The sequence below is a fragment of the Lactuca saligna genome, chromosome 2 (assembly GCF_052625555.1).
Source record: "Lactuca saligna cultivar CGN05327 chromosome 2, ASM5262555v1, whole genome shotgun sequence".
Lineage (NCBI taxonomy): Eukaryota > Viridiplantae > Streptophyta > Magnoliopsida > Asterales > Asteraceae > Lactuca > Lactuca saligna.
Genome location: NC_136418.1, coordinates 163,019,437 through 163,091,525, shown reverse-complemented (window position 1 = coordinate 163,091,525; position 72,089 = coordinate 163,019,437). Strand labels below are relative to the sequence as shown.

Genomic DNA, 72,089 nt, shown 5'->3' with positions numbered 1-72,089 from the left:
TTTGGGACAACCCCTCCAATTGTTTTTGAAGATGAGGAAGAAGATCATGAAAAAAATATTTCCCACTAGATTATTTTTTTTTTAAATTGCTTTTTATGTAATTTTTAGATATGTTTTCTATGTTTTATTATGTACTTTTTATTTTAAGTAATGAAGTGTTTCAATAATTATTAATTTTTATGTTTATTAATTATTTTTTAATTAATATATTTATTTTTTTAATTATAGCCTATAAAATTAAATTAATTTTATTTTTAAAAAATAAAAGAAAAAGATAGTAAAATATGACTACTTTTTGGTTTTTGAAAAGTGCAAGGTGAGTGAATGAAAATTAACATGACACCAGAAAAATGAAAGATAAAATATAAATACACCCTTAGATCTAAAGATGATCTACACAAATTGAAAATGAATAAAACGGATTAGGGAATGCAATTTTGACCATGGTAGCATTCTTTGACTAACATCCCGTTCTCGAGTTCACCTTAAGGAGAGAAAAGAAAGGAAATGGATAGAAATGAGAGGAAAGTAAGAGAGATTGATGTTTTCGAGTTTCATTAAAGGAAGGAAGTGGAAGAAAATGGAAGGATCACTTTCCCTTCTAACTTTCCTTCGGATTTGGAAGGATTTGAAAAGAAAGAATAAAATGTTTAACTTTCTTTCAATTTCTCTTCAACTCAGGAACACAAAAGACAAATTTATTTTCCTTTCTTTTCTCTCCTTACTTTCTTTTCTCTTCTCTTCTTTCCTGTGCTTCAATTCGGGAGCGAGGTGTAAAGGCGCTTGCTAAGTTTGTCTATTCAATGATTTGTCATTAAACTCGTAATATTCAAACACTATATGAAAATATCATTATAAAACATTGGTAAAAATTTCCAGAAAAATATAATTATAAAATATCCCTCAATAAGATGTGGTCAAAACAACCAAAGTGTCAAACTGTAAAGTCAAGGATGCTATCAACATTTCTCAGAGGTTAAAAAAATCAAAAACTTGCTAATACATCAATTTCATATGGGGTCATCCAACGAATTTTCAAGGTATAAAACAATAGCTTTTCACAATTATAATAAGTTAAAATCCACAAAATTTACATACAAAATCATAAACTATATAGATCAGTAATAATTAGATTATATTTTCACTAATATAAGCTACATTTGCTATAATTTCTAGTTATTAAAATTAGTTCAATAATCCACGACCTATTATTTAAAAAATGACAAAATAATTAATTGGTAATAAAATTAAATCTGGGTTGTATTTGTAACCTCTTTTGGCCCAAATAATTGAGCACAACAAACCATTGTTTACCGTTTTTTTTTTTACCGGTTAACAAAATCCGTTCGGTTTTCATTGATCTAACTATATCCGAACCGACGTCTTTAAAGAGATCAATAATTTCGAAGACTAGTTTTTGGAAGGTATTTTTAACCCAACTAAACCATTTTTTATATTAGTGTTAAATAACATGGTTTATTTTTAAAAAACTCGCTAGTTTGATGACTTTCTAGCTATTTATGACTATTTTATAGGTGTATTTGGTAAACTAACTGCTAACTGATAGCTGTTAGTTGCTAGCTGGTAGATGTTGACAGATAACTGGTAGTTGTTTTTATTTGTTATCTTATTGTTCGACAAAAGTAACTAGAAACTTTTAAAACATGTAAAATTATATAAAATTGCATCTTGTAAATATATAAAATAGAAATATAATAATAAAAAAATGATTGTCTAAATTGTTCTTTTTCAAAACAAGGAAACCTTCGATAACTATGTACTACTACAAAATCAAAAATCATACGAAAACATAAAAAATATAGTAATAAAATCATTGACGTCGAGCATTCCATATTAAAATAACAATATCATTACGTACGCACTTCATATTATTAGATCATTCATAAAAATCTTCATTACTCGTATCTCTACCAAGGACATCACGAAGTTCATCAATTGGTACGCAATTAGGATGTTATGCAACAAAATTAAAAAAATATATCTTCCTCAAAGTTACGACGAATGTAGTTATGCAAAGCAAATGTGGCCATAATAATGTCGATTGGAGTTTGCACACTAAATTTAGGCATTCTATTGATATCTTCCATCTATTATTCAAGATTCCAAATGATCGTTCAATACAACCTCGCAGTGAACAATGAGAACAATTGAAAGTTTCTTGCATATTAGTTGGAGGCTCATTTTCAAATTGAGATTGATGGTGTGACATCCGGTTCCTGGAGTGTGTTTTTAAAACAATTCATTCATTATTGAAGAGGGACTCGATGAGTTGGAGGCCCCAAACTTTTCGAGTAGGAATTATTTTGGGGGACGCGGGTTAAGAAACCTACTCGACGAATCGGGGAGCCCCGACTCGACAAGTAGGTTGGCAGAAATGAAACCCTAATTTCAGGGTTTTGTACCCTATTTAAGGACCTTAATGCCTCATTGTGGCCTCCCTCATCGCCCCCTCAGTCCAGCAAACCCTAATTCGTGAGCTTGAGCCCTCTTGAGTGTGTAGGAGTGAAAAGAGAGTGATTATTTGGTAATTTCTTGAAGGAGTTGAAGTTTGAGGTGCTTGGTTGAAGGAAGAAGCTTTGGATCCAGGGGTTTCTCTGTTAAGGCGGCCATATTAAGGTATAAAGTCTATACCTTGACTACTCATTTGCTAGATCTCTTCATGGAGGAGTTTAGGGCTTTTAGTAGCTTGTTTTGAAACCATTCTTGGATTTGAGCATGCTTTGAGGTCGTGACTTCAGATCTAGACGTATGTGGCCTCATGAGACTGAAAGCTGCCAACTTTATCTAGTCTTGGCCTTTTCCCATGCCCTAGACCTCTTTTGGAGCTTAGTTTTGGTGTTTTTAACTTCTTAACACCATGCATGGATGTAAAGTTAGTAACTTTATGTGGTATTCCAGCCTTAGGGGACCAGATCTATGGTTTGGAAGTGTTTGACTCAACATAAAGTGACTTAATAGATTAAGACTAAGGGGACTCGACAAGTTGTTCATCCAACTCGGCGAGTTGGATCCTGGTCCCCCGATCTTTCAGATTTTTGAACAACTCGATGAGTCTAGAAGATGACTCGGTGAGTTGGCCAAGTTTTTTGAGTTTTGAAGAATGAAGAACTCAACAAGTTCAAGGAAGGACTCGACGAGTTGTATGGAAAAGTCCTGATCCGGTTATAGGAAAGAACTCGACGAGTTGGATCGCGATTCATGATTTCTAACTCATGGGACTCGATGAGTTGATAGACCAACTCGGTGAGTTGAGTCAACCAGGATGCTGACTTTGACCAGAATGTTGACTTTGACATTGACTTTGACCAATGTTGACCATTGGAGGGTTATGAAGTACGGAATGGATTCTAGAGGGTAGTCCCATGTAAGGGTTTGGGTCCAATTTGGAAAATTAGGCCATTAATGGGCTTTCATAGATTGTATAGTATGGACCTGATATGATTAAAATCCTTGATGATCGGCAATATTCAAACAGGTAAATAAAGAGCACAAAGATGATCAAACAAATGCTGAATGATTAAAAGTCACGCCTCATATGAACTCGATGAAGAATTTCAACTGCAGAGGCGTGCTAGGGTTATAAGATCAATAAAACAGTTAACTAAAATAAGATGCATGCAAGCACCATATATACTCTAACCCTAATATTAAATATGGGAGGAAAGGCTTAACCCATTTACAAAAAGGACTGATATCAAAGTCCAATGATGCAACATCTAGATCTTCAATAATCTCCCCCTTTGCGTCAATTGAGTTTGTAGCCCATCATCTAGTGATTCGCTTCTACACTTCATAGATTTTTGGAATAAAGCTCAGCAGCATCTTGCGAACTTGGATAAAAAGTAACATTTTAGAAAAGCACTTGACACCATCCTTGTTGTTGCCCTTGAACTTGGTAATCACGTCCAATATAAATTCCAGATAGGCAATGTTGTATAAATGTGTATCTTCGAGATAGAAGTAAGACTTGCGAAAGTCAGCTTTTATTCGTTCTCTGAGTTGATACACTACGAACCATCCTTCCTTGTATATCTTCCCTGGCTTTAATTTCTCAAAGTCTTTCGGAGCTTCCTTAGGAATGGTAGTCGGCTTCCTCTTCAAAACAGTGGTAATATCCACATCCATCAATCCAACCTCTTGAATATAAGACTTAATCATTAGTTGGAGATGGGACATAACAGGCTCATACTTCTCCATCTCTCTCAGCAACATGTTGTAAAGTACAAAGATGTAAGGCTGGGATTAGTGGATCCATTGAGCTCATCATAAACTTAGTTTCCATCAGCTTTCTAATCTCAGTTGTAAGGCTAGGATTAGTGGATCCGAAGATTATGTCATCAACATAAATTTGGATGGTCATCAAGTGGTCACCCTCTTTACGAAAGAAGGTTGGGATCAACTGAACCTTGTATAAACTTAGACATTTTAAGGAAACAAGTAAGAGTTTCATACTAGGCTCTCAGAGCTTTCTTCAGTCCGTAAATTGCCATATCCAGAATGTAGCAATGATTGGGATACTTCTCATTAACGAAACCAGGTGATTGTTCAACATATACTATTTCTTCTAATTCCCCTTTTAAGAACGAACATTCAACATCCATCTAAAACACTTCAAAGTTCTTATGAGCAACATATGCTAAAAATATCCGAACTGATTCCAACCTTGCAACAGGTGCGAAGGTTTCTTCGTAATCGATACCCTTCTCCTGGCAATAACCCTTAACAACTACTCTCGCCTTGTTCCTTATTACACTCCCTTCTTTATCCAACTTATTACAAAATACCCATTTCAAACCAACAACTGATGCTTCAGGAGGAGTTGGAATTAATCTCCAAACTTTGTTTCGTTCAAACTCATTGAGTTCGTCCTGCATCGCTTGCACCTAATCAGAATGATCAAGAGCAGTGTTGATAGTTTTAGGTTCTATTTTGGACACGAACGAGTTGAACATACATAATTCCACTTTGGAGAATAAAGCAGTTCGTTTCGCTTTATTTGAGATCTCGTAAGGGCACCTGTAGATGATTCACCAATGACTTGAGTTTTGGGGTGATCTCTGATCCATTTGTCAAATGGAGGATAATTTGGATCATAAGAGGGATCAAATTCGGCATTTACTTCCTCGAACTCTGATTGAACATCCGAATCGTCATTCGCATCCTTGTTCTCCTCCTCGAATGACGAGTGATCTTCTTCATTAGGAATTCGAGTGTCTTCTTCACCCTGTGATGGAATGTTTGTTTCTTCCGTAGTCGGTTGCTCCCCCTGAGGAAGTGCATTAGAGTCTGAATCCTTCTCTTGGACTGGAGTGCTCGTGTCTTGAGGCACATTCGTAGTTGGTGGCTGATTATCCATGAGGTTCGCTTCTTCATCTATTACCTTCTTCAATTCATCGACTTTGTTGTCAGCAACTTTCGCTTCAGAAGAAACAGCTTTTTCAGATTCATCAAATAGAAGCATGAAGTCTTCGTAAAGATTTGCCAATGGAATAGACACTTGGTTCACTGAAGGAAAGATCTCCTTTTCTTGACAGTCATTCGCTTGAGTTTTTTTTGTTGAGAACCCTATATGCTTTTGATATTAGCGAATATCCCAAAAAATCCCTTCGTCAGCCTTCTCATCAAACTTGTTTTGTTACACCTTGGAATTGAAAATAAAAAACCTGGAACCGAAAACATGAAAGAATTTTACGTTAGGTTTTCATTCATTGATAATTTAGTGGCAACAGCATCAACCCAGAAGTAGAGAGATAGATTTGCGAACGAAAGCATGGTCCTAGTAGCTTCACATAATGAACGATTTCGTCTTTCAACGACCCCGTTTTGCTGTGGAGTATAAGGAGCAGAGAAATTATGAGAGACTCCCTTCTCCGTAAGAAATTCATCAAATGCTTGATTCTTGAACTCCAAACCATTATCACTTCGAACATTACGAACTACCTTTCGCAGTTGTAACACAATTTGCTTGATAAAATCTTTAAGTTTAGGAGTTGCTTCAGACTTCTGCTTAAGAAAGAACACCCAAGTGAAACGAGAAAAATCGTCTACAATTACGAGAATATACTTATTAGCACCAATACTTTCAATTGCAAATGGGCCACAAAGATCGATGTGAAGAAGTTCGAGTGGCTTAATAACCTTTATGTTCACTATTATTGGATGACTTTTCCTGCTTTGCTTTCCTAATTCGCTGGTGGCATATAGATGATCCTTGTCATACTTCAATAGGGGAATACCTCGCACATGATCACCAAGAATCAGCTTGTTGATATATTTGAAATTGAGGTGCGAAAGTCTTGTATACCAAAGCCAACTATCGTCTATAGCAAACTTAGTAAGTAGACATATAAAAGGCTTCCCTCGTATTGGATTGATGTTTAATAGATACATCTCGTCTTTGCGTTTTGATTTAAGCAACACTGTTTTTGTCTTCTTTTCGATAATTTATGATCCTTCATCATCAAATGAGACCTTCAATCCTGTACCAACACCCATCTATGAAACACTTATCAAGCTGTGTTGTAGTCCTTCCACATATGCCACTTTGTAAATTGAGATTTTGCCATTAGTAATCATTCCATAACCTTTGATTTCTCCAAGTGCATTATTACCAAACTTCACAAGACCACCATTCTTCAGATCCAAGTATTCTCTTAGCTCCTCCTTTCTTCCTGTCATGTGATGCGAACAACCATTATTTATATATCATTCTGTATCAAACTGTTCGTCACAGATAACCTGCAAAAAGTTAAGCAGATTTAGGAACCCAGAGTTGCTTGGGTCCACGTGAGCTTTTTTACAGGAAGAGGAAATGAAATAGCAAGATCAACCATAAACGTTTTTGCTCAACGAGTTGTTCAACGGACTTGTGAACATTTACTTTAGGTCTCGCTTTTCTCACATGAGTTTCGTCCTTTACCGACTAAGGTTTGTTTTCGCTTTGAACTTCCTTGGTACCACTTGGGATACCCTTTTCAAATGCTAAATTATTGTTCAGTGGTTCTGCTACATATCTACCTTTAACTATCCAATAGGTTAATTCAGATAAACCCTTCGTTTCATCTGCATTGTTTATTGGTGCAGACCAAAAGAATTCATCACAACCATCTTTGTTGTCTTCATTAACGAGGGACGTAAGTTTGATTGTTTGTTTTTTGTCTACTCCTTCAGTGGCAAACACTTAATTGGGAACAATTTATACCTTAGGGAAAACAGTTCCTTTCGCTTTTAATGTTTTTGGTTCACTTTGAGAAATACGAGCGAATTCAACTGAATTTTCTGAAATGAGAACTTTTGCTTTTTCATTTTCCTTTCGAATGAATAACGAACAATCAACCCCATATTCTATAGATATTTCACTCATTTCACTGCCCTCAGTGAATTCAGAAACATTTTCAATATTTAATTTATTACCTGAACTCAATTTTGAACTCAATGAATCAAATTTCTGTACAGTCTCGATTTTGATGTTTAATTTGTCATTTTCATCAAGTAATTGTCTCAACATGTCCTTGTGATCCTTGGACTTAATGTATGATTCAATTTTGTTAAGTCCAATTTTATAGGCCTTTGAGGTTTCATATGATGAAACGATAGATTCACATTGAAAACAATCAGCATCAATTTCATCTTCCTTTAATTCCAAAAATAGCAAGATCATTTTATGAATTTTCTTACCAATTTCACAATCTAAATGCAATTGACAAATATTAAAATAAAGCCTCTTAGCAATTAAATAGAAAATGTTTCTTTGTTTTAAAAGCTTCAAATTGCCTCGTTGTAAATAAATAGATTCATCCCTAGACCTAGAAAGCTTGGACTCAATATTCTCAATCCACATTCTCCGCTCCTCAATTTTTATGACACACTGCTCATTTGATCGGTCATGTTAGCATTTGATATGCGAGTTTGTTTCAGACTTTCACTTATAATTGAAAAAGGTGAATTTTAAATCATGTAAGTTAGTTTCATAATTAGATATTGGAATATTAAGAGATTCAAGAATGGAATGTACCTTATTGATCAGCTGATCACATTCGCTGATCTGTGTAAGAACCGGCTTCGCAGCGAAGCAGTTGACATCCCTTCGTTCATCCGCATCTCCCTTTCCATCATCTGTTGTGTACCCTCACATTTGTGACACGCCATTTGTCACCACAAAGCATCTTCCGCCCACATGTGAATATCTTTCTTTTGCAACCAAGCTCTTTCCATGAGTGCGTTTTCTGACTTCTTCGTCTTCTAAGTCAGTAGACCACACTTCCACTCCACCAAACTCGTTTTCATCATTGTTTCCATGCACAACTATAACAGACATAACATTATCAATTTTCTTTTTCTGCTCGATTTCCTCAAGCTTGCAAAGCTGGTACGCCTCATCATCCTCTCCCTCCTTCTTCTCGTTCATTCTCTTTAGCATGCAATCTTTTGCTAAATGATTCTTACCGTGACAATAGTTGCAATCATATCCCGAATAATGTGCCAGCTTCTTCTCTTTCTTATCTTCTTCTTTCTGGAAGTTGTTCACTTTATCCTCTTTCACCTTTTCTAAACTATAGCTTCCCTACCAATTTTGTTTTTTGGAAGGAAACTTTTTCATAGCGAATCTCCTAGGATTTGACACCATTAAAGCATACTCTTCATTTGTTAGTTCACAGTCAGAAAGGTTGGACTCAACATCATCCTCATAAACTTGCTTTCCATTTGCAACCAGAGCCAACGAACCCATGCATGACACAACTTTCGTTTCTTTAGTAACTTCACTTTCGTGTGACTTCAAGATCCTTACCAGCTTTGCTAAGGTATAGTTTATGAACTGTTTGTAGGCTTTCACTGTCGATACCACTACCATCGATTCTGACCTTAGTCCATTCATGAATGTTACCTTCTACTTGATGACTTCTCGTCCAATCTCATGCTTCATCATTCGGCTTAAAATATGATTGAAACGATTTAACTTTTGACTAAGATTTTCATCTGCCTTTTGCACAAACGCACCAAATTCAGATAACAAGAGGGTTTTAATTGAATGACCCAGATCTCCGTCTGTTGAATAAAGCTCTTTATGTCTGTCCCATATGGCTTTTACAGTATCACAAGTACTAACAAGACGAAACATATCAACATGCAATGCAAATCTAATGATTCTCATTGCTTTGATATTGCTCTGCAATTTGTCTCTCTCATCTTGAGGAACTTCTTTGACATCAAGAAGAAGTCAGTTGAGGTCATTTTGAGTTTTAATCTCCCTTCTTGTTCCAGGGTGAACAAAATTTCCAATAGAAATAACTTGACAGATCAAGTATCCATTATCTTCCAAACCTAAAACATAATTTTCAAAGTGAAGTGCCCAGACTTCATAGTCCCAAGGAAAGAGAATGGGAATCTTGGTTGTAGACCCAATGTTGCTAATGGAATTGATTTGAGAATCATCATGCGACATTTTTAAAAAGATCTTTGAAACATGTTTATGAATCAGACGTATAAAAACTTAGGGTAATATTTAAATCACAATCACAATGTCAAGAACACAGAGATGACGACTTAAAAGGATCAAATATCAACGGAAACCCTAATAGCTTCTTTTAACAGAAGATATGCATATAGATTACACAGTCTCACGCTCTGATACCAATTGATAGGATTAAAATCCTTGATGATCGACAAGATTCAAACAGGTATATAAAGAACACAAAGATGATCAAACAAATGCTAAACGATTAAAAGTCACGCCTCAGATGAACTCGATGAATAATTTCAACTGTAGAGGCGTGCTAGGGTTACAAGATCAATAAAACAGTTAACTAAAATAAGATGCATGCATGCACCATATTTACTCTAACCCTAATATTAAATACGGGAGGACAAGCCCAACCCATTTACAAAAAGGACTAATATCAAAGCCTAATGACGCAACATCTAGATCTTCAACAGGACCTCGATTGGTCGGGGTGAAACGGTTATTTCAACCCAAGTAAGGGTTTTGGATCATGGTTTGAGACCCATTTTCTAATTGGGTGATGTTCTGGGTATTGATAGCTCGTGGAGTTGCCAGGGCAGCAGCTAAGGAACTCTTGCAGTGAACTTCAGCAGTATGAGGTGAGTTACCTTATAGTAGAAGTGGGTCGAAGGCACCAATATCGGCCTACTAGTAATAGCTAGAGTAGAGATGGTTATATTTATGATAATTATCCAGTATGTCACTATCTGTTTTTCTTTATGTGCTAGTATGTTATGATGTTATGTGATAGTGGTAGGAGGGGTATGATAGACCCCAGTACCAGTCGATAGGGCTTAAGGGGTATGCCAACATCCGGATAAGCTAAGCAGTATATGACTTATGTGTTTATGTAGTATTATCTTATATGGTAAAAGTAGGGGTGAAATAGTCCCCGGTACCGATCAAAAGGACCAAAGGGGTAGGCCAGCACCCTGATATGCTAGGTTGGGTACCGATCGAAAGGAACAAATGGGTAGGCCAGCACCCTGATATACTAGGCGAGGTACCGGTCAAAAGGACCGAAGGGGTAGGCCAAACACCCTGATATGCTAGGTGAGGCACCGGTCGAAAGGACCGAATGGGTAGGCCAACACCCTGATATGCTAGGCAAGCTACTGGTTGAAAGAGAGCGAATGGGTAGCTAGTACCCAGATATGTTACATAGTATGTTTATTATATGGTATGTGGTATGATGGGGGAACTCACTAAGCTTTGTGCTTACAATTCTCAATTTTTGTTTCAGGTCCTTCTTCTTCGAAGGGAAAGGAGTTGGCATGATCGCAGTGCATCACACCATATTTTCCGCACCAGATATCTATGGGATTTATACACTGATATGATTTTGTTATGACATGTTTTCACCATGGATACATTGGTTTTGATATATATATATATATATATATATATATATATATATATATTATTACTATGAGGTTTTCAGACAAATTATTTTATATTTGTTTAATTTTAAAATGAAACATTTGGTCCTTGTTTTTGGGATGTTACAGATGGTATCTTGTTTTGGAATATGGAACCATGTAACCACTTCTATCCGGATAACTTTTATCAACCAAATAATATTTACCTGTTAAAATGATGAAAAATAGGAAATTGTAACATCATTTGTATAATAATAGGAAAATAATAAAGTTAATTATGATAATTTACTTTGCAAGCTATCTGAGGTATGAAGCTCTTATCTTGATGAATCATCTGGTTAGATCTAGTTAGTGCTTGTTTTTATGCTTTTTATAGCCCTTTAAGCCATGCTTAAGAGTATAAGCTACTCCAAAAGCTAGGGATGGTAGATCTTGGCATTTTTGATGTCCCTTATTCACAAAAATGCAGTCTTGATGAGTCATCTTGGTCCATGCATCAGTTAGAGTTACTCTTATGGTTCTTTTTTAGTTTTGGGCTCCATTAAGTCATGAAAGAGTGTAAAGTTGGCAACTTTACGTGTTAAGACACCATTTAGGATCAGATGTGAGAATTTGACTTAGTGACTTAACCGATTAAGTGCTTAATGGAAGGGGTTGGTTGTTTGTGGAGTACACTAGGCGTACCCAACTTGTACTGGCCCCGAAGGGAGTATGCTAGGTGTAAGTCTGAGTATGAAGGCCGTACTCACAACTTGACTTTTGTTGACTTTCGCGTTTTGGGCTATATTTGGACTTTTAGGGTTTGGGCCTTGTTGGGCCAATAATCTTTTGACCTTGGGGCATTATTAGGATTTGGTCCTTCTTGGATTTAGTCTCATAATGGGTTTTAGGCCTCATGTAGGAATTTGGACCATATTGGGCTTGTGGAGCCATTGGGTTGAGCCTTGGTTGTTGGGACAAATGAGGAAAGGGTACAATGGCCTTTTACCCTAGGAGTTGGACAAATGAATGAGATTCATAAGTTATCATTTAAGACCCAATTATTAATTGGAGTTTTATTGATTGTTTAGTGCGGGGACTTTACGGATCCGGAATTCGAGCACTTATCTGATTTCCAGCAGTTTGAGGTGAGTTTCCTCTCAGCGTTTAGTGGGTCGAAGGCACTAATGCTGCCCCGTGATTTATTATGGTTAGGATGCTAGTTGTATGTGTGTCTATTGCATGCGCTGTATGTGATATGTATACCAGGTGAGGCTCGATGCCAGGCAGGGCCTAATGAGTGTATTATATGTGATGCGTATGGTGAACTTGACCTATCCGAGGCTGTTGAATCGGATTCCTCGTCGCCTCTGCAAAATATTAAGAGAAGAAGGTCGTCAACCGTTCCCGGGAGGATGCTCCCGGAAGAACGTTCTGACGGTCAAGTTAGAATGCTTCTAGGGTCTTTCTTTGTGTATCTTAGCAAGGAAAGAGTGCTTACCTTGTGAGTCCAAGGGCGCATCGTTTTATACCTATCGCTCTTTCCTAGTCCGTACTAGACAAGATCGCCTTTTTGGGGAGACAAGATCAGGGGCGCTGATTGGAGGATCATGCGCCTTTAACCGTTAGAGCGCTCTCATTGGCCTTAACGGTAATGGCCTGATTCTGTTGTTTGCCTCCTGGCCGTATCTTTTATCTTGGAGCTTGAAGCATCCCTTGACTGGTGCGGGACTTTCGTTGGGACGCCAGAAGTATTCCTAGCGGGCGTTGGCCTTTTATCGAGGCACCTTGTTCGCGGGGGCGTCAACGGACGCTGAGCTTACTGAGCTCGGCCTGGCCGACGCGCTAAGGCCTTGGCCAAGGCGTGGTTCTGCCGTGCTGGCTTAGGCACGTCATCAGTATGCTATTTGTCTTAGTAATTATTACATGTGTTTATGTGTCTATATGTATACCGGGCGGGGCCTGATGCCAGGTGGGGACTATCTCATGTTATTGATATATCTGTTCCGAGCGAGGCCCGATGGTTGTTGGGTATGGCCCATTGTACGTTTGATATATATGATATGAGGTATTTTGGGAAACTCACTAAATTTCGTGCTTACAGTTTTCAATTTATGTTTCAGGTACTTCCGGATCGAATGAGAAGAGCTTGGGATGATCGCATCACACACACCACATTGTTCCGCATTTTATTTGACTCTGATGTAACTAGATGATTATTAATATTCTCTGATTTCATTATGGTTTTTATGAAAAGTTTTGGATGATGGTTTTGTTATTATAAAAATTAAATTTTTGGTTTTAAATTTTGGGACGTTACAGAGACTGATTTATTAATTTATTATATAACTAATAAATTAATTATAAACAAAAAATAAACGATTTATTAATATATTATGAGAATAATATATTAATTAGATATAATATTCTTTAATTGATAATTAATCAGAAATTAATTAGAACTAATTGGATTAATTAAAAGTAGAATGACTAAAGGTGACAATGTTTAAAAGTTAAAATTTGAGGGATTCTAGAACCTCCCACGAGGGGGGCGGATTTTAAAGGGTTCCTAGAAGGTTTCTCGAGCTCTAAGGAAGCCTTAGATGCCTTAGGGACAAAGTAATAGGGTAAGGGTCATCTATAAGGAATCTGCATTATATACAACCTCCCTAACACCTATATAAACCCCTAAGGGTTTGGGATTTTGAAATTCACTTCTTCCCAAGAGTTACTTTTGAAATTCTCCCTTTTCCCCCTCCCTCTCCTCTTAAACTTCTAATTGATAAGGTTTGGGTGTGAACCATTAAAGGCATGAGATTTTTAGTGCTTGCTTTCTAAAGTTAGATCAATAAGAAATCATTGTTTGTTTACCACAACAAACAAAAGGTATGTAATTTCTATGAACTTTTATTAATTTCGAAAATAGCTACATACTTCTAATTCCTAGGGTTCTTGATGTTCAATTGTTTGTTGCAAATCATAGTGAGAACATATATCTTTTAGGTTGCATGTGAACTTAGGGTTTAAGTTTTTCCGCCAAAATAAGATTATTGTAACCTATAAAACCCATCAGTTATTTCTTGCCATCCATATACACCAGACAATATAATATGGAAGTAACGATCTTGTTTTTTCTTAGGCAATTGCCTCACTTTGCAACATAGTCAATGAAATTCGTAACTCTAGAAAACTGCCCAGTTAGGATACTACACCACCTTAAAATCCATTCCCTAGATGCTGTGGCAAAATTGCAATTGATGTCAACATATTTTTGTGTCCGATTTATAATATGCAACCAGGGTCTATTGAACATCTTCATTAATTATAAGTATCTTTTAATTTCTTCCATTTAGCATTAAGTTGGTCGTTGGTGGGGTTGATATCCTATTGTATGCTATAGTACATGAATGACTTTATTGGGTATATCATTTGAATATTAATAATGCGCCAAAGAAATACTTGCTGGCGGTTGTAATTATTACGTTTTAGTCTGTTTGGGGCTTCCAGAATGCTTTAGTTTTTGGCAAGAAAAAACCGATAAATTATGAACTTTTTAATAAAGATCGGAACACAATCTTATTGACGGATATCTCATAGATATACCAAATTAATAGTTTAATAGTTTATGATGGATAGCTAGTTGACTTTTTTTTTTTTTTTTTTTTTTTTTTTTTTTTTTTTTATAGTTAAAGTTAACATTTTTCATGGTTTTCAGTACATAATACTGAGTTTAGTTTTTTACCCATGTTGAGTTTTTTAAACTCGATGGTCCATTCTTCATGATTTTCACTCCTTTTTGTAGGGGAACGAGAGTAAACTAAGACTTGAGCTAGGGAATAAGTAGTTAAACCATGTGAGCTTTGTCTTCTGTTGTTAACAACACTATAACCGACACCATTAGTGTATGGGTTTGAACCATGGTTCGAGCCATTAGGAACATCCACGTGATCAACAATGATTTTCTCCTTTCTTCATTTGGAGATTGAAAGATGATCGTAGAGTTGTGAAAGTATGATTTTGAAAAATCGATGGAGTTAACGATGTTTGTGAGTGAACTTTTTGTTGTTGGGTTCGACAACGATGATGAAAACACATGATGAGCCTAAAAAGAGCGCAAAAAAGAAGACGAGGAATGATACATATTAACTTAGATCATATAATATACATTAGTTTAAAGATAATCTTTAGAAAAATTTAAAAATTTTAGTTATTGGTTATAAATAATGAAAAAACTCCAAAATTTTGATCAATTAACGAAAAAGACGAGATACTTGCTAAATCTATGAAACCAACCACGAAGGGTTATTCCGAAATTTTAGCTTGTAATTTGTCTTTTTTTGTAAACAAAATTTTATTTGAGATTAAATTGTAAATTGATCCAAAATATTAGGACTTAATTGGAGATTTTCCAAAAACATCATCTCAAACTTTGTTGGAGTAAAAAATAAGTTTTTTTATTTTTATTTTTTATTTTTTAAGGTATAAGTCCAAAACAGTTTTTTTAAACGATAGTTGAAACCCGTTAGACCGGTTATGCACTTGGAGCCCAAAAAACAATCAAAACCAAAAACCAAGTAACCAACTAAACCGTTTATACATTTACATGTTAACCAACAAAATCGATACCAAAAACCAATTAAAAACGTTTTGTTTTTTTTTTTTTTTTGTTTTTAAAGTGGCTTCGTTTTAACCGATAAATGTACACCTCTACTAAGAGTTGCATGGTTGGCTTAAGTGTAAAGCATGTTTGGTCTTATAAGATATATAAACAAATTGGATAAAACGATTTGGTTCTTACCCAGTCTTTTCCCGGGAAAAAAAAGTGTGAACCACTATATACAGTTTGTAGTTAGTATAACGTGGTTTCCAACTAAACCAGTTTTTACTTGTTTAGTTGGTAACCAATCGCTTAACATTTCACATTAATTGACGGATCATATTCAAATCAGTTCGTGAACTGCAACCATTTTTTAATTCGAATCGTGTTATTTAGTTTATGTTGGGTCTAAGCTGACCCTTTGTTATACTTATTATAGGGTAAATGACAAAAAAAACATTTTTTACACAAAAATTCGATTTTGACACCGTGTTTTTTTTATTTATTTTTGTCAATTTTGACACTGTGTTTTCCAATTTGTTATAATTCTGACTACTTGACCGGTTAACCAGGTTGCATGCTGACTTGGTATGATGACGTATCAGTTTTGATGACGTGGCATGCTGACATGATATGCTGACGTGTCAAAATTGAATTTTTTTCTCAAAAAAACACTAAGTTTTCATTTTTTTTTTGATTTTGACACCAAGTTTAATTTTTTCTTTCAACTTTGACACTATGTTTTTTTGTTCCAAATCGAACATCATTTTTTTTCCAATTTTGTTCAATGTTGACAATTTTCTATTTGAAACCGTATAAATATTTTTTTAATGCATTTAAACCGTATAAATATGTTTTTTTTTTTCATTTAAAAATCATAGTTTTGTATAAACACATTTTTTTTACACTCAAACCATATTTTTATGTATAAATATGTATTAGTTATATAAAAATTGTATTTTATATTAAATATGCAACTTTAAAATGTGTTTGGAGGTTTGGATGCGTGTAGTCGATCAAAACTCGGATATCAAGTTTGCAACCCATCAAATTTTTACATCTTATTAGAAGCTTATGGTTAGTTTGATTCTTATGATATAACTTATGCTTTGAATGTAAGAAAAAAAAACACCTTGTATCTAAATAAAAATGTGGTGTTTAAAAGAAAAAAAAAATATGTTTATACGGTTTAAAATGTAATAGAAAAAATATATTTATACGGTATCAAATGGAAAATAAACAAAGTTGAACAAAATTTGATAAATGATGTTCGATTTTGAACAAAAAAACATAGTGTCAAAATTGAAATAAAAAATTAAACTTAGTGTCAAAATCGAAAAAAAAAGTGAAAAATTAGTGTTTTTTGTGGAAAAAAAATCAATTTTGACACGTCAGCATATCATGTCAGCATGCCACATTATCAAAAATGACACGTCATCATGCCACGTCAGCATGTAACCTGGTTAACCGGTCAGGTGATCAGAATTGTAACAAATTGGAAAACATAGTGTCAAAATTGATACAAAAAAAACAAGATGTCAAAATCGAATTTCTGTGTAAAAATAATGTTTTTTGTGCCATTTACCCCTTATTATATTTGTTTTTAATCGTATTCAATACTTTTATTGTTTATAAATTAAAAGCTCAAACTCATTTTGACCATTAAAAAAAAAATCCCTTCTCACTACTTCCCGATTGATTAACCTATTTGGGCTTTGCAAGTTTCTAGAAAAAAAAGACGAGTGAAAATTGTTTACGAGACTTCATTGAAAGGTTGTGATTGCTTGTACACGCACCCCACAATTTGCATATGCACATACGAATCAAAGACATGTGTGTAAGAATATCATTGGTTAAATAACCAGGATCGACAAAATCGATCATACAGAAGCCGTGCCTCACTTTCGCTCGTAATTACCCAAATTGCCCTAACGATTTTACGAAAATTCCAAACGTGTCCCTACTCCCATCGATGCTCAGGACAATAAGCGAGAGTGCTTTCGTTATTCCGCACACAGTTTTAGGGCGCATCAGTCGCCATTGTCATCTCTCTCTCTCTCTCTCTCTCTCTCATCATTTCCAACACTTTCTTTCTCTCTAGAAACCAACGTTGATCCGACGGTCTTCGCCTCACCCGAACCGTGACTATGGTCACTCCACAACCATTAGATGTATGTCTCTCTTTCCGTGTTTGGAAGTTTCAGTTCTTGCTGTTATGTACATCTGAATTAGTGTGAAGTGTTGCTGTTACGATGGGTGCCGTGTCTGCGGGATTCATGATTTTTTGTTTGGTTTTACGATCGTGCTAGGGTTTTTGTAATTTAGTCAGGGGAGTGTATTAATGTAGTTCAATTGGCATTTGGAGTGTGAATTTAGGGTTTTTATGTTTTCCGGTGATGCCTTGGGGTTTTTCTTGGATCGGATTTTCGGTAGTCGATCGACTGTTTGGATAACTACTAATTTTCTATTAATTTGACAGCAAGAAGACGAGGAGATGCTTGTGCCGCACACGGAGCTACTGGAAGGGCGTCGACCGGTGCAAGGTCCTGTGGCTTTCGATGGTACTCCGCCAATTGAAGTTCCTCAGCCAATGGAAGGTTCTTGTTTCCTTCATCCATCATGACTCATTCTTTTTTAAACTCTATTTCAATAATGAAATAAATAAACGAATTTCAGTTGAGGCTGGAAAATGTTTGTGGGCATGGTATGAATGAATACGTGCACACGTGCTTTGATTTATTGAACTTAGGAACTTTATAACTAGCATGTGTTGTAGTCTACTCTGCAGCATGTTGTGTTCTTATTTGGTTATCTAAGCTTTCCATTTTATAATTTGGATTCATTAGTTGCGGGTCAAGAAGTTGCTAGCACAGGGGAGAATCAAACAGTTGATGAACCTCAGACTTCTAGGTTTACATGGACCATTGAGAATTTCTCTCGTCAAAGCAATAAAAAGCTATATTCTGATATCTTTGTGGTTGGTGGTTTTAAATGGTAAAGATTGGTCTTCTCCTTATGGATTTTCCTTTTTCATGCATATGTGTTGTGTTCTTGTTCATTTTCCAACTTCCCATCTGGTTTTATTTTTGGCAGGCGTGTGCTTATATTTCCAAAGGGAAACAATGTGGATCATTTGTCCATGTACTTAGATGTAGCTGATTCCTCATCATTGCCATATGGTTGGAGTAGATATGCACAATTCAGTTTGTCTGTTGTTAATCAAATTCACAACAGGTTGACTGTAAAGAAAGGTATGTATTATGCTTTATGAAACTCTTATATTTATTACATTGCAACCTATAGTTGTGGTCTTGTTTTCCTTCATTAGAAACTCCTATCAGAGGAATGGGCTAGTATCTTCTTTTTAGCAAGAGAATTGTAATTAGAGCTTGCAATCCAGACAGTGATCTTATGATGTCTTAAAATCAATCCTTTTTGACAGACACACAGCACCAGTTCCATGCAAGGGAGAGTGATTGGGGTTTCACATCATTCATGGCTCTTAGTGATTTATATGACCCTGGTAGAGGTTTTATTATGAATGATACTTGCATTATTGAAGCTGATGTTGCTGTACGGAAAGTGATCGACTATTGGACGTATGACTCAAAGAAAGAGACTGGTTATGTTGGTCTTAAGAATCAAGGAGCAACATGTTACATGAACTCTCTTCTCCAAACCCTCTATCACATGCCTTATTTTAGAAAAGCTGTCTACCATATGCCAACAACAGAAAATGATATACCCTCAGGGAGTATTCCCTTGGCTCTTCAGAGCTTATTCTATAAACTCCAATACAATGAAACCAGTGTTGCAACAAAAGAACTGACAAAATCTTTTGGATGGGACACATATGATTCTTTCATGCAGCATGATGTCCAAGAACTTAATAGGGTCTTGTGTGAGAAACTTGAAGACAAGATGAAGGTGACCTTTTCTTTTTCACATCTCTCACAAAAGCCTCGAACTTTACTGTTCATATTTATCCTGACTTCTGATTGTTGCTGGGTTCAGGGAACAGTTGTGGAAGGAACAATACAGAAGTTATTTGAAGGACACAATATGAATTACATTGAATGCATCAATGTGGACTTCAAATCGACAAGAAAAGAATCATACTATGGTATTAATCATGCATGAAAAGTTGCAACTCTCAACAGTTTGATGTATTGAAATTGGTGATTCTGTTAACAATATCATAATGTTTGTATCAGATCTTCAACTTGACGTGAAAGGCTGTCGGGATGTTTATGAATCTTTTGACAAATATGTTGAAGTGGAACGTCTTGAAGGTGACAATAAATACCATGCTGAAGCACATGGTTTACAGGAGGCTAAGAAGGGTGTCCTGTTTATTGATTTCCCACCTGTTCTTCAACTTCAGCTAAAGCGGTTTGAGTATGATTTTACAAGGGATACTATGGTAAAGGTAAGCGATTGTTGAGAAAGTTTTTCTAATATTTTATGCAGCTTATTTCAAATGACCATCTTTATTGTTCTGATTCATTGTGCAGATAAATGATCGTTACGAATTCCCACTGGAGCTGGACCTTGACAGGGAGAATGGCAAATACCTATCACCTGATGCAGATAAGAGTGTCCGGAATCTCTATACCCTGCATAGGTATCAAATGTGGCTATCAAATATTGGGTATTTGCAAAATCAGGACTTACCTTTTCACCGTGTATCTTGGCAGTGTATTGGTTCATAGTGGTGGTGTGCATGGTGGACACTACTATGCATTTATCAGGCCAACACTTTCAGATAAATGGTGAGTTCTATATCTTTAATCATTTCCTGCATGTATTGTCAAGTGTTTTCACATGAGCCCTAATCATGTAATCATTGTTGCAACTAGGTTCAAGTTTGACGATGAAAGAGTATCAAAAGAAGATGTGAAGAGGGCCCTAGAAGAGCAGTATGGTGGTGAGGAAGAGGTAAATGAGTGCATTGCTTTCTTTAGCTTCTGTTTTTCCAACTATGAATTTATCCTCTTCTTTTCCTCCATGCCTTGCAACAGCTACCCCAGACAAATCCTGGCTTCAATAATGCTCCGTTTAAATTTACAAAATACTCGAATGCATACATGCTTGTTTACGTACGTGAAAGCGACAAAGAGAAGATAATCTGTGATGTAGATGAGAAAGACATTGCTGAACATCTTAGGGTAATTAAACACATCAATCTTTTAGATTAATTTTTAGATGAGAAAGACATTGCTTGAGGTTGTAATTATTCTTTTCCAGATAAGGTTGAAGAAAGAACAAGAAGAGAAGGAAGACAAGAGAAAATATAAAGCACAGGCTCATCTGTACACTATTATCAAGGTGGTAGATGATTATGTCATCTCAAGTTACTGAATGGGTTGTTTGTTTATCTCTTTTATGAAAATCATATCATATTACTAATAGTCATGAATGTGTAGGTTGCCCGTGATGCAGACCTGTTAGAACAGATAGGGAAGGATATATTTTTTGATCTTGTTGACCATGACAAAGTCCGTAGTTTTCGTATACAGAAGCAAATGACATTTAACCTTTTCAAGGTATTTCTTATTTTTCTAGTTTTTATGATATGTGGATTATGTGTTATTCTTATAGTGGAGTGATCTGCAGGAGGAGGTTGCCAAAGAGTTTGGTATACCTGTTCAATTTCAACGGTTCTGGATATGGGCAAAGAGACAGAACCACACATACCGTCCCAATCGCCCTTTAACAGCACAGGAGGAGACACAATCGGTATATGATGACGTGGCTTTTACTTACTTGCATTCTCACTTTAAGTTTTTGACATGTATTCAATGACAAGCAATGTACCATGTGGAAGTGTAGGTTGGGCAATTGAGGGAGGTTTCCAATAAGAATCACAATGCTGAACTAAAATTGTTCCTGGAGATAGAGACTGGACTGGTAATGATTAATATTTATCTTCTCTTGCTGCATTTAATTCTGTAATTAGTTGTACTAACTACTAAAATGATTTGTTGTTTTGTTTTCAGGATTTGCTGCATCCTCTTCCACCACCTGAGAAAAGCAAGGATGATCTACTTCTTTTCTTCAAGCTTTATGATCCGGTGAAGGAAGAACTCCGGTACTTTCAACATGTTAATTATATCTTTCAGTGGCCTAATGAGATGGGGTTATTGTGTAATCATATCATATGTTATATTATTTTTGCAGATATGTTGGTAGGTTTTTTGTCAAGAGTTCTGCTAAACCAACTGAAATTACATCAAAATTAAATGAGAGGGCTGGATTTAGTCCGGATGAAGAAATCGAACTGTATGAGGTATGTTTTCTGTTGGTCTTGCAATTCATTGCATGTTTGTTTGTTTGTGAAATCATATTTATTATGGGTTGATGATTGATCAGGAGATAAAATTTGAGCCATGTGTGATGTGTGAACGTCTTGACAAGAGAAGCTCATTTAGATCTAGCCAGGTATTATTACTAGTCTCAACCCTCTTCTTCTTCTTCTTCTTCTTCTTCTATAATGAAAAAGCTGGTTGCCTATATATCTGAAGAAAATCCTTTATTTTATTTGTAGATCGAGGACGGAGATATTATTTGCTTTCAGAAAGTAGTGTCTGGGGCTGGGGATGGGGATAAATACCGATATCCGGATGTTCCTTCGTTTCTGGAATATGTGAAAAATCGTCAGATGGTTCATTTTCGATCTCTGGATAGACCCAAGGAGGATGATTTCTGTCTTGAACTGTGAGTTTTTTTTGGGGGTTTCTTCTTATTTCATAATGTGGTAAATCAACATGAAAGTAATATATACTTTAAAATGAATGGAATGGAATGGAACGGATAGGTCAAAGCTGCATACATATGATGATGTGACGGAGAGAGTTGCCAGGCAGCTTGGTCTGGATGATCCTACGAAAATCAGGCTGACTCCTCACAACTGTTATTCTCAACAACCAAAGCCCCACCCCATAAAGTTTCGGGTTGCAGAACATTTGCTAGACATGCTTGTTCACTACAATCAGGTAGCCTTGGTTTCTCTTTTTCTGACTTGTCCTTGCTGATGACATAACAACATATGATATGATTATGGTAACCACAAAATCAAAATGACTCTCTGTTTGTCACAGGTTTCTGATATTCTGTATTACGAGGTGTTAGACATCCCTCTCCCGGAATTGCAGTGTCTGAAAACTCTCAAAGTTGCATTTCACCATGCAACCAAGGAAGAGGTAGGTGTGCGGAGAAAGGGCTACAACTGTTCCTTTTAGTCTCTAATCTAAAAGCTCTTGTGTTGTGGTTGTGGTTGCAGCCTGTGATTCACAATATTAGGCTGCCTAAGCAGAGCACTGTCGGAGATGTTCTCAATGAGATCAAGACAAAGGTATAAATATACATTCCTCTCAACTTGCATTTATGGATTATCTGATTAGTGGATCTGTTGGTGACTGAAATCTGAAACTGCTTGTTGTGTTTTTGTTTATAATTGTATTGATGAAAATAAAATAAATGCATGTATGTTGAAACAAGCAGGTTGAATTATCTCATCCGGATGCTGAACTGAGATTGCTTGAAGTATTTTACCACAAGATTTACAAGGTATTAATATAGTTGGTAATTAGAATCCTTTGTAATGCTAGTTATTATTATTTGATTGATTTGGTTTCGTTTGCAGATCTTTCCCCTGACTGAGAAAATTGAGAATATAAATGATCAATACTGGACATTACGTGCAGAGGAAGTAAGTTGACTTGTAGTTTTCTTCCTTATGTTTGATTGGTGAATAATGAGGAAGAAAGTGGAAATAATTTATGTGTGTTTGTTTTGTTGTAACCTTCCTAAGATTCCAGAAGAAGAGAAGAATCTAGGACCTCAGGATCGGTTGATTCATGTTTACCATTTCACCAAAGAGGCTGCACAGAACCAGATGGTAATAACCACACCACCCTTCTGTTCCACCACATCATATCATGTTCCGTAGAGCGGTTGATTTATTTTATAAAATTGACATGACAGCAAGTGCAAAACTTTGGAGAGCCTTTCTTTCTAATAATTCATGAAAATGAAACTTTAGAAGCTGTTAAAGTCCGCATTCAGCGCAAGTTAGAGGTTCCGGATGAGGAATTTGCCAAGGTATGATTATCATATATGATATGATATGATTTTTTTCTTTTGAGCAGCATGTATGTGACTTGTTTCCCTTTTTGGATTTTGTTTGTCAGTGGAAATTTGCGTTTCTATCTCTGGGACGTCCGGAGTATCTAACAGATTCAGATATTGTATCTAGTCGTTTTCAGGTATGTACTTACTTTCATTATCCACTTGACTTGAGTGTACTACTATAGTATTATAATATGTTATGTTTGGGTTTGGAATGTAGAGAAGAGATTATGGTGCTTGGGAGCAGTACCTTGGGTTAGAACACTCTGACACCACCCCAAAAAGGTCCTTTACAGCAAATCAGGTACCCATCTCATCTCTCCTTAATTTATGCCTTTATTGTAGTTAATACTGAAATTGAAATGATTGCAGAATCGTCATACATTTGAGAAGCCAGTGAAGATATACAACTAAGAACATGCCAAAAATGTAAAGCAATTGAAAATGGGCACTTGGCAGCTGCTTGCTTTCCTTTGGTTTCCTTTCCTTTCCTTTCCTTCGTCTGTGTTTTTGGTTTTGTATTGTAGGTTGCTGCTAATGCTATGCTATTCTTTTTGGACCCCCTTTAAATGTGTTGTTGATATGAGCACCAGCCCCCCTCTTCTCTTGTCTTGTTGAGATATGTCATGTGTAATTTAGTAAGTAGTACATAGGAAGATTTTGTTGAATGAGCAAGAGCGATTGAGTGTATAAGCAAGCTGCCTCCCTGCCTGCGTGCCTAAAATAGTCTTTTTTCTTTTTGTATGTTGGATGTAAAATGGTTGCTGATATGCTACATGAATTTTGTAAAAAGTTACAATTCTACTGATACTGCTTGCACTTTACAGATACAGCTACCTCCTTACACTTCACAATTTACTTCTTGCCGTGTATTATATACATAATATCAAGCAACTAAATCACAGTCAAGACTGGTTGTTTGAACCACTACACAAGTCAAATTGTAACTATGGTTATTTCTATATCCCGGCAGCTGGTGCTAACATCGACTATGCGTGTTTTGATGTGTGGATGAAGCGTCAGGGACACTAACAGGACATATTACTCCCATCTGCTATGTTGGTTCACTTTTCAAGCTTCAAAGCAGTTGCAGGAGCCCTTTGGATGGCCCTACCTAGCTAGCATTAGCAAGTAGCAACCCTCCATATTTCATGTTGGATCTAGGGGTGTTACAAGATCTAAGAATATAGTTTACAAGATCTGAAAATATAGTATTGGTTTTGTCCAACAAAGATCCTTTAGTCATCTTGTACCTAGCTATAAAACGGATTTTAGACATTTACTAAAACCTAAAAACTCTAATTGAAATATGAGCCACCCAAAGTTACATATAATAAAATGGGGTTGGCTAAAAAGTCATTCATTTTACTATATAGACATTCTAATTAGTTTTTGAAATATTTTTATTGGTTGAAATTATATTGTTTTTTGAAAAAACTGATTATAAATAGTTAATTATAGGTTGGTCTTTTATAAAAATGTCAATGAAGCGTCTAACAAAACTTTCCTATTAACATAAAATATGTTGCAAATCTATCACTAAGATATTAAAATTTGTCGCTAAACTCTTAGGAAAAATTATCATGAATTTTTGCCGACAGATTTGTTTACATCAGAATCCGACGGTAAAAGACACTTTCCACGGATAACCAACATATATGCCTTGAAACCTCTTTTGTAGTAATGTATCGACACCACTTAGTTTCAAACTATGAATGGAGAGCATCAAGACATACGAGTTTCGGAATTGATGAGCATTTATGAAAAATGAACATTTTAAATAAAAGAGACCACGATAACTAAGTTTAAACTTATAGCGATGTTCAAACCCTACCAAATTTGAATATGGTGGTCTTTTAGGCAAATTACTATAATTATGGTCAGATTGGTATATCTACTTTAGGGATTTGGTCATTTTCATAAATTACTATAATGATAATCAGATTGGTATATCTACTTTAGAACACATATACTAGTTGTGGAAAATATCAATCTTTCAATTTTTGTAAGGAGAAATTTTCCGCATATACCGATCTGGTATGCGAAATTCTTAATGTCTTGGACTTGATATGCATTTTTTTTAAATCGTTAGTTTAAACTTTTTTATGGTTAAAATCTTCAAAAGAACATTTTCTGAGCAAAAAAAGTTCCAGTTAGTGTGAAATTTGAGTTTTTTTTGAGAAATTTGTCACCCAAACATAAGATGGCAAATGAGATTAGCCATTTTCTAAATAAGTACATTCACAAAGAAAAACATAAGATTTTCTAAATAAGCAATCCCAATTATTTCTATGTTGGTAGCATATATAGTTTAAATAACAATACTGATTCTTATTGTTAACATTGGCTATACATATGTGATCTGGGGTTGCATGAATTCAGAAGTAAGATAATCCAAGAACTTCAGTTTTGATTATAGGCTTAATCAGAGTTAGAAAACCAGAATATTTTGTTGAGATTTGTGTATTTCAGAGAAAAAATTCTGAGAGTAACGATGCAATATTTCGTTTATCTATATGTTGTCTGCAACATCAATCTTCCTTAAATATATGATAGATGACGGTTGATGGCGCTTATAAGGGTAGCAATGCCACCAAACTTATAATGACGCAATAAAAAGGGTTTAGAGCGGAACCCTTTTGAACCCTTTCCCTATGGGCACTGCCCCCGGATATCCGTATTTCCGAGTCCACATTTATCAATCCGATTGTACACTCCGCACCTCTAGTCTCGGAAAATAAACTAAACTCAAACTGTCTCAATAGTAACACTAACTACACTAAAATCACAACATATATCCAATTTGTGAAATTCTTAATTTCTTGAAATGCAATTTTTTTTTTTTTTTGTAAAAAAAAATATATATATTGTAATGGAAGTATCCAAAGAACATATCCACAGCAAAAAGTGAGTTTTAAATTGTACAAAAATGCCTTTTTGTTTATAAGATTTTTTTTCTTAAAACTATAAAGCCAGAAAGGCAGAAACTATTAAATTCTTTCAAAAACTTGCTCCAATCCAAAAGGTTCAAACATTTTTCTATCTTGCATTCAATATTTTAAGTAGAAATGAATATTACCAGAAATCAATAGTATTCTCTTATAGTCTTATTGGTGCATGTACAAATGGCCGATGAAAAATGCATGGCACGCTCAAGAGGATCAGTGCATGCATGCAACAACTTTTGAATTATATCAAAAGAAGAAATATAATTAACTGATGATTAAACAAAACAAAAGTTACATTTAAAACAATTTCCACTAGGCCTGGAGATGAAAAGACCAGCAAATATCACATTACATATTACATAAGTAAATGTACTAGGGTTTTTCTTTGTAGCGATTAGCGACCCATAATTTTCTTTTCATGCAGCACAAAAAGGGTGTTTTAAGGGGTTTTCTTTCTAGACTCTTGGTGTTTTTAGGGTTTCTCGTGCTTTTTGTTTCTTTTCATCATGGGTGGTTCGGAAAATCGTTAAAATCGTAGAAATATGGAAGAAGGTGCCCCTGTTTGGCAAAAGGAGGCGGCAAAATTTTCTGCCGCCAACAGCACCGTCATTGCCCCACCAGAATCCCGCACTGTTGTGGGTCTTGGGGATGGTGGTTCCGCAGCTTTGAATGCCATTAGAACTGGTGAAGGTGATAAAGATAGTCTTGATAGCCGGAAAGCTTGTAATATGGGGGACTTTGATGTGGGTGGAGGTGATTGTTCATCTTCTGCGTTTCATGATAGGGCGAAATTGAGGAAAATGTTTCATGATGGGGCTGTTGGTGACGATTTGTTGTCCAAGAATACGATGGTCTTGCCTAGTCATGGTTCTGATATAAAAGCAAGCTGCAATGATTTACAGCTTGAATATGTGAAGCCTGTTATTAATAATGTGAATGGTTCTGTGATGATCCCTGCAGATGTAGTCAATAGGGGGAGCCTTCCATATTCTCATACCCTTTATGGGGTTTTCATTGAAGAAAAGGCGATCGATTTTTCCTTAGTTGAATACCATATTTGTAACATGTGGAAAACACATGGCATTGAAGATGTCATGGAGAACCATAAGGGTTTCTATTTTTTCAAATTCAAGACTGATGAAGGAATGTTTTTAGCTCTAGAAAATGGACCATGGACCATTAATAACATCCGTATTTTTCTCAAGAGGTGGACTCCAGGTTTAGTTCTTGATAAGTCTAAACATGATAATCTCAAACTCCCTGTTTGGATTACAATCTATGACATTCCTCTTGAGTTATGGAACAAGGAAGGGTTGAATATTATTGCTATTATGCTTGGTAATCCTTTGGCAGTTGATACTTGTACAGCAAGGATGTGTATGAAGGCCTCTGGTAGAGCTGGATATGCTAGAATTCTGGTTGATTTTAAGGCAACTGGAAATTGGGTTGATGAGATTTCTGTTTCTATTCCTTATGGCAATGGATACTCATTGTCCACTCTTCGGGTTGAGTACAGTTGGAAACCAGGTAACTCTTCTTTTTGCAAGGTGTTTGACCATATGCATACGGATAGCAGTTGTATTCCCCAAAAAGTTTTGGCAAAGAACAAAGACAATGAACTTAATGAGGTATGTTTTCTCATGCAAGTATTAGTTTTGAACTTTCTTGACTACTTCGTGGGGTTGAAAGAGAAGGTAATTTGTAACTATCCTTTTCCAGAAAAGGTTGAAGAAAGAAGAAGAAGAGAGGGAAGTCAAGAGAAGATATAAGGCACAGCCTCATCTGTATACTATTATCAAGGTGCATGGTAGATATATATCATCTCACGTTCCTAATTGGTTCCTTGTTTATTTCTTTCTCACTAATATCATCAATTGACATGCTGTACTGTAGGTTGCGCGTGATGAAGACATGTTACAACAGATTGGGAAGGATATGTATTTTGATCTTGTCGACCATAATAAAGTCCGTAGCTTTTATATAATGAAGCAAATGGTATTTAAACTTTTCAAGGTATTTCTTTTTTTTTTTTTTTCTTGTTTTGATGACATGTGGATCATGTTCGATACATGTTATACATATTCTTATGGTGTGCAGGAAGAGGTTGCCAAAGAATTTGGTGTGCCTGCTCGATTTCAACGGTTCTGGATATGGGCGAAGAGACAGAACGACACATACCGTCCCAATCGCCCTTTAACAGCACAGGAGGAGACACAATCGGTATATGATGACGTGGCTTTTACCTGCATCGTCACTTTAAAGTATTAAGTTTTTGTATCCAATTAATGAGAAACATGTGGAAGTCATGTAGGTTAGGCAATTGAGGAAGCTTTCCAATATGAGTGACAATGCTGATCTGGAATTGTTCTTTGAGATAGAGATTGGACCGGTGATTAATAATTGTTATTATCTTGCCGGTTAATTAATTCACTCTTAATGCTTCCCAATACCTTTTATTCTTTAGTTGTAGTAACTACTGACTAAAGTTATGTGTTGTTTTCAGGATTTGCGTCCTCTTCCACCACCTGACAAAAGCAAACAAGATATTCTTGTTTTTTTTCAAGCTTTATGATCCTGAGAAGGAAGAACTCAGGTACTTGCAACATGTTAAGTCTTCTCTCTTCAATTCTTAATAGGCCAGTTAATTTGGTTCTTGAGTAGCTATACTTTATATTCTTTTTTTTTTTTCCAGATACGTTGGTAGGTTTTTTGTGAAGAGTTGTGGTAAACCGACTGAAATAATATCAAAATTAAATGAGAGAGCTGGATTTAGTCCAGATGAAAAAATTGAACTCTATGAGGTATATATATATATATATATATATATATATATATATATATATATATATATATATATATATATATATATATATATATATATATATATATGTTGTAAACTTCCAGTTCCTGCAGTACAAGTTGTGATTTCATAGTTGTGTGGTATCTATGATTGACCAGGAAATAAGATCTGAGCCATGTGTCATGTGCGAACGTCTTGACATGGAAAAGTCATTTAGAGATAGCGAGGTATAATATATTCAGCTTTTTATCATCAAAAAGTTGTTTATGCTTTACGTATATATATGTGACTGTGAGTGGTGTTTAAATCTGAAACAAAGGCCTTATATATATCTTTTTAGATGGAGGATGGAGACATTATTTGTTTTCAGAAACCATCTCGTGCTCAGGATATGGATAAATACCGATACCCTGATGTTCCTTTATTTCTGGGATATGTCAAAAAACGTCAGGTGATAAAAATACAGTGTCTGAAAACTTTGAAGATTACCTTTCATCATTCTACCAAAGAAGAGGTATGTGTGTTTGAAAATCTGCAACGGTTGCATGCTTTTTTCTTGTGCAAGGAAATTTTTTCTCTAAAATCTAAAAGGTGCTGTGTTGTGGACTTGTGGTTGTGGTTACAGCCTGTGATTCACAATATTAAGCTGCCTAAGCAGAGCACTGTTGGAGATGTCCTTAATGAAGTTAAGACAAAGGTTCTATAAATATAATCTAATACTATCATATATAGATTATCTTATTAGTAGATAATTTATTGATGAAAATGCATTATGTATGTTGAAACAAACAGGTTGGATTATCTCTATCTCACCCGGATGCTGAACTTAGATTGCTTGAAATTTTTTACCACAAAATTTACAAGGTACGTACGTACGTATTGGAATTCAGTCAATTTACTAATAATATAATTATAATCCTTTGTTTTGTTTGGTACACATTCTTATGCATGTGATATGGTTTTCTTGTCCTTGGCTTGCAGATCTTTCCAGTAACTCAGAAAATTGAGAATATAAATGATCAATATTGGACATTACGTGCAGAGGAAGTAAGTTTTAGCTTTCTTCCTGAATGACTTATCATGAATTGGTGAATAATCAGAAAGAAAGTGTTGATAATTTATGTCTGTTTGTTTTGTTGTAACCTTCCTAAGATTCCGAAAGAAGAGAAGAACCTGGGAGCCCGGGATCGGTTGATTCATGTTTACCATTTCACCAAAGACAACCAGATGGTACATACATACATACATACATACATACATACATGTCATGCTCTATTGAACTGTGAATTTATGGGTTTATCTTTTAATAAAATTGACAGCAAGTGCAAAACTTTGGGGAGCCTTTCCTTTTGATAATTGGTGAAAATGAAACTTTAGCGTCTGTTAAAATCCGCATTGAGAGGAAGTTGGATGTTCATGATGATGAATTTTCCAAGGTTTATTCTGTGTGTGTGATGCTTTCTTTAAACTTTAAAGCTATAATGACATGTCATCTATCTGATTTGGAGTTGGGCCCACAATTTTTCTTTGTATTTATCAGTGGAAGTTTGCATTTGTATTCATGGGGCGTCCCGAGTATCTACAAGATTCAGATGCTGTATCTACCCGTTTTCAGGTTTGCAGTTAAACTTTATCATTAATTCCTCTCGTTGTTATTATTTATTTATGCTCATATAATTTTTGAACCTGGTTTATAGAGAAGAGATATATATGGTATCTGGGAGCAGTACCTTGGTTTGGAACACTCGACCCCATAAAAGGCCTTACTTTATAGCAAATCAGGTTAACCCGTTTTCTCCTTAAATTAAGTTTTTATCAAATCAAATGATTTGCTGTTTATTTGGCTTGTTATTTTAATGAAATCCGTTTTATCATCTTTCTTGGCTTTGGTTGATGGTGACATCTAATGCACTTGTTATGTTGGATTAAAATCTGGTGCAGAATGGTCGCACATTTGAGAAGCCAGTGAAAATATACAACTAAAGAGAAATGCAAAGCAATAAATCAATAAAATAGTTTGTTTTTTTTTTTTGCTAGATGGCTGTAAAATGGTTGGTGTTACATGAATTTTGTGTAAAAAGTTACTCTTTACTGCTGCAGTCAGTTTAGATGTAATTCTTGACAGATACATTAGTTGGTACCATATGTGAGGGTATGTGAGCATAAAAGAATCGAACTTCTATTCCTACTTATACGTGTTAATATGCTCACACATGCAGACATTAAGCTTTTGCACCAATTAGATTCTAACAAAGGCAACAAAGGAACTAGAGAAAAACTTGGCATAGTTTTGTGCCCACTAATAAGTACTTTGTATTGCACTTTTATGCTTAATGTTGTTTGATATCACAAAAAAGCGTTTTTGAATAAGCTATTTCATGTGTAGTCACGGTAAAAGATGGGTATAAACTCATTGCATTTTGGTACCCACATCAGCTATAATCCAAACATTTTCTGTTTAAAACTCCATTTGGCCACCGCATAAGAACTACTACCTTGACAAAGAAAAACATAAGCTGTTCTAAATAAGCAAAATCCGGGTTATTTCTATATGTTGGTAGCATAGTTTCAAAAACAATACTGCCCGACTTTTGTTAACATTGGATATACATATCTGATGTGGGGTATGGGAGGATAAAGCATCAAAAACACTAAACTCATCTTAGAGACATGTTAGAGGCATGGTCTATATATACAACCTCCTCATTAGTCATTACTCTCCCAAGAGCAAGTGTTATATCAGGTTAGTTCACCTTTCAAAGCACTTGCAGCTCTTTGAATGGCCCTAGCAACCCTCCATATTTCATGTTGGATGATGATTTCCTGCTTCTTTTTTGCTTCCTCTTTCTCTCCTCTACTTGTACTTGACCCATACATTGCATCTACAACTCCTGGAAAGAATCCCAGCTTACTCTCACTAGCAGGTCCATATACCTACACCATGTAACTTGCATTGTGAGTTCCCTTCCAAGGGTATTTTAGACATTTGATTAGTAGGCAAATGTTTCCATCCTCAATCCTGAACTTACATTATCAACATTAAAAGTTACTAATTATGTATTTATGCTTACAAGATGCTTGAACCATTGCCTTCCCCGAATCCCCTCTGTATCCAAGAAGCCTCTTTCAGCCAACATCAAACGATCATTCAACATGCGCCTCCTCAAAACTAAAACATGACCTTCACTTTCTTCCACCCTCAATTTCTGCAAAACGAATCGAATTATAACAACTCTTGTCGCATCAAAATCGTTGGCAACATGGCCAAAAAAGTATCCCATAAACCATTCACTAAAACTGGTTTTGGAATACAAACCTTCATCTCATCTTCTACTTGTTTAGCTGCATCCTCAAGTTCTTGAATGGCAGATGTGATAGGATGCACAGAGACATCCCCTTCCAACAACTTGCTTAATGAATGCGTGTAGTTCTGTGAAATCAAGAAAAGAATAACATAACATCTCAAAATTTGTTTTATTTTTACTGATGAAGGATATTTTTGGCATTTTACAACTAGTGAAACGCTTCCCTTACCTGCAACTGAGTGGCATAGGAAAGATAGTTGAAAGGCAGGATAGGATCGTCTGCCATGTGAAGTCCAAGCAACCCCCAAACCCCAGCAACTAAGATCACAACCACAAATATTTACAACATTACATTACATGCTTCATGATGATATATTTAGGATTGTAATATTTTGCATAAATAGACCCAAAAAAAAAAAAGCTAACCAGCCATATGGCGGTGAAAGAACGGATCTCCATACTTAACCATCCACTCATATGAGTCAAAAGCAGTGTGGTAAACCGGGAACTCTAGAAATCGTCATAAGATCCAAAAAAATGATTAGCAATTGGTAGAACTTGTGTACCATATCCAAATATTGGTAACAAATTAAAAAAGTGAAAACGCCAAATGCATAGATATGAATTTGACGCTTAAAACAATGCCAAATGCATCATAGGAAAATGGTATAAGAGTTGGTAGTACCTTTTCCATAGTACAAATCAATAGAAGGAACCCCCGCATGGTGTAAAAACGGAGCAAAGTCAGAAAATACGTCACTTAGTCTCTGGATCTACAAATACACATAAATAAAATCAAAAAATTTCATTAAATAGATTCTTGTTTTTGTTAAACGCATTTTGGTTCATAAATTGAGCATACCAAGGGGCCATCAGTACTTGTTCTCCATTTCTCAAAGAGCGTTGAATCCAATGAATCTGGATCCGTAACCTGTTATTTAAAAAAAAAAAAAAATTAACTTAACCCAACAGAATTATCCGACAATTAGTAAAATACCTAAAATACCCTTTAAGGCAGCAGGCGTATACCTTCTTAGTGACCACTACAAGGATATCATCTAGCTGAGGTGTTGCAGCAGCGAAGAATCCAGGCCCTTGAACTGCACAATCCACATTGATATATGCCACCGCCTTTGACCCCAAATTTACAAGATTTTGCTCAACCCATTCAGTAGATCCAATCTGAATAAAATGTTTTTACTATTTGTTACATATCTAATCTAAACCAATGATCTTGAGTCAAAAGATCAAGTTATTAAATTCGAATATTACCTACCATCCCAAATTCTTCTGCATCCCAACTACAAAGAACGATTGTCCTTTGAGGGTTCCACCCCAAACGCATCATTAGAGAATATCGTCTGGCAATGTCAATAAGGGCAGCAGTGCCACTATTTGGGTCAACCGCTCCATATGTCCATGCATCCCTGTGGTTGCCCAGAACCACAAACCGGTCAGCCTCTTCTGACCCCTTTATCACAGCAAATACATTTTGGATTGTTGCCATCTTATTCTCCCCCTGATTAAAAGTTGAAATAAAAATTAGTAATCAAATTTAGAAAACTCAAATCAAATGCCTTCTGATATAACCCCAAATCTGCCTAATTCATAAGATGAAATGAAAAAAACCAACCAACATTCAACAAATTTTATTTGAAAGTGAAAGAAGAAGAAGAAGAAGAAGAAGAAGAAGAATTGAAGTGGTCCAAGAAAATGAAAAGCAAATTAACCTGGTATGTGAAATTCAAGAAAGTTGGTCCAGGGCCAACCCTGTTAAAATTCCCGAAAAGGTCACCATCCCTCCACCAATGGGGCACCCTGGCCCCCTCCAGTGACCCCAAAATCAACTCCGCCGTCTCAGCCGAGATCGGCATTGAAGCCACCGTCGGAAACCTCTTCAAAACCTCATCATCCTCCATCCCTAACCTCTCTACGTCTCCATTAATACTTGCACCCCATCCGGGTGTCAGTGGGTCGCCGACACCATCCAACACTGTTCCCCTCTCCACCCCACCTCCGTAATACGTTCTTGCTCGGTCGTTATTTTCGGTATACATAACCACCGCCACCACGCCTTTCTCCGCCGCCTTCACCACAACCGCATTCCTTGACATCCCACCGCCTCTCTTCGCAACAGCTACACAACCCTTAACGTCCACGCCAGCCGACGCCAGTGCGCGATAGTCCTCCTCCCTCCCATGGTGAACGTACACCGCCTTCCCGTACGCCGATCCGGATGGTGAATAAGCGTGGTACGGTTTGACGACCCCGGAGTCAGAACCTAACCCCGGTTCGGTCAAGGGAAGTGGGACGGCGGTACTGCTGTTGCTGAAGTGGGCAGTGAGTGATGAATGGAGATGGTACGATAACAGTACGGAATAGTTGGTGACGTGGGTTTGGAGATGGAGGGATTCGAAGTTGGTCTTGACGTAATCGGCGGCGGCGGATGAGGGTGAGGTACCAGCGAGATGGGGGTGGAGGGTAAGGTGGCGGAGATAGTTAGATATGGTGTAATTAGAGGCAGAGTTAAGGAAAGTGGAGATAAGCGGTGGATGTTGGGCTGTGGTGGATGGTGACGGAGGAGGTGTTTGCTGGTTGTGGTAATGGAGTGAGTAGAGAGAGATAATGCAGAGGGTGAGGATGAAGATGAGGGTGCATGAAGGGGAGGTTGAAGAGGTGAAAATGGTGGTTGATTTTGGAAGACTAGTGTAAAGAGACTGAGCCATCTACACCGTGGGCGTAGAGAAAGAGGCGGCGGGCGATGGTGGTGGAAACGGCGGAGGAAATTGATTAAAGGATTTCAGAGGGTGAAGCAAGTGTACAATAGCACAATGCATTCATAGAGTGTTGCAGAAAATGTACATGTAGTATCTAAGCTTTTGTCGGGGTGACGTGTCCCTCTTGTGGGTCCTATCCTTCATTTGCATAAATACTTGTACTTTATTATTACCAATGGCCTGCAATTGTATTTGGTCAGATGTTTGTGAGAAATGATTTTATTCATAAATTATTAGATATTGACAAAAAGATAACGTCATAGACTCATACTGTAATGTTGTAAAATAAATCTAATTTGTTACATATTTTTTTGGCAAAAAGAACAAAAACCAAATTATATTGACGTGTTTCACGAAAGCAAAGAAAAAATATGTCGTTTTCAGGTGTCGTTGAGAAAATGATACGGTGCACTTTTCTTTGATAAAATCAGAAAATTAAAAATAAAAGATTCCAAGTAGAGTGAAAAAATAATAATTTGTAAAGAATAAAAAGAGTGAGAACACCATGATAGCGATGTGGGGGTGGGGGTCGATGCTGATTCTTAACCTTTTCTTATGAGAAGGGAGATTGTCCTTTTATGAGAAGGGAGAGGTAAAGGAAAAAATTGGTAAATTGATCGTACTCTATGAAAAGATTATCCATTTGATTAATTTACAATTTAAATAAATTGGAAAATAATTTAAGAGTGTAATACTTTTTTCTTACCATAAAAAAAACAAACAATTTTTTTATTATATTATTAAATTTGTTAAGTGCTTATAAAATATCATTGAAATTGAGATTAACATGTTAGCGCGTAACTAATATTTGTTTTGTTGAGTTGAACATCTAGTCATTTGTACATTTTTTTTTACCATTAGGATAAAAACCTTTTTACTTTGGAGAGAAGACAAAGCAACAAATTCTCCAATATTGTGATGTCTTCTTCCTCAAATTCACATATGTTAAACTCAATATCACACTTCTTTGAGCAATGCAAACATTTTATGATTGTGTATATCTGTCTCGAATTTGAAAATCGTCGACCAAGGATAATCATGTCATAAGGTTTAGGGTTTGCCCTACTTGTTGGTAAGTGGGTTTTAATGTCAGACAAATTTAATATTTTCCTTATTTAATTGTCTTATTCTAATATAATTTTAATTTCTAGTTGCATATACTAAATATAAGATTATCCATTTACATATACAAAAGACCTATACATAAACACTCAAATGTTTGAAAAGGTTTGTCACTACATTTCAACATTTTTTTTTCATCCTAGTATCACTCTCATCTATTAAAACAACATTCTTTCTCAGTCTTAGTTTGATGATTCTCTTAGGGTTCCTTATCTGCCTCCTTACAATGCTTCCACTTCCAAAATATGCATGTGTTTCTTCAACTTCAACAAGGTATGCCTTGTTTTCTTTGGCTATTGGACATTTTTTTGTTGTGGCATGTTCGTCTACATAAGTTGTATTTTGTAATGTTCGTTTGAGATGATTTTTTTCTTTGTGTTCTTTGCAACATGTAGAATTTGGTTGTTTCTATCCGTTGTCACCATTAACAACACGGTGCCTTTGAATTCACCCTTAATGTGCCCCCGTCTTTAACGAGGGCCACCAATAGATATTTTGAAATGTTATTCACCCTTAAGGTGGCCCCCATCTTTAACGAGGGCCACCAATAGATATTTTGAAATGTTTGTAGGTACAACAATAAGTTAACAAACAAATCATAATTGTATAAACATTAAAACTAATCAAAATAATTTAGCACATAATGATAACTATTACCATGCAACCAATAGAGAGAAACAAAAATGCAAAGCGGTCATTATCATTCATTTAAATGTGTGTGATTGAACCAGTATTACACTTTTTTGTTGTAATAATATATGGCATTTTGGGAAATGGGTCTGCTTGAGTTCCCTCGTAGGAATAAACACGTAATGTTTACTTTCCATGCTTGTTTGTATGAAAATGGATGTTGGACCTCAAAGTTATATCTTATTGGATATGGTTTCCAATGTAAACTCTTTCATGATCATTACTCGTTTATAACAAAACGTCTCGACGCTTTTTTGCTTACTTGGCGATGGTTTGGGTTCAATTGTAAACATGTATTGTTTGTTTGCCATGTTTGTTTGTATGAAACATGGATGTTGAACCTCAGTGTTATATCTTGTTGGATATGGTTTCTAATGTAAACTCTTTCTTGATCATTACCTAACATGTCTATAACTAAATGTCCCAATGCTTTTATGCTTACTTGGTGATGGGTTGGGTTCAAATGTATTGAAGAACATGTTTGTTGGTCCACAAGTTTGTAGATGTGGAACATGCTACAACCATCTACTTTTATAATTGAAACATACCATTACAACTTTTAACCAACACATGTGGCCTAAAATATATTTTTGGTAGATTTGGCAAGTTTGTACTGAAATGTTGTAACTCCAGGGTTCCAAGTGTTTTCATATTTAGCTTGATTCATTAAAAGTTTGCAAATTTGGTCCCTACACTAGGCATACAGGTAAGTACACCGGGCGTAGGTCATTAAAAACGATCACAGATTTTCAGGATGTGATCCCCGAAGAGTTACTATGAGTGCCTCTGGATAGGCAAGTGGAGTTCCTACATTGACCTGGTGCCAGGTGTCGTCCTGATCGCAAAAGCACCATATCGGTTGGTACCACCGGAGATGCATGAGTTATCTGCGCAGCTTCAAGAGCTGCTAGACCGGGGTTCATTCGTCCGAGCAGTTCCCTGTGGGGTGTATCGATTCTTTTCATGAAAAAGAAGGATGGATCGCACAGAATGTGCATCGATTAAGGAGCTGAACAAACTAACGGTGAAGAACCATTATCCGTTGCCGAGGATTGATGATTTGTTTGATCAGCTTCAAGGTGCATCTTGGTTTTCTAATATTGACCTTCGGTCTGGGTATCATCAGATGAGGATTCGGGATGAGGATATACCGAAGACAACTTTAAGGACTCAGTATGGGCACTATGAGTTTGTGGTGATGCCGTTCGATCTCACCAATGCCCCAACGATGTTCATGGATCTCATGAACAGAGTGTGTAGGCTGATGTTGGATTGGTCGGTGATTGTTTTTATTGATGATATTCTGGTCTACTCTAAGACTAGGGAGCAGCACAAGCAACATTTGAGGGAAGTATTAGAGACCCTGAGGGCGGAGAAACTTTTTGCGAAGCTCTCCAAGTGTGATTTCTAGCTGAGGGAAGCATAGTTTTTGGGGCATGTCATCAATCAAGAGGGTATTTTGGTTGATCCAGCCAAGGTTGAGGCATGCGGTGGGAAGTACCAAGGAATGCATTAGAGATCCGCAGTTTCTTGGGCTTAGCGGGCTACTATCGAAGATTTATCTAGGATTTCTCCAAGGTTGCCGTGCCATTGACCCGCTTGACTAAGAAAAATGTGACTTTTCGGTGGGGTACAGATCAGTAGATGGCTTTTGAGACCCTGAGACGGAGGTTATGCAAGACTCCGATTCTAGTACTACCTGAGGGGTTAAATGATTTGGTGGTGTACTGCGACACATCAATCTCAGGGTTAGGCGCGGTATTGATGTAGAGGGGACATGTGATAACTTATGCCTTGAGGCAGTTGAAGCCTCATGAGGCAAATTACCCCACTCATGACCTGGAACTGGGGGCAGTGGTGTTTGCCCTCAAGATTTGGAGGCACTACTTATATGGTGTGCATTTAACTATATATACCGATCACAAGAGTTTGAAGTATTTGATGGATGAGCAAAACCTCAACATGCGACTAGGAGGTGGTTGGATGTGCTGAAGGATTATGACTGCGGGATTCTATACCACCAAGGAAAGGCCATTGTAGTGGCCAATGCGTTGAGCCGCAAGACAGTTGGGTCCCCGATTAGGTACATTTGTATGAGGATGACTGTGATTTCTCCTTTGTTGGATTTGATCAAGGGGGCTCAGGTTGAGGGGGCGAAGAAGGAGAACTGGAAGACAGAGAAAATTTGGGGATAATATCCTTTGTTTGTCAAGGATAGCCATGGCCTTTTGACTCAGTGTGGCCGAGTGTGGGTACCAGTGGTAGGGGGAGTGAGGCAGAGGCTACTAGAGGATGCGTACAAGTCCAAGTTCTCTATAAACCTTGGAGCTACCAAAATGTATAGGGATTTGAGGCTGAGTTATTGGTGGCCCTGCATGAAGCGGGAGATCGTCGGGTTTGTGGAGCAGTGCTTGACCTGTAGGAAGGTCAAGGCCGAGCATCAGCGACCTCATGGCAAGGTTCATCCGCTACCCATCCCCATGTGGAGGTGGGGGGAAATCACCATGGAATTCATCATGAAGTTGCCCAGGACGGCAAGGGGAGTGGATGCTATATGGGTGATCGTAGACAGACTAACAAAGAGCGCCCACTTTATTCCGATCTCTGAGAGTATATCTGTGGAGAAGTTGGCAGGCATTTATGTTCATGAGGTGGTGGCTAGACAAGGGGTGCCCGTGTCTGTAGTCTCCGACAGGGATGTTCGGTTTACTTCCAGGTTTTGGAAGAAGTTCCATGTGGAATTAGGCACCCATCTACATTTCAGTACGGCATATCACCCTCAGACTGACGGTCAGAGTGAGAGGACGATCTAGACGTTGGAAAACATGCTCCGTGCATGCGTGCTAAATTTTGGTGGAAGTTGGCCCACATACCTCCCAATGGCAGAGTTTTCATACAATAACAGTTATTATGCCAGTATTCACCGAGCTCCATTCAAAATGTTATATGGTTGGAGGTGCAGGACCCCAATATGTTGGGACGAGATTGGGCATTGGGTCATGGGTAGCACTGAGGTAGTGCTCAAGACCACCAGATTGATTTAGCAGGTGCATGACCGGTTACGAGTCACGCAGATCCGTCGGAAGAGTTATGTTGATCGACGGCGATTAGATCTCGAATTTCGGGTGGGGGATTTCGTTTTGCTGAAAGTGTCGCCCTGGAATGGGATTATCAAGTTTCGTAAGAGGGCCAAGTTGGGGCCTTGGTTCATAGGCCCATTCAGGATCATAGCCCGAATGGGTAAGGTGACATATTGTTTAGAGCTTCCAGAGGAGCTTAGTCAGATTAACACCTTCCACGTGTCCCAACATTGGAAGTGTGTTGCTGACGAGTACGCAGTTGTTTCCTTGGATGCCATTCAGGTGGATGGGAGCATGAATTATGTCGAGAAGTCGGTCTCCATCTTAGATAAGAAGACGAAGGGTCTTCCCAACAAGACACTGAAGTTGGTAAAGGTACAATGGCAGCACCGGAAGGGCTCCGAATGGACTTGGGAGCCGGAGGAGGAGATGCAGGAGCATTATCCTGATCTGTTTACGGCTATGGACTTCAAGAACGAAGTCTAGTTCAAGTGGGGGAGGTTAGTAACACCCAAAACCTGGTACATCTTGAAACCCTCAAGAATTTACGTTTAAGCATAATTGGTCCCTTGAGTACGCTGGGCGTACCTATGAGTACGCTTAGCGTACTTTGCATGAATGATCGCGGAGGAGCCTCACGTACGCTGGGCGTACGTGAGGGTATGTTGGGCTTACGCGTCAGAGGGTCAAAACCCTAAATCCCGAACTTGTTCCCATATTTAATCATCCTTTAGCCTCTTGGACCAAACCCTATCAGCCTCTTGAGTCTCTTTTCATCTACTTTTAGTTGTCGTATTGTGTGTGAGAGTTTTGAGCTTAAGGAGAGGGTTTTGGTGGGCATTTTAGAGTTCTTTCAAGAAGGAGAAGTGGTTGTGCAAGCTTGGAATGAGTTGGTGCTTCAAGATCCCACTTATTAGTCATCTTGCAAAGCTTCTGGAGGTATAAAGCTTGCACCTTTCCATCTTAATCTCTAGATCTAGTTAGGGTTTCTTGTTTGGTCTTTTTTTGGATGATTTTGGACCTCATTTGAGAGTTAAGCAACTCCAGGAGAAGGGATAGACAGATCTGAGGTCCTTTGGTCCTTTAGTACCATAAAAATGGAAGCTTGATGAGAGCTTTGGCCTCATGCATGGGCTAAAGACCTTGGAAAGGTCTTAATAGAGAAGTTGGGTGTGTATCAGTCATGCACAGGCATAAAGTTGCCAAATTTATGCCTTAGGACATCTTTACATACTTAGATCTGGCTTTTGGACGTAAAGGACTCGAGTATTAAGCACTTCATAGGGAAAGTACTTAAACTGAGGGTATGCTGGGCGTAACCCAGTGTACGTGGGGTGTAGTCCCATGTCCCAGTACGATGCGCATACCAGGATGGTACGCCAAGCGTACGCAATGTAGATGAGCCGAAACCTGTTTTGGGCCTTTAGGCTATTTAGGCCTCATTTGATTATTGGGCCTGGTGTAATGTGGGAATTATGAGTCATATAATTGTTGCGGGCCATGAAATTAATGTTGGGCCTTTATTGGGCCAACAAGCCCGTTAAGGATTTTAGACGTAGCCTTTGGGCCCATTAGCAATGGATGGATATTTGGGCCTTATGGAAGGGTTGGGAAGCTGGGTTCCCTTGGTTAACCAAAGTTCGAACATTGATTAATATTATCATTCAGCTTGGGAGGTTTTAGACTGTTAAAGGAGTAGCTATTGTATTCAACAGACAGAGGTGAGGCTTCTCACCATACCCATGGGTCTAAGGCACCAAATCCGGCCCATTATGTGTTTATGGTATATATGTTATGATGGGTTTTATGCATAAGAACTTTCCTATGTGCTCATACAAACCCTAATACTTGGATCTAGGTTTCTCTATTGTACATGCAATTCATCCAAGTCTCTCAAACCCTAGATCTATCATAATATGAACTGAATTAGAGTTTATAAATTACTTTCGATTGTTATGTAGCAATAACAATCAATTCCTTCCTTTGATTGGCTTCAGAAAGCTTAGTGTCTCAAGTGTTGCACCTCTAATGGAGTCACAAACACCATGAGCAACAAGGATGAAGAGGAGAAGAGAGGAAGCAACCAAAAACGTCTAGAATCCCTAAAGGAAGTCTTAGCCACATTTTTGGGGCCATAGGGGTCCTTTATATATGTAGGCTATTATGGGTTTCAACTAGGAAACCCTAATCTGACTGCTTAAGCCCTAAGCAGTCCATGGACTCCTTTAGAATACCTCTTGGACGAATTCCTTATGGGCTTCCCATAGAATTCGTCCAACCTATATTCCATGGTGATCCATAGCCCAATTGTAATTATCTTATAATTACAAATCCAGTCCCTTAATTTTAATTAATCTCTTTTAGCCACAAAATTAATTCTTAACTAATATCAGTTAAACAATATGATTTCTCCTTTAATATATTATTCTTATAATATATTAATAAATCATAATTAAACCTTTCTCTTTCCATAATTCATCCTACATGTTGCTATGGTGAAGGCAGCCCAAAAGGACCATGCTCATAATCGAGTCAAGTACATACAAAAATAGTTATGGACTTAGACACTAATCCAACATGTTAGCTATTATGTGATTTTATATAATATGTGATTTTGTGTTTTGCATGAAGACCCCGGGGGGAGCCCGTGACATTAGATGTAAGACCATACGGGGTAGCTCATGGCAGTCCTAGGTAAAGACCATGTAGGGTAGCCTATGACATTGGATGTAAGACCATGTGGGGTAGCTTATGACAGTCCTAGGTAAAGACCATGTGGGGTAGCCCATAACGTTGGATGTAAGACCATGTGGGGTAGCCCATGTCAATCCTAGGTAAAGACCATGTGGGGTAACCCATGGCAGTCTTACAGGCTTTGTGTATGCATGGTTTATGTGATATGTGTGTAGCTTTAATTAGCTAAGAGGACATGTGTATGTGTGGTGTGTGGTATGCTCTGGGAAACTCACTAAGCATTTCACTTACAAGTTGTTGATTTGTTTCAAGTATATCTGAGCCCAAGGGCAAGGACAAGGTGTGATGGCGCAGCGTGCACTCTATCATTCTCTTTCACTGTTAGAATTGGGGACATTCTGATGATTTGAATAAGTTGTAATGAAATGATGATTTGAAAACAATTAAGTTGGGATTTATGGTTTAAGCATTTATGTTATATTAATTAAAAAGTAAAAATTTTCTTTTAAAATTTGGGTTGTTACAAATATCTCTTAAATTTTTATGATTTTTGGAAAATTTTGTTTTCTGGGTTTTTTTATAAAAAAAAAATAAAAAATATTTTTTTTCTCAAATTTTCATGGTTTTGTTCATTTTGTATAGTATTAAATTTTAAGAAGTTTAGCTTTTTCATTTTTTTCAAAGAAAGAAAAAGTTATGGCCAAAAAATAAAATAGGTGGAGAAATAGACATAAAACCAGTGCTAATTGACATAAAAACCAGCTAGTTCGCTCTGGTTCAATAATAGACATAAAACTGATGCTAACTGAACCGTTCTCTTTCCCGGTTTTCGGTCCAACCGGTTCGACCGTTCGGTTCAAACAGATTTTTAAAACAGTCTTTATTACCTCAATTTCTTTATGAAGTATATTGTTGTCTTTTTTGTAAAGTATTTATTGTCACTTCAGATGTTGTTAGATTTTCATAACCATTGTTATCAACAAGATGGTTTGATATTGATCACTTGAAATATAAGAATTATGAAAGGAAATTTTTCAATGGCTTTCTCTTTCAAAAGAAATTGTTAGGCTTTCATAGTTTCATGTATAGCTCTACCAGTTTCAAACTTTAATAAGCTCAAATAGATAGACACTCCGTTAACATATTTTAAACCACAAGCTTTGATTGAATATCATAATAGATGAAACCAACATATCAAATACCATAAAATATAAGAAAAAAAAAAAGAGGCAAGTAAAAGAGTCAAGAACAAAGTTGATGTCACATGTAATTTTTAAGAAAAAGTATGATTAGTTATTAGCAACTTGTCTCATGGTTGATAGTATATGTTCTAATGACAACAACTAACATTATTAGATAAAGGGAAAATGAAATGTGGGTGAAAGGTCTTAGTCACACTACATTTCCAAACAAAATACACTTCCTTTTATTTCTCTTTATCAATCTTTTGAATTTTGTATTATATGTTTTCTCCCCGAATAAGAATCAATCCATTACTTCTCTTTTTCACTTCCACTTCAAAGATTTCTCTTTTAAGCAATGCTTTTAAGTGATGCTTATATCAACTTCTACATGGATATAGTTTCTTGCATGATGAATATTCATATAGTAACCGATTGTTCCATACATTTTCAGCAATATTATGATATAATAATTTAGTTTACAAAAGATCAATATCAAACTACTAATTAATTATTAAAAACTATGTAACAAAAAGTTAAAAAGGACAAGGAAATGGATTTGGATGAAGGGGGTGAGTTGGAAAAGCATTATCTTTAAATGCAATGCATGATGCAACATGCTTCACACCTGAAAAAGATTGAAAAATACACGAATGATATCAATCATGAAAGATGCTCTTAATAATGAACCAAAAGTGGTGTAGGCAAACAATGACAAATGAATGTTGACTCATAGTGCTCCACCATATTTATGTTCCATGACCACAACTTTCTTACATCTTCTTACATTTGTTTATTTCATGAATCGAATCTTGTTATGTTATTGTTACTTTGTATTCTTCCAACTTTTTCTTTCCCCTATTGCCCCCATCAAGATGCCTCTCTAATTGGCAACCCACATACACCAATCCTTTCCTCTTCTTTTTCTTTTCCTTCCCATCTTTTGATTCTAAAATTCATGAGGTCATTATGTTAGGCCTTTATGCCTTCCAAATGGACAATATATGAAAGACATCTGTTCCATAAATATTACTTTACTTAAAACATCATATCAAGATTAGTGTAATAAACTAATCATACATAGTTACATACAAAAACTATACTATAAGTAATGATATGTGTTCTTGTTGTACCCTTGTTCTTGATTTTTCAAATTGAAGTTTACCAAAGGCAATCAATAGCATGCATTAATTTTCTTCTAGGTCCAACTGCAACTGCACCCATATCTTTGAGCTTCTTCATGGTGAGATTGACCAATTGCATCTTGCCAACACGTTTGCACCTAAAAATCTTGACAAATTGACCGAGTCCCAAAGACACAAGCCAACTGTTGAGCCCACCTGCTCTCTTAAGCTTTCTCTCAAGATTCAAAGCCCTCATCTTTGTATTCACCAACATGTGTCCATTCACCAAATTCCCACAATATTTTCTTGGTTTCGGGATCTTGTAATGTGAGTTTACTAATTTACCCCTATGGTTCATCAACTTTCGTGGGCTGGAAAGTGTCGTGATGGGTTTTGTGTTGACTAATGGCAATGGCATGGGTGGATCAGGCTGTGAAGGTGCAATATGATCGTCAACTTCTTGGATGGCTATTGGCTGTAATGGACTGCCACCTGGAATAGGCATCGGGGATTGTTGGGTAAAAAAGGGTAATGGAGGGATCAAAATTGTAACTTTTTGCTTCTTGACAATCACCCAACCGTCTTGTACACATTCCTCGAAGTCGTTTGGAGGTTGCTTCTGCTTTGATTTTGCCATTTTCATGAAAACCTAATTCATAAATACACCAAACATCAAGGAAAAAAAAAACTTGTGTAATTGAAGGCGATAACTATACTCTGATAAACCATACTCTGATAATTTGTAGTTAAAACTCACAGATTGAATAGAAAATGAGTTATAGACTTATTGTGCATTTATATCAGTGAAAGGTTGAGATAAGAAAATGAAACTATATAAGAACAATGTATGCTCTACAGTATATTGCATTGGTAAAATCTGGGTATCTTGTCTCCCCTTCACACTTTTGGAACTGAAACTCTTAGTATCGATCCAGTGGATCTTGCAATTTGGTGCCCTAATTTGTGCATAAAAACCAACAACCTTCAAATTGGTCGCAAAGTTAAACCTAAAGATTGTAATTAGCTATTAAAAGAATTTAAAACATAAAAGGGGTGGAAATAAATCTAAGAAATATTTGTTGCTTAGTTCCACTGGGTTAAGAACCGAGATCAGGAAAAGAGTAATAAAAGCAACAGGCTGGGGGCAATCTAATCATGCATAAGAGAGCTAATTTGAATTTCTGGATAAATCTTTGATAAACTGACCAAAGTGTTGGATGAATTCAATACAATATTGGTCCATCTTGGTCGATTTCCATCTGAAAGTAACTATTATACTTATATTATGAATAATTTCTTATAAAACAATATGAAATCAAGATGAACAATTTCTGGGTTCGAATATGATCTAGAGTACGCTCTTAATCCCAAGAACATTGCTTAGTTCAAGTGATAAATGTGATTATATGTCCAAATCTAACCTATCCTTTCCATATAAACAAATTAATGTCACCAATTAGGAAATTCTGTGATTCACGTCCCAAAAGGGAGTTACACACAGTATAACAGAAACATGTAACTGATCCCACAAATTTCATCAGATTTTCATAAAGACTAACCAAAGAAGAAGGTTTCAGTAGATAATCGATTTCTGGGACTGGGTGTTACTGCAAAAAAAAAAAAAAAAAAAATGATTTCTGTATAAGAGAAACATACCGATAGATGGCTGTCGCTGACGGAGGGTCAAGGTGGGAGAAGGGCGGCGGTAGCGTAGGGCGGTGCTGGAGGTGGTTGTCGCTGGTGTGCTTGGCGTAGGAAGCAGGAAAGCAGACGGCAAAGGGGGACGAGCGTCTTATTTTTCATTCAGATATAACTTAGAGCTGGCCCATTCAGAAGTGGGTGAACGACTGAACAATTCAGAGATCATGGATTCAGATTTCAAAACAATTAAAAAACTTAGGATAATGACTTGAAAAGATTAACCAACTATACATTATACATATTTATTATATATATTTGATCACTTAACTATTTTCGGTGCAATGTTAATACTTAAACTTTTTTTTTTTTTTTTAACATAATATTATGGCCAACAATAGAGGTTTTTCGTTTTGTCAGCGCCTTTACAGACGAAGTATGAATTTTTCGGCCTTTTTTTCCGGGAAAAATATTTTTTCTGCGAGATGCTCTCTTTCTTATCTTATTTATAGTTCTAAGATCTAGAATATGAACACAAACAAATTTCAAGATTCCTTTTAGATTTCAAAGCTTCATTTCATACTTTGAACAAGGACAAAAAAAATCCTAAATGATTTCAGATGTCAAGCTTCTTTTGGAGTTTCATTTCGTTTGTTCGGATTCATATTCAATTTTGAAGAACAAGAACCCACATACAACCAATTTCCTTTTGGAGAACCAACATGAGACTTCATTGTTCTTCTCCCACATAAACACACATATGAAGAACCCATTGATTTTCTGGTTACAATTTGGATTCGATTTGGGTGTTTTTAGTAAAATGAAACCTTGGTTTAGGGCTTTTTATGGGTTATACATACACACACATACACGATGAACACAATAACAAGTACTGGTTTGTTTTTCATATTCGAGTTTGTTCTTCGTTTGTTCAGATTCAAGTTTTTAGTTTTTTTTTTTTATTTGTGATTTATGTTAAAGATGCAGCTTCGATTTTTCGATTTGGTGTGTGTATATGGGTTTACCCACACGATGAACACAACTAAACTCAAAAAAAGTTTGAACTTCAAAACTTGAAAAACCATTCAAACCCTTGAATTTCAAAACTCGAAAATCTCTTGAAACCTTGGAAAACTGATATGAGTTTCAATTTATTGGACTCACGATGCTAAAACGATTTTAGAAATGGAGTTAAGTTAAGATGGTGTGTGTATGTGTGTGTGTGTTTGTTCTTAAGGAAGCTTCAAGTTTGTTCTCGAGAAGGTGGCCGGAAAACTCATGTTTGCCGGGAAAGACAACGGAAACCGACAAAAACTCACTATACCTGATCATACTTGTATAATGTACATTTTTCAACAAATTTAAGAGTTAATAAAACACTATAAACAATTTAGTGATCAAATGTGACCAAAAGCTAAAATACCTTACCTTTCAAGTCATTATCCTAAAATCTTAATAGAATCACTTGGCGAGATAACACAAATCATTAAAAACACCTTTTATATTTGGATCTTAGGCATGTAAAGCATCGTTCAGAACATTGATTAGATAAGATTGGATCCTTTCAAAAAACTCCGTTAAGTAGAGCTTCACATGAATCCTTTCTAATTCGTTATCTACATCCTTCTCCATTATCTTGTGTACAACCATAAAAAATAAAATAAAAAAATAAAAAAAAAAAAACTTTGAAGGGATCACTACATGTATAGAAAATGAGAAAAACGTTGTGATTCACAATCACAAACTCACCTTCTAGTATTACTAGTAATGAAAGATGCTTTTTGTCCGAGACCGACCATTAGCACTGTTATTTCTCCTAAAAAAAGGTAACTAGACTTTAGATTCATGATAAGTAACTCGTCTTTTCCAAGAGTGCATTTTGAAAGGACATCATTATGGTGCAGATGGAGAAGGAGGGTCACAAATGACAGTGACGATGTTAGTCTCATCGGGGAAGGGTTGCAGAGCTTCATCACAAAAGTGATGGGGTTATCGGGGAAGGTGAAACAGAAGGGGTGGATTGTTGAAAGGAGACATTGTTTTCTTCGTCATTTTTCTTTTTCCATTCGTTTTCCATCTATTTGGGTGGAACTAAAAGTTTAATTATTAGTCTCATCAGACTTAATAATAATAATAACAACAACAACAGCAACAACAACAACAACAACAATAATAATAATAATAATAATAATAATAATAATAATAATAATAATAATAATAATAATCCTTGTTCTCGTCTCATGCGTTCTAAACGCCTCTAAAAAGTAGTTTGTTTTGTTTCATTCCGTCTAGTTCTGCTCACCAAACGCTACCTAAAGGAACAACAACATATTCAATGGCAAAGTTATGAATTATAATTCCATCTTAAATGAGGTTTAAATGACACGTTTTAGTTTAATACTAGAGTTAGGATTAAGTGATATTTGACTTTGGTAACCTTAACTATATAGTTCTTATGAGATATATTGCTTTCATGACTTTAAAGCACATTGTGATGGGGAAGATATACACACCCCATATCAAGTGACACTCGGTTCTTAGTCGCGATCAATGTGTGTTATTGGTTTATATTTGTTCTCCCAAATATTATAAGGGTTAACATCCCCATCAAACACATTAACCTATGACCTAGCTCTGATACTATTTATAACATCCCATATAGCACATACCCAGGGGGTGTGCCCGGCGCATGATCCGTATCATGAAATGGGGTAATTTTTCATATGTTTTATAAATTTATGTTGCCGTTGATTCGTCGTTAATATGTCAAAAACATGTGGCTTTTATCACGGTTCCATCCCTAATGAAGTTGCTTATATATATATATATACATATATATATATATATATATATATATATATATATATATATATATATATATATACTACCTTATAAAAGAAATCTTACTATTTCTATAAATAGAAACAATATAATAATAATATTTTTTTTAAGACATTCAAGTCTTTAAGTTTAAAGTACAACCAACTATTAATATAATAATATTATAATATATATCTTACAAATGATAATGCTAGGGATACAATTAATAAAAAACACATTTAAATTAGTATTTCCTTATTTTTAGGGATTGAATTAGTATTTTCATGAATTTTGACCCAACTTTTACTCCTAAAATATCTCTTCTCTGGTATTTGGTGAATTCGAAATCTGAAACACTTCTTTTCCACAAATCGTTTGAAATTTAAAAACTCATTTAAATTGGAGTTTCCTAATTTTTTGTATAAAATATAATTGACTAGAGACTAATTCAAATCTTCATCTCCTTTTCCTCCATGGAATCCACCACCACAATATTTTTTGGTTTTGGCATTGCAATTTTTATTTTTGTGAAACCGATCAATAATGGTGCAAGTATTCTTAAAAATATAACATGTCTCCGAATGGAACTAATTGCTTGAAAGAAATTATTCGCCGCCGCCGCTTTGCGGGGGCAAACGACTAGTATATATATATATATATATATATATATATATATATATATATATATATATATATATATATATATATATATATATATATATACACTAGCCGTTACCCGCGCACAGCGGCAGGGACAAATAGCTTCTTTCAACGATATAAGAAAAATGTTATGTTCCAAAAGAAAGTTCACGTCGTGGGTGAGAGGAAGGGCGGTAGTCGTGATAGTGGTTGGTTGAAGGCGGAAGGAGGCAGAGCAGCTGTGGTGGTGGTGGTTATACTGTCTTGGTTACTGGTTAGGGTTCTTCGAGAGAGTGTGCGTATATTTCTTACTTTGAAGGGATTACGAAGATAGATATTATGAGATGGCTTGTTACCAATGTGAGAGAAGAGATCCTCTATAAATTGTTGACATTGACCTTTTCAAATGGTTGAAGTGTTGAGATTGACGGGTTCAATTTGCAAATGAATTCTTCTATTAACTTGATATGAGATTTTTAGGGGATAAAGGATAAGGTTAAAGTTTTAATATTATTATATTATAAATGGGTTGTACTTCAAGCTTAATAGTTTGGACGTCTTAAAAAAATAATATTATTATATTCAATCTATTTATAGAAATAGTTAGATTTCTTTTATAAGTAGTAAAGATATATATAGGTACATGTTCATTTGAGACCATTCTAATTTTGTGAGACCGTGAGACCAAATCTAAAAATAATTTTAAAATGCAAAATAAATTGAAAAATCCAAAAATTCTTTTTTTAAAATATTATTTTCGGAACTTGAATTAACTAAAAAAAATCATATTTTTTTTGAAAAATACGTGAAATATTCTAAATAGAATATTACACTGTACATATTCTAAAAATAATTTTAAAACACAAAATAAATGGAAAAATCAAAAAATTCTTTTTGTAAATATTATTTTCGAAACTTGAATTAACTAAAAAAATAAAAAAATGCGTCTCACGGTCTCACAAAATTAGGCCGTCTCACATGAACCTAACCGTATATATATATATATATATATATATATATATATATATATATCCTAATAAATGAAAGTTTTTTTTACCACATGTCATCATCTAATTCAATATGTCACATGATATTTTTTTAATTTTTTTCAATTTCATTTAAATCCACTTGGTAAATTGTGTTTTTTTTGGTTTTGTTATTAAAACATAAAAGAATTGTCTAAAAATATAATAAGAAAAAATAAGAAAACTTAAATGCCACCATAAATTCTCGCATACTATGTCAATTAATGTATTAAAATCAATTTAAATTCAAATCAACTTTCTTAATTGAAAACATATTTTTCGGCAATTTTTTTTGAATTCACTATAATTTACAAAAACCTTGCAAAAATTAGTTCATTCATGGCTAATATTTATATTTTTTCCAAATTCAGTTTTGTAAATTATTAAATATGTAATGCTTAATAAAAAAAATGAATTCTTTTTAAATAAAACACGTGTATTACACGGGTCTCACACCTAGTGTGTGTGTGTATATATATATATATATATATATATATATATATATATATATATATATATCTTTACTATCTTATAAAAGAAATCTAACTATTTCTAAAAATAGATTGATTATAATAATAATATTTTTTTAAGACGTCCAAATAATGAAGCTGATAGTACAAGTAAATATTAATAAAATAATATTAAATCTTAACCACATTTTGAATTCAAATATTTATCATCAAATCTCCTTATATTTCTCAACAATTTGATATTGTTCCTTCAAATCCCGGATTCATTCAAATTTTGAACCTTTTTAGATATCCTTAAATTTAGCATGTTGATTCAAATATCCCTCCAATCGCATATACCTCTTTGTTCCCTCATCTACTATAAAGTCCACCGTCTAGGAACAAAAAATGACTTCATCTCCCAAATAACACCATAGTTTGATTATTTTGTTTTCGACATGTACTTTCTTTTGTAACATAACATTTTTGTAGAGGAAACATATCACCGAAAGAATTTACACACCCCGCCGCTTTGCGCGGGTACGCTGCTAGTATATATATATATATATATATATATATATATATATATATATATATATATATATATATATATATATACTAGCCGTTACCCGCGCACAGCGGCGGGGACAAATAGGTTCTTTTAACGATAGTTTTTAAAGAAAAATGTTATGTTCCAAAAGAAAGTTCATGTCGTGGGTGAGAGGAAGGGCGGTAGTCGTGATAGTGGTTGGTTGAAGGCGGAAGGAGGCCGAGCGGCTGTAGTGGTGGTGGTTATACTATCTTGGTTACTGGTTATGAATCTTCGAGAGAATGTGCATATATTTCTTACTTTGAAGGGATTACGAAGATAGATATTATGAGATGGCTTGTTACCAATGTGAGAGAAGAGATCCTCTATAAATTGTTGACATTGACCGCTTCAAATGACTGAAGTATTGAGATTGAAGGGTTCAATTTGCAAATGAATTCTTCTATTAATTTGATACAAGATTTTTAGGGGATAAAAGATAGGGTTAAAGTTTTATATTATTATATTATAAATGGGTTGTACTTCAAGCTTAATAGTTTGGACGTCTTAAAAAAATAATATTATTATATTCAATCTATTTATAGAAATAGTTAGATTTCTTTTATAAGTAGTAAAGATATATATATATATATATATATATATATATATATATATATATATATATATATATATATATATATATATATATATATATATATATATATATATATATATATATATATATATATATATATATATATATATATATATATATATGAGTCATTTTTTATTATTCAAACATACCCTTTAAAATCAACACAACACCTCTTCCTATAAAGGCCATCCGTCCCCACTTAGAAATACTTAACTGCATGACTCTTATGATTTTAAAACGGATTGTGAGAAATAAAATATTCATATCCCTTATTAGTTACATATCCGAGTTAATGTCGAAACATGCGTATGGAACCCATCCTTCTTAAAATGAGTGGCGACTACACCTAATCCAAGAATTTTTTTATTGAACAACCAATAAAATATTGTGGTATGTGCTATAGGAGATGTAGAACATCTTTAAATAAACAAAATGTTATTCTCTAGACATTAAAGTATTTATTTTATAAAGAAATAGTTATGAAAAAGATAGTAAATTAAAACTCTCATATAGTCATATGAAAATGGGTAAATATTTTTGTTTATAGATTCTTTTTATAACTTTTACTATTTAAATATAAATCGTCGAGAATCGGTTATAAAAAAAAGTAAATTAAAACTCTCATATAGTAATATGGGTAAATATTTTTGTTTATTGGTTTTTTTATAACTTTTACTATTTAAAGTATGGTTCACTCATTGAAACCGAACCTACATTTTATTTAATCCCATCTCAAAAAAGTGAAGGAAAAAAAATCATGAGATCAAACTAGCTTAGAATGAAACTGATCCAAATCAAACCGAGAAAAAAACTGGTTGAGAACACTGAGGCCTGTCTAACCGAACCGTATCGTTGCGAGATCGATCCAAAAAGAAACGAAACCGTTAGTAGCCATTCTAGCCCAATAAGAACTGGGGCCCAATAACAACTGGGCCAGATTTAGTCCGACGGGCCATGGGGTAAGGCTTAGGTCGGCCCTACTTCCAAATTCCAGCAAAACGAAAGATATACATGAAAAAAAGTCAATACATCCACCGCGTAAAGAGAAAGGAGAAAGTACACGATTCCTTACGACACGTGTACTGCATGGAGCCGTACCAATAAAGACATGCTTTTTCATTCTAACTCCATAGCCTCTCGAATTCGTTGCTAGGGTTTCCACCGCCCCCATTGATGATCAAGCTCTAATATTCTGCCGCTGAATCCATGTAATTAACCATCAGATTGTTACGAAAATGAAGTTTGGAGCTACATTTACGGAGTATTTGCTAGGAGAAAAAGTGAACTCCTTTGATCTCAACAAATGCTCTCATGTCGAGTACAAGAGGCTCAAGAAGGTCCTCAAAGTTTGTAGGCATCATTGTCAGGGTCTGAATCATGCTGACGCTAATAATGGCGCCAGCTGTGGGGACGAGTTTCAAGTTATTGAAGAAGATCGTGATCAGAACAATACAGTTTCTGATATCTGTCGCTATCGATCCTGCCAATGTACGCTTTCTTCTGTCTTATTCCCCACCCCTCACCTGTTTGTCTTCTTTCGTTAATCAAACACTGTCACATCACAATCAATTCGGTCATATAATTTGCTAGCGCTCCAAAATTTATCGTTTTTCTAATTTTTAGTAGTTTTCACGTTTCCCGAAGGGCCCGTGTTTCATTAGATCAGAGAACCAGATTGAAGCCATGACGAGAGTCGGAATGAGTCCAGTTTAAATCGAAGCTACTGTAACTAGTTTGGATGAGAGTACTTCTTACTGTTGGTGGTGGGAAGTTCCATCCTTAGCATCAAAGTCTGATTCTGCGATTCTTAATGCATTTGTCTTTATTGTTTATAATTAGTAATCCTGCTCTTTACACTTGCAGACTCTGATGAACTACCAAATTTGACATTACAAACAGATCCTGAATACGTGTCTTATGTATTGTATATGATTGTGATGTTTTTATTCATGATTTGTTTATGAATGTAGGGTGTGATCGAATGTTCTTCAGCGAGATAATGAAAGAAGCTTCTGATATAACCGGGTGTATTAGCTCTAGAGTCCGACATCTTGTCCAGCTTCATTGCAATACTGGTATGCAGAGATACTTACTACACTTGTTTCAATGTTTCAAAAATGATCAACAAGCACTCGTACTGGAAGGGCAGATGTTAATCGAATATGTTATCATGAATGCTATAGCACTTAGGAAAATTCTTAAGAAATACGACAAAGTAAGCAAATATCATATTCTTTCTTTAGATTGCTGTTTTCTCTTTTCTTTTCGGATTGATGTTATTGCGATTATGATTTCTGTTTGTTTTTCAGGTGCACAACTCTGTAAGTGGCATGAACTTCAGGTCTAAGCTGCAGGCTGAACACTTGGAGATCTCACAATCACCATGGTTGATTGAACTGGTGGCTTTTTATATGAATTTCAGCGAATCAAATGAAATGATCTGCTATGAGCTTTGCAGTTCTTTCTCTTGTGATCTCAGCGTTACAGATTCAGAACCTGTATTGAAATTGGTGGTTCCAGATTATGCAGTTCTGGAATACAATCTAACTTGTGCTGTTTGCTTGGTATGACTTACTATATATCGAATTTATGAAAAATTCATAGCTTAAGATTACGTAAATTGTAAAACGTTTTTACTCTTGATCCTCAGCATACTGTTTTTCATCCATACGCATTGAGCTGTGGACATATCTTTTGCAAGATGTGTGCTTGTTCATCGGGCTCTGTTTTGATGTTTGAAGGGGTGAAATCTGCAAGCCCAAAGATGAAATGTCCAGTTTGTAGAGAGGATGGAGTATTTGGTAATGCAGTAAGGATGACTGAACTAGATTTACTTCTAAAACGAAGGTAAACAAGAAGTGTGTGTTTTATTGCGATAAATTCTTGATATGTTTGCATTTAAAAGGAATTTTACTGAGCATTAATGTGGCATTTGCAGGTTTAGAAAAGAATGGGAGAAAAGACTTGTTGAAGAACGCGATGAAGATGGTAAGCAAACTAAAGAGTTCTGGGAATCACAAACAAGATATTTTACAGGAATTTGATGTGCGATGACAATATTAGAATCATGTACAAGGTCAAGGTAGTACTTTACATTGTTGATTAGGAGTCACAACTCACAAACAAGGCATCGTCTTTCAAGAAAATGATAAACTTTGTTATATATTTTTTTTCCGAGAAATTTAAAGCTCTAAAGAGTATAAAAAAGGAAATGAATTTCTAATATTAATATGGAACAAACTTGTTGGGAATGTTTCAAAAATGGGATTTTGACTTGAAATCGCTTAGTGGAAAACAAAATGGGAAGTGATTCGTACACAACAATTTTTTGCCGTACACAACAATTTATGCATTATAGAGTTGTACAATACAATACTTTAAAGCACAAATTGTTGTGTGCGGAGAAAAGTGTTGTGTACAAATCAGTTCCCAAACAAAATAGGAGGGCTTTTCCCACTTAAAAAAAAGGTAAGAAATATTGAAATAAGGTTTTCTAAAACTAACTATTTATCAAAACTTTATATGTATAATGGTTTTTTAGATCTTAATCTTATGACCAGTATAATTCGATGGATTCGGTTCCAACAATGGTGATTTGGTTATAAAAAAAAACTAAACTAATTTTTTTTACATATGATGTAAAAAAAATCCCTTCACTTTATAGAGAAAAGTTGGTTGTTTTTTTCCATTAACGTGTGGCGAAGTATGATAGCATTATTTTTGCTATATGGCTTCTTTTTACATCAAAATTTGGTTGTAAAAGAAATCCCTTCACTTCATAGAGAATTTTTCCATTAACGTGGCGATGTGTGATGCATTATTTTTGGTATATGGCTTCTTTTTGCATCCAAATTTGGTTGTAAAAAAATCCCTTCACTTTATAAAGAAAAGTTGGATTGTTTTTTCCAATGTTTTAAAAACCGGTTTTTTAATTATTGAACCGGTCGAGTGACGTTTTCCGGTTCAACCGGATGGTCAAACCGGTTCTATATTTTTATATGTTTTTAATTATCCTGCATACATTGATTACAAAAATTTGTTATCTTTTTAGTATTACAAACGTAAATAGAATGCAACATATAAAAACAATCATTATAGAAGTCAAAATCAAACAAAGAAGACCAAAACAAACACAAAAATCCAAGAATGTCCGATTCAACCCGGTTCAATTCAGCCGATTGAACCGGTTTTTTACCAAAACCGACCGGTTCAATACGGTCAGGAAATCATTATAAAACCGGTCCAAATCGAACCGCCCTCACCTCCGGTTCCCGGTTCAACCGGCCGGTTCGAACCGACTTTTAAAACACTGGTTTTTTCCATTAACGTGGCGTGTATGGCTTCATTTTACATCAAAATTTGGTTGGAAGTTAAAAAAAGTACAAAAACTTATAAAAATGGAGGGCGGGAAGGTAACACAAAATTACATCGACTCTATTCTTAAAAGCAAATAAGTGGTAGGCCTGACAATCGTGTCGTGTTTGGGTTGGCGTGTCGCGGGTTGGCGGGTTAGTGGGTCAAAATATGTCAACCCAAACACGATCCATTTAAATATACAAGTCACGGGTTGGCGGGTTTGGAACATAAACCCATATATGACCCACCAACCCATTTATTTATACGGGTTCAAAAGTTGGCGGGTTCGTAGGTTAGATATGGGTTTGTAGGTCCAAATTTTAGATATTTAAGTCTTAAACATCCAAATGAAAATTACAGACATTCATAGAAACATGTTACAGACTTAGTCTTATAGGTTACGACTTATGACCTTAGACCATCCACCACGAGTAATAATGTCAAAACAATCAAATGGTCTATGAATAAATGGTATATATTATATAATAGTTATTAAATATTAAATTTTGATACATAAATACATTTGAAAATATAATAATTTCTTTTATTAAGAATATAAACGGGTTGGCGGGTCAACCCGTTTATTTTTTGAAAAACCCATATATGACCCATTTAATAAACAGGTTGGCGGGTTGAAAAACTCAACCCAAACCTATTTATTTCGTGTCGTGTCGCGGGTCGTGTCGAGAATTATCAGCCCTAATAAGTGGAGCATATTTGTGTATAAGCGACTTTGTTTGGTTTTTGACCAATGACCAAAACAAAATTATATCTTTACGACCGGTTAATGTGTTGGTGTTAGCCATAGGGTATTGGTTAGTAACGGTTAATGGTTTTTGTTATCGGTTATTATTAGTTAACCATAATAGAAAGTACATAATGATGATTTTAGTGTTATCAATGTATTTGGTGTTAAGATTAAAAAATAAAGACTAAATTCACTATCCGAGATAAGAGTTGCATGGTGCATGCTTAGATTGAAATATTTGTGCTCATGAAGTAGGGGGTTCAAGACAACAACCTTGGGGACAGGGTTCCAAGGGGTAGACCCTCGAGAGGGTCTAGAGAAGCCCAAAACAAAAACGAAATCCTATGGATGAAAAAGGCCCAAGCAAACATTTCCCACTAAAACTAATAATTGTGTCATTATGTGTGTGGTATTGTTTTTTTCCTTAAAACTGTATCTTCACATATAAAAAGAAGATAGAAGTTGTAGACAGATGATACACTCAAACAATAACCGAAAACTGGATTTTTCTCCACAGTTCTTTGCCTCTCTGAAAACAGAAAACAACAAGGTATATGTTGTGTTTTGGATTTGGAATAAGTCTATATTCCAAGTCGATTTGTTTTTGAATTATTCAAAATCAAATTTCGTAATATCCGACAATAGGGGTGAAATCACAAATTTTGAAAAATTTATTTCATATATATAATCCCTGAATTATCTAAAGTTATTTATTGATATTCTAAAATCCAAAATCTAATAGTATGTTGATATAAAAAAAATGAGAAGCAATAAGTGCATTACTATAAAAATGAAAATCAAAAAGTGTTTTATTGTAAAAAGAAAAAAAACATAAAGTTTGTTGCAATCTATTATAATAAGTATTTTACTTTTATAGCATCTAAATTGAACCAAACTACCACACATATGGATAAAAATACTATTAAATTATTTGATTCTACTACCTTTTTGGTCTTCAATTAATTAATACCAGTGAAGAGACTCGCACGTTGCACGGATCAGATTCTTTATGCTCATGTTCCATGGGTCACGAAAATAGGACAATATAATTGGTTAATTCTGAAAATACAATGCTTAAGAAAGAAATAAAGTAAAAGCAGATGTTGAAGTTCTAATCTATGTTCCTATTACACATTTAAATAGACAGAAAATGCAGAGAAATTAATAAAACGATTGTATGTGTATGTGTATGTATATGTTAGAGTTTTTAAACCTCATGATCTACAAATAGCCTAGATTTTTTCAATCGTGGTTCTCTAATCGAACAAACAAAAGACTTTCTTTGAATTCATAGTTTTTGCATTACATTTGAAGGCAACACAAAAGGTTAGTAAAATAGTTAGTTACTACAATGAACAAAAGACACCAAGTCAAAGTCCACAGTCAACTCATCTAAACCAAGTAGTTCATCATTCATGAAACCAATTGCTAGTCATTTAGCCAAACAAAATAAAGAGCGTGACACAAACACACATTTTGGAGGCCATGGATGGTGTTCATATTTTCTATGGTTCCATTTCCCTTCTTTTTATCAAATAATTCTTTTTAAAAAATTTATTTTTTTTGTAATTTATCAACTTGCAGGGCGTAGAATCATTAGTTAGTCCTGGTGAAAAGTTAACATCTCCTTCTAGCATATCCTCAAACCAAGCTACCAAAAGACAAAAGCTAGAAATTGGTTATTTGCGTAAGGTATAAAAACTTAACATCTCCCAACATTTACTTCAAATTACCCATCTTTAAAAATATCAAACAACTTCAATTTTCTTTTTTCTTATAAATAGGTTGCCCAATTGAAACATCGCACTACATTTATGCACAAGATTGTGAAAAAGGTTGTAGAAATGGAGGGCAACTCAAATTTTACATGTAATAAAACTACAACTCCCCAAAAACCTAAATTGGTAACAGAAGAAATAGCTAAAAGGCTTACCTACTATTTCTAACATTTATGCCATTTATATTGTATAAAGTAAGAAAGAAACATTTGCAACAATTTAATGATTTCTACATCTTTTTTTTTTCTTACATTTAGGCCCCATAATAAATATGAAGCATTTCAACAACCAAAAGTAAACACTCTTAAACCACAGTCACTCGACAGAAAAGTTGGTGCTTGTAATAATTTACTACTTCGTAACGAAATTTTTTCCCATCCAATGATACTAATTCAGAGGTTAGATAACTTGGATTGTGGAGATTTTATTTTCTAGAATTTGAATATTTATTAGTTTCTTTTGGAATTAAGGTTTAAAATTTTTAAATGTTATGTATTTATACTGTTAGTGGTTTCTGACTTTGAGTTTGGTTATTTATTACAGCTAAAACTTTGGAAATGATAAATGCAGATCACCAAATAATCTGAAAGCTTGCAATAGCATCAAGGTGCATACAACTTTACAAAATAATAATATTTGAAGGAATGATATGGATAGGTAAAGAGTAATGTGTAACGCATGGTTCGTGGTACGCATTTAAATAATAATTCTTTCATTTTTATAAAGCAGCTCGACGAGTTGGTAGCCCAGACTCGTCGAGTAGAGACTAGAAAGGGACGTGGGTTTTGAAGTCTACTCGACGAGTTGGAGTTGGAAGCCCTAACTCGATGAGTAGGTCTGCCAGAATAAAACCCTAATTTCGGGGTTTTGCACCATATTTAAGCATCTAAATCTCCACTTATTGGCCTCATTTCCAGCCTCCAAGTCCCAAACCCTAATCCAAGAAACCCTAGTGCTTTGTATGATCTTGTGAGTTGTTTTTGAGTGAATATTGTGTGTTTTAAAGCTTGTTGAAGAAGGAGGGGCTTGAGGATTCAGAAGGAAGCTAGTAGATCCAGAAACAACATCTCATCCTCTTTATTTTCTGTTAAGCAAGTCTCAAACTTGCTTAATAGCTTGTTAGATCTCCTTGTTATCATTTTATTGGGTTTTTGGTTCAAGAAACATGATCTTTGGGACATGGACGTCCCAAATGGATATACTTTCAGATCTATGACCTTGAGGGGCTCACATAGCATTAAGGTGAAAACTTTATGGCCATGGAAGCCCCATGCAAGCAATAAGTTGTCATTTAGCCTTTTAAAGCTCCAAAAGGCTATACATGGGAGGGAAGTTAGGAACTTTACGTGTTCACAAAGTGCTTAGAGTATAGATCTCAGTGAATATGCCTTAGTTTGGAGTATGGATGGCGTATGGACCAAGATCTAGGTCCTAAAGGGTTACGGTTTGAGCTAAACCCATGAAATATAAGTATTAACGGGTAAAGTTGGAAACTTTACCCTTAAAATGAAGTTTTCAGTATGCATGAGAGATAAGACGCTTAGATATGACGAGTAGATGCTTAATCCTGTAAGAAATCCCAAACAAATTGAGGAACTCGTCGAGTTTGGTCGTTTTGTCCCGATTTTGTACCAAGTAGAACTCGATGAGTTTGAGGAGGGATTCGACGAGTTGACTGATTTTATCGCGACTACAAGTAGCAGAGGAACTCGACGAGTCAGGGGGACGAATCGATGATTTGGATCGTGATTTTAGGATTTCTGATTGATAGAACTCGGTGAATTGATGGGTCAACTCGGCAAGTTGAGTCAACCCAGAATGTTGACTTTGACCAGGGGTAAAGTAGTCATTTTACCGTAAGAAATATTTTAGATATGGATTAAGTGTTATTGTGATGATGTTAGTTGGGGAGTCGCGGAATCAGCTGATAGAGATTCCACCCGAAAGATTTAGCAGCCAGCTTTGTGAGGTGAGTTTTCCTCCAGTAGGAACGAGTTGAAGGAACCAATGCCTTTCCATTTATGTATGTTAGCGTATGACGGACTTAGGTCCGATGTCGGGGTTAGACCGATGTTGGTTATATGTTCCGGACTCCGGTCTGATGCTGGGGAAATCCCGAGGAATGTTTGTATGCTTGATGTCTCCATGATTCTTGCATGTATATTTGTATGGAATTAAGGTGCAAACTTTATGGCCATGGAAGCCCCATGCAAGCAATAAGTTGTCATTTTGCCTTTTAAAGCTCCAAAAGGCCATGCATGGGAGGGAAGTTAGGAACTTTACGTGTTCATGGAGTGCTTAGAGTCTAGATCTCAGTGAATATGCCTTAGTTTGGAGTATGGATGGCTTGTGGACCAAGATCTAGGTCCTAAAGGGTTACAGTTTGAGCTAAACCCATGAAATAGAAGTATTAACGAGTAAAGTTGGAAACTTTACCCTTAAAATGAAGTTTTCAGTATGCATGAGAGATAAGAAGCTTAGATCTAAAGAGTAGATGCTTAATCCTTTAAGAAATCCCAAACAAATTGAGGAACTCGTCGAGTTGGGTCGTTTTGTCCCGGTTCTGTACCAAGTATAACTCAATGAGTTTGAGGAGGGATTCGACGAGTTAAATCATTTTATCGCGACTACAACTAGCAGAGGAACTCGACGAGTCAGGGGGACGACTCGACGATTTGGATCGTGATTTCAGGATTTTTGATTGATAGAACTCGGTGAGTTGATGGATCAACTCGGCAAGTTGAGTCAACCCAAAATGTTGAATTTAACCCGAACGTTGGCTTTAACCAGGGGTAAAGTAGTCATTTTACCGTAAGAAAGATTTTGGATATGGATTAACTGTTATTGTGATGATGTTACTTGGAGAGTCGCGGAATCAACTGATAGAGATTCCACCTGAGAGATTTAGCAGCCAGCTTTGTGAGGTGAGTTTTCCTCCAGTAGGAACGGGTCGAAGGAACCAATGCCTTTCCATTTATGTATTTTAGCGTATGCCGGACTTAGGTCCGATGTCGGGGTTAGCCCGATGTTGGTTATATGTTCCGGACTCTAGTCTGATGCTGGGGAAATCCCGAGGAATGTTTGTATGCTTGATATCTCCGTGACTCTTGCATGTATATGTTTATTTGTTCTAGGCTTCAGCCCGATGCCGGGGAAAGCTCGAGGAATGTTTAGCTTATATGTTATGTGTTATATGTTCCGAGCTTCAGTTCGATGCCAGGGAAAGCCCAAGGAACGTTTAGCTTATATGTTTATGTTAAGTGTTTATGTTATATGCTTATTGATATGTTATATGTATACCAGACTTAGGTCTGATGCCGGGAGGGGCCTGATGCCGGAATTCGATCCAATGTCGTGTGTGGCCTGATGCCATATTTATTCGATGTCGGGTGGGGCCCGATGTTGTGGGAAAGGCCCAATGTATGCTATTATGTGATTATGTGTATGATATGTGGTAGTTTGGGGAGACTCATTAAGCTTCATGCTTACAATTTTCAGTTTTGGTTTCAGGTACTTCCGCTAGCAGGGGGAAGAGCTTAGGATGACTGTGTTGGTTCAAAATTATGGTTTATACTTTACTTTTCTAGGAAAATGTATTTTTATGTCTAGGACCGTAAACAGCTCAGTGTTTATGGCTGTGTGTACGGCCGTACATGGGTGTACGACCGTAAACCTGTGTACGGCTAACTGTCTCATATATATACGGTAAGGAGTGCTTGAGAGAAAAGGGGCTAGAGAAGGAGAGCATATTGTAGACAGAGAAACTAGAGAGAAGATTATATGGAGCATCACTCATATCTGTGAATACATCATAGATTCAAGTTATTCTTCTTGTCCTTCTATTTTATTTTGATCTGGCATCATTCGTTTGATTGGGATTCCGCACCATCAAACGGATCTGATTGATACAAAAGTAGATTGGGGACTTACAAGTGGTATCAAAGCAAAACAGGTGTCAAATCATATTACAATCAAGTTCACGGTCAAAGAAGCTTAGTTTCATCACTGTTCGAGGCCTGATTTGGTGTCTTGACAACAAAAGGGGATCAAATCTGTTAAAAATTTGTGTTTTCATCAAAATCTTGGCATTTACGGTCAAGAGTTCACGGCCGTAAACTAGCAATCTTCATAAACCGAAAACTCTGTTCACGGCCGTAAACTCCATTCACGGCTGTAAACTGATAATCTTTAGTGACCGTAAACAGGCAATCTTCCGAAACCGTAAAGAAGCAATCCTCAAAGACCGGAATCTCAACCGTAAACTCCACAACCGAAATCTCAACCGTAAACTGTGTTTACGACCGTAATCGTGTGGGTCGTAAACTAATCCTTTGGTGTTTTAGTTCATTTTTCAAGACATTTTCAATTAAAAAATTAAAAAAAATGGATTCTCAAATCCCAAACATTCATCATGAATTTGATTCAATCATGGGAACAACCACTCGCATTCCATGCTTGTTATCTGCAGAAGGATTCTCGGAATGGAAATACCGGATTGAGAAATACATCAAGATGAAAGACTTCAAGGTTTGGCGAAGCATTCTCACAGGACCAGTCATAATCACCACTACTTTTGTGAATGGACAAATAATTGACAAAGTGTATGCTGATTACACTGATGAAGACTTCGAAAAGTTTGAAGAACAGGAAAGGGCGTTGGCTACTTTGACTATGGATTTATCTCTTGATATTGCTCAAGGATTCAGAGACTATGATTCAACCAAGGCATTATGGGAAGCTTTAATTTAGGTCTATGAGGGTAATGAAGATATAAAACATAGTCACCAAGATATGTTAAGATAGAAATTCAATATGTTTAATCATGTTCTTGGAGAAACTCTAGAAGCCCAGTTGCAGCGTTTTATCACACTCACCACTGAAATGAGTTCAACTGGGGTTTATGTGACTAAGTCTGAGATAAACAAAAAGTTGCTGAAATCACTTCCGAAGGCATGGGATATGAACGCGACTGTCATCAAGAAGACAAAAGTTCTCAATCGTCTTAGTCTTTTTGAAACTATGACAATCATCAAAGCCTGTGATCTTGATGATAAGCAACGAGAGATCAATCATGTGAATTCCTACTCAACTGCAAATCTTGGGATTTCTTCAAATAATGCATTTTCATCTTTTACCTCCTCTCCAAGTCAAGCTTTTTCCGTTCAACAACCTAAGAATCAAACATTTATTGCTCCATCAGCTGCACCATTTATTGCTTCATCATCTATGTCTCATCCACAAAGTCAGTCTTTTGTTGTTCCACAAGTTGTTTCCTCCTCCAAAGCACCAGTTATGGTTCCTGCTCACAATCCCAAAGAAAACGATGAAAACTTAACTCTTGCCACTGGACTTTGTCAATTGCTACAGTGCTTTTGTTACTGGAGAGCTTCCATCTCAACTCTCATTTGCTGATCTAGATCAAATTCATCTACAAGATGTGGAAGAAATGGATATTGCTTGGCAGATAGCAATGGCAGTGTTTAGGGCAAATCAATTTGAAAAGAAGAAAGGAAAGAACAACTGGGGGATGAATGCTTACAAGAAGGTTGGGTTTAACAAGGGAAAGCTTCGATGTTATAATTGCCACAAGCCAAGTCATTTTGCTCGTGAGTGTCCAAAGCCAGACAGAAGGGTAAGCAATGATAGAACAATGGTTCCAGTGGGAAATAGTCATGGAAGTGCTGCTATCAATAGTGAGACTGCTAATCTGGAAATGATTTCTCAGTCCTTTGACTGGGAGGACCAAATTCAGGCACTGAATATTTCAGGACCTAAGAGTGCTCACTTTGCTCAAATCAATGATGCTCTAGAAGAGAAAGCTAAGGTTGATCCTGAAGAAGAAATGATGGAGTTGCAGATTGCCTTTATGGTATCTTCTACACCAGCTCCTGAGAAGAAAGAGGTAAGTTGGTCTTTCTGTTCTCAAACATGCATTGATAATGTCAAAATTTTACTTGAGCATGTAGAATTATTGCGTAGAGAGAACGAGGACCTAAAATATGAAGGGTATCAACTTAGGAAACGTCAGAAACCTCTAAAAGCTCAATTAGAAGCCAAAACAAATGATTTTAGAAAACTTCAGGAAGAGTATAGCAATAAGTGTGCCAAATATAGATTTGTGACTGAACAACTTGCTGAGTTAACTGTTGAGCTTGACACATTGAAAAAAAAAATTGAAAATGCAGATTTTACTTTTAGAAAATTTGATGTGACAAGTGAAGTAGTTGCGTCCATGATAAAACATAATTTGCAATTCAAAGAAAACCAGCAAAAGGGTTTAGGATATGATAAAGTGCCTCCTCCTTTTAATCATAATTATCAATTTAAGCCATTAACTGAATAAGAGATAAACAGAGATCCAATTCTTAAATATAGATTTGTGTCAGGAGGTAGTATTAATGTTGAAAATACTAATGTTTCTACTTGTAACACCCGATTAATGGTATGCCTATTATTCAAGTATTTTATGTTTTTCTCTCGGACTCGACGAGTTGGAGGCCCAACTCGTCGAGTAAAGTCGTGACATGCGACGAGTCGGCGACCTGACTTGGCGAGTAAGTACTGGTTGAGTGTAACCCTAAATCTGATGGTTTGAACCATATTTAAACACTTTATCTCAACCTCCATCGCACCTTTCACTCCCAGAAAGTTGTGTATCGTAACCCTAGCCGTTTTTAGTGTTCTAAGGTCATTTTGGTGCTTTTGGTGGTTTGTGAAGCTTGAAAAAGAAGAAAGAAGCTTGAGAGTTCAACTTGGGGCTTAGAGATTCCGAAATCTAGTTCCATTTTCAACACAATCAAGGTAAACTGCCCCTATTTTGGTCTTCTATGTGTTTATTCATCTTTAGACTTAGGTTTTAGCCACATTTAGGGCTTTCCATGCCATATTCGGATTTGTGGAGTGTTATTTGGGGTCTTGACTTCAGATCTGAGTCATTGGAAGGGTCTTGTGGCATAAAGGTGCCAAATTTATGGCCATGAAAGTCCCATGCATCTTGTAGAGCACCTTTTATGGCTTTTTGAGCCAAATCCCCCATGCATGTGCACCAAGTTTGGAGCTTTACGTATGAAATGGATATTAGGGGGACAGATCTATGGTTTTGAGGTGTTAAGGCTCATCTAAATCGATTGTATAATGTTGGTCAAGGATGGACTCGCCGAGTTGTTCTTGGGACTCGGTGAGTCGCGATGTAATGACCATAAAATCTTTTCTGTGGATGGGCCAGTTGTTAGGGAGGAAAGTCCCGCATATGTCTAGACGCGAAAAGGGACCTGGGAATCATGGGACTCGACGGGTGTATGAACAGACTCGACGAGTCCAAGGTAATCTCCCAATCCTTGAAGATGAACTCGACGAGTTGTTCGTACAACTCGACGAGTCGTAGACTGGACACATTCTTGTGCTGAGTTCAAGGAAGAACTCGACGAGTCGGATGAAGATGGTCCCGATAGTTTGAATGAAGGAGAACTCGCCGAGTTCTTGTTATACTCGACGAGTGGAGTCGGGGTTGGATCGGGTTAGTGGAGTATGGACTCGACGAGTTTGTAGACCAACTCGGCCAGTCAGGTCAACTAGGTGTTGACTTTAACCAATGTTGACTCTTCCTGGTTTTGGTATTGACCCTGGTTAGGGTTGTATGTTATGTTTGATGACTTGAGGGTTGTCGTGTAGGGATTGAGGAGTCGAGGAGAGCCGGACTTCACGCCGAGGATAGTTCAGACACTACACGACATCGAGTTGAGTTACCTTCCAGTAGGGGTGGGTCTAAGGCACAAGGGTCGACCCACTAGTAATTGTTAGTTTCGATGGTTATCTTTGTGATAACTGTTTGGTCTGATTGTTGGATATGTGAGTATGCTAGACTACTAGATATGTGAGTATGCTAGTTTGCTAGTTGCCATGTTATATGAGATAGTATCGGTAGGAGGGGATTAGTCCCCAATTCGGTCGTTAGGACCAATGGGTAGGTCGAACACCCCAAATTTATGTTTAAAAGCAGGTTTGAAATGACATCAAACTGTGTTTAGTTGATAATACCAATTGTTATGGTATTATTTCGGAAGGTTAAGATGTTATGTTAAGTCATTGTTTTTTATTTAGTTCTCACCATGTCTTCTGGTGATTTCTTTGTGTTTTCTTCATTAAATCCGTCTTTTTTTAAAAGCTAACAGAATAAGTTGTTAAAATATGTAACTTTACCCATATACAATTTATTTATGACGTACTTAGCAATTCATCTTGATTGATGTTGTTTAAATGCATATCTATCAAATGACATTTATCAAATTCACATTATTGTTCTTGTGTTATTGGTTATTTGTATGTTATGTTAAGGATATAATTATGTTTCCATATTTTATGTTGATTAGGAAGACAAATGAATACATAGAGAAAATAACATCTTTTGTTGGTTATTTATCGGTTGGAAATCTTGGAGTTCGGGTTGAAATAATGCAAAACCGTGGAGAAGTACAGACCAAAGGTTTGATCAATTTCAAAACTTGTTATGCATACATACATTACTATATTTGGTCAATTATAGTGTTGGACTTTCACAGTACATTAGTAATAACCATAAACACTAAAAAAACTATAATGTATATCTTAATAAAATTAAATTAAGAGTTAATAGCATTGTAATATTGTAATAACATAAAAGTACATTGCCATGTTTGGAGGTTTCATTAAATATGTTGATTTTGATTTATACTATAGTTTCTATGTTATTTATGTTAGATTGAAACATTTAATACCATTGTACTATTGGGAGTATTTTTTTTCATTAATGTAAATTAATGTAATACTAAGAAAAAGAAGGTACAATGAGTTATTTAATTTAGAAATAGAAAAAATTAAAAAAAAGAAAAGAAAAGGAATAACAGAAGAATAGACTTAAAACATTATAGAAACAGTTAATAATAGTATTGAAATATTGTAATAACATAAAAATTATTTCAGTATAAAACTTAAAATAAATAAATAAACATAATAACAAAGTAGGATAGAAATAAACATAAAAAAAGCAAAACAGAACACGATTGGAGACGAATTACATGTAAGATGCAGTAAAAAAATGTAAACATAGAAAAACAAAAGTGTGTTTGTATTAATTGTAGGATGAAGTTTCAATGTTTTTCATATTAGACTAAAAATAGAACAGGTAATAGCATTGCACTATTATAAAAACAGAAAAGTGATATCACTAAAAAAACATTTAAAAATAATAAATAAAAAACCTGAAATAAATATAATAAAAAAGTATAACAGAAATAAAGTAAAATGGAATCATTGACATGCATCTCGTTCCTATCAACAACCCAATGAAAAATGTTTTAAGAGGCTAACTTGATATTGCAGTGATGAATATTGTTGATTATATGATGTTCAAAAACGTGAAACCTTTGAAAACATAAAAAGATTAGAATTGTGTTTTTTTTTTTGTGACGATGATGTTTTATACAAGGCGTAAAAGATGAAAGTTAGGAAGAAAATTGTTTGAGAATTTATGCCAAAAAATAAAGAATTTTGAATTTGAATGATATGATAGGAATGATCCCCTTAAATATGGCATGTTAAATGCAATCTTGAAAAGTTTTCAATGTATTTTAGTATAATATTACCAAAATATAAGTATGACAGACTGTTGATCATATTTTTTGTAGAGAGAATTGAGAATATGAAATATATGAAATTTGAAATATCAAAAAAAAAAAAGGACACAATATATGTGTTTTAAATGGAAGGGCACATTTGGAAACTTAGTTGCATAATTTAGCTCAATGAATGGCATGTGACATTTTAGGTACTCTTTTATTAGGATAAAAGATTGTAGTCGAGTTTAATTATTGTCATCATTAAACCATATAATCGATACTTTTTGTTTTAAAAGGATAAAATATTACATATTAACTTGATATATATTCATTGTAGTTGCGTTCAGTTATTGACATCATTAAAACATATAGTCACCAAAACCTAACATAAATTACTACATCAACATAAGTGCATTAATTTAACATTATAAAGCGATATCTCTAATAAATGAAGGTTTTTTTTATCACTTGTCAATCTCTTATGAGTTTTAACACTTGTTATTTTATATTATTTTTAGAATAAATAATATCCACATGTTATTTTATGGATTTTTTCAAATTTTAAAATTAAAAAGTCATATAACACTTATATACTTATATATGTAAAGTATTTATTGTAATAAATGTGACTAATAAATTGCAATGAATATGATTCTTTCTTCCTTATTATTTCGAAATTTTATTTTAAAAAATATATAATGTGACACTTTAATATTTAATTTTTTTTAATTAATCTGTATAATAAACGGGTTTAACACCTAGTATTTGATTATTCAAAAAAACAAGATCATAAAAGCAAATTGATTTTGATTCGTTACAAACAAACACTGCACAAAGTTGGTATGCATAACACCAATTACATGATCCATATTGAAGAATGGACTAAAATACCCCAAAAATGTTGGAGAAATATTGAAATACGCCAAAACTAGAGTCCAATAGTGTCATGTTTGAATAATCTATGTTATATGTATCTATCACAGTGATATGTCAACATCATCGCGATTGGCTCCAAATAAGCCGGAAACCTCCATACATGCACCATGAAATTGAATTCATACAAAATATGCAGATCTAGAGGTATCAAACTCAAAACAAAAAACAAACACACAAACACACGTAACAATACCTAACACGAACTATCATTAATCTCTTAACCTAAATTTCGAAAAAGCAGAGTATGATTTACCGCCGACGAAGAAAAGTGTGGCGGTGTGTGGTGGCATACATTCACACATCAGCAAACCTGGAGGTTGTATGTCTGTCGATTCGATCAGGTGGTGGTGAAATAGAAGACAGGCTGGAGGAGAAGGTGGAGGATCATGAAGAAAGCGCATGATGCTGAGATGAACGCCACAACGTATACAAGTCGGAGAGCCATCGTTGACAGCGGATCGTAGATCTCAGATCTCGGTGACGGAGAGAGAATGATAGTTTTTTGAAAATTGAAAATGTGAGGCAATAGTGGGGCAAGTGGTTTCTTTTTGTTTAGATCGGCTATGGTTAATCATACACGTGTCATGCAATTGGAGGGTCTAACGAATCTCAGCATCACGTCCTCACATACTATTCTTACACTAGACGTTTCGCCAACTTTTTCTTCAAATCCTTCTGATGTTTGAGTAATGGATAAATAAATCCGCTAATTATATGTTTATTATTCAGAAAATCATAAATATAGTAAAAAATAACGTATTAGTTTTCAAAATAACAATATATGTTTTTCATAAAATCAAGAGGTAAAAGACCTGTTTTTTATTTTTATACTTTAACTAAACTTTTTATTTAAAAAAGATCCTTGTTTTTCCATTTTTTTTATTTAAATGTTCTAGGTTTACCAATAACTTTTTGATTTTACATTTTTTGTATAAAATTCACATTTTTTTCTTGAAAGATGCATTCAATTTTTTTCCAAAAAAAAAAAAAAACACTCACATTTTACAAACATTTTTGGTTGTACAATCTTTTTTTTCGTTTTGATTTATGATTCCGCTATTTTTGTTTGTAATATTTGTTTATGATGTTCTTAACCGGTTTAAACACTAGATTTTTAAGCAAAAATAAAGGCCGGCATGCCCAAATTTTGTTGGAAAGAATACCTATTAAAATCTATTTGTAGGATGTTGAAAGATAGTATTCCAGATTATGAACAAAGACAACTTCCAAATTGTTTTCAAAATCAAACAAAAGACAACTTCCAAACTCCAATCCGAGTTTGAAATTTAATTTCAGCTTTCATTTTCCTATTAGAAACTTTCAATCTCAAAATGTTTTGACTAATAATAATTTCATTAAATTCCTCTAAAACTCCTCTTTCTTTCCATATTAATAACTACATCAATAATAGTAGAGTCAACATATTCTTTAAATAGTGTATTATTATTCAATTTCAATTTAGCATACGTAAATGTCTCTATCAGCAAATAGAAGGTTTTAAAGAATTTAGTTTTGCGGTTTGCTAACTAAAGGTTTTTCACCTACAAATTTTAAATTGAATAATAATGGAATATGCTTAAAAATGTATGATTATTAT

General features: G+C 35.5%; 4 protein-coding genes across 6 annotated transcripts; 3 read left to right on the top strand and 1 right to left on the bottom strand.

The window, feature by feature from the left end:
• The first annotated feature begins 17,465 nt into the window (after positions 1–17,465).
• Positions 17,466–24,413, top strand: LOC145032494 (ubiquitin C-terminal hydrolase 12-like). The gene is made up of 29 exons (XM_078981319.1): positions 17,466–17,646; positions 17,955–18,072; positions 18,322–18,469; positions 18,569–18,726; positions 18,918–19,402; positions 19,490–19,598; positions 19,690–19,904; positions 19,990–20,099; positions 20,173–20,247; positions 20,335–20,413; positions 20,497–20,643; positions 20,723–20,803; positions 20,902–21,021; positions 21,092–21,214; positions 21,308–21,385; positions 21,475–21,566; positions 21,656–21,764; positions 21,848–21,916; positions 22,023–22,192; positions 22,293–22,470; positions 22,576–22,677; positions 22,758–22,829; positions 22,979–23,044; positions 23,121–23,186; positions 23,289–23,375; positions 23,462–23,578; positions 23,668–23,742; positions 23,826–23,909; positions 23,978–24,413. The coding sequence occupies exons 1-29, from the start codon at positions 17,623–17,625 to the stop codon at positions 24,017–24,019; spliced, it is 3,399 nt and encodes a 1,132-aa protein (XP_078837445.1). The 5' UTR covers positions 17,466–17,622; the 3' UTR covers positions 24,020–24,413.
• A 4,606-nt stretch (positions 24,414–29,019) lies between these two features.
• LOC145032496 (ubiquitin C-terminal hydrolase 12-like) lies at positions 29,020–31,625 on the top strand. 3 transcript variants are annotated; one of them, XM_078981323.1, is made up of 12 exons: positions 29,020–29,146; positions 29,246–29,354; positions 29,512–29,580; positions 29,805–29,867; positions 29,979–30,050; positions 30,146–30,217; positions 30,335–30,400; positions 30,506–30,583; positions 30,673–30,789; positions 30,894–30,968; positions 31,051–31,135; positions 31,295–31,625. In XM_078981323.1, exons 3-11 carry the CDS (start codon positions 29,536–29,538, stop codon positions 31,108–31,110), a joined length of 648 nt encoding a protein of 215 aa, XP_078837449.1. In that variant the 5' UTR covers positions 29,020–29,146; positions 29,246–29,354; positions 29,512–29,535; the 3' UTR covers positions 31,111–31,135; positions 31,295–31,625. The 3 variants fall into 3 exon arrangements, with proteins under 3 accessions (XP_078837449.1, XP_078837447.1, XP_078837448.1); XM_078981321.1 differs by having other exon boundaries at positions 29,694–29,867; XM_078981322.1 differs by lacking the exon at positions 29,246–29,354 and having other exon boundaries at positions 29,021–29,146; positions 29,694–29,867.
• Positions 31,626–31,879: 254 nt separating this feature from the next.
• Positions 31,880–35,520, bottom strand: AMP1 (Peptidase M28 family protein). The gene is made up of 10 exons (XM_078981320.1): positions 34,389–35,520; positions 33,935–34,177; positions 33,688–33,840; positions 33,521–33,589; positions 33,344–33,431; positions 33,085–33,168; positions 32,888–32,976; positions 32,670–32,783; positions 32,425–32,559; positions 31,880–32,287 (listed from the first exon to the last, which is right to left on the bottom strand). The coding sequence occupies exons 1-10, from the start codon at positions 35,382–35,384 to the stop codon at positions 32,093–32,095; spliced, it is 2,166 nt and encodes a 721-aa protein (XP_078837446.1). The 5' UTR covers positions 35,385–35,520; the 3' UTR covers positions 31,880–32,092.
• An 18,622-nt stretch (positions 35,521–54,142) lies between these two features.
• On the top strand, positions 54,143–56,246 carry LOC145032493 (SPX (SYG1/Pho81/XPR1) domain-containing protein / zinc finger (C3HC4-type RING finger) protein-like protein). Its single transcript, XM_078981318.1, has 5 exons — positions 54,143–54,569; positions 55,052–55,296; positions 55,391–55,645; positions 55,732–55,928; positions 56,020–56,246. The coding sequence occupies exons 1-5, from the start codon at positions 54,317–54,319 to the stop codon at positions 56,123–56,125; spliced, it is 1,056 nt and encodes a 351-aa protein (XP_078837444.1). The 5' UTR covers positions 54,143–54,316; the 3' UTR covers positions 56,126–56,246.
• The last annotated feature ends 15,843 nt before the right edge of the window (positions 56,247–72,089 follow it).

Excerpts from the sequence above, each read along its gene's own strand:
- AMP1 (XM_078981320.1), bottom strand. The coding sequence starts at position 35,384 with ATGGCTCAGTCTCTTTACACTAGTCTTCCAAAATCAACCACCATTTTC. Across the intron at positions 34,178-34,388 it reads TCTTGAATTTCACATACCAG|GGGGAGAATAAGATGGCAAC; the intron begins GTTAATTTGCTT and ends ACTTTTAATCAG. Across the intron at positions 33,590-33,687 it reads TTGTAGTGGTCACTAAGAAG|GTTACGGATCCAGATTCATT; the intron begins GTATACGCCTGC and ends TTTAAATAACAG.
- LOC145032496 (XM_078981321.1), top strand. The coding sequence starts at position 29,536 with ATGTGCGAACGTCTTGACATGGAAAAGTCATTTAGAGATAGCGAG. Across the intron at positions 29,868-29,978 it reads ATCATTCTACCAAAGAAGAG|CCTGTGATTCACAATATTAA; the intron begins GTATGTGTGTTT and ends TTGTGGTTACAG. Across the intron at positions 30,218-30,334 it reads TTTACCACAAAATTTACAAG|ATCTTTCCAGTAACTCAGAA; the intron begins GTACGTACGTAC and ends CTTGGCTTGCAG.
- LOC145032494 (XM_078981319.1), top strand. The coding sequence starts at position 17,623 with ATGGTCACTCCACAACCATTAGAT. Across the intron at positions 20,804-20,901 it reads ATCTGTACACTATTATCAAG|GTTGCCCGTGATGCAGACCT; the intron begins GTGGTAGATGAT and ends ATGAATGTGTAG. Across the intron at positions 22,471-22,575 it reads TGCTTGTTCACTACAATCAG|GTTTCTGATATTCTGTATTA; the intron begins GTAGCCTTGGTT and ends TGTTTGTCACAG.
- LOC145032493 (XM_078981318.1), top strand. The coding sequence starts at position 54,317 with ATGAAGTTTGGAGCTACATTTACGGAGTATTTGCTAGGAGAAAAAGTG. Across the intron at positions 54,570-55,051 it reads TCGCTATCGATCCTGCCAAT|GGTGTGATCGAATGTTCTTC; the intron begins GTACGCTTTCTT and ends TTATGAATGTAG. Across the intron at positions 55,646-55,731 it reads TAACTTGTGCTGTTTGCTTG|CATACTGTTTTTCATCCATA; the intron begins GTATGACTTACT and ends CTTGATCCTCAG.